Source organism: Trichogramma pretiosum, unplaced genomic scaffold (assembly GCF_000599845.2).
Source record: "Trichogramma pretiosum strain Unisexual culture from Peru unplaced genomic scaffold, Tpre_2.0 scaffold36, whole genome shotgun sequence".
Lineage (NCBI taxonomy): Eukaryota > Metazoa > Arthropoda > Insecta > Hymenoptera > Trichogrammatidae > Trichogramma > Trichogramma pretiosum.
The window spans coordinates 1,751-73,839 of NW_019641685.1; the positions used below are offsets into that span (position 1 = coordinate 1,751).

Below are 72,089 nucleotides of genomic sequence, written 5' to 3' on the forward strand. Positions count from 1 at the left end.
GAAGATTTTTATTTAAAGATATTTATTAGAGCGGACGTTGGCTCAGTAGTTAGCGTGCTAGCCTCGGAAACAATAGGCCGCTCGAGGAGCCTTGGGTTCGAATCCCGGTGCGGACAGTCGGTTTTTTCCGAGTGTCATGCAGCGGGATGAGTACCCTATGAGCTCCGGCTGTCTCGGGGCGGGTTTTTCCCTGGGTATACCTCTAGTGCGAACTCACTGGTATACACTAGGGAGGTCCACTTTTTCAATAATTTTTTGTATCTCGGGGGATCCATCGGACTCAAAAAGTCTGAGGTTTAAAATGAATTTTCCCGTAAACTAGAACTCAAAAAAATGATTTTAGATGGTGTCGATGGATTTTTGAAGTTTAAAAACGTGCTCCAAAAAAGAAGCAAAATCGAGCTATCATTCGATTTATTTCAAACTCTGTTTAGAGTGTAAAAATAATCTTGACAATACATTTTCTTGTGTGTTTTTGTCTGCAGAATCGAATCCCGTAGGCAGTTTTGACCTAGGAACACAATTTCATTAAAAAAAATACACTTTTTCGATCGTTCTTTTTCGCAAATTCCGCAAAGTTCATTTTCGAGCGAGTGGCAAATGAACAGAAAAAATATAGAAAATTTTTTGACACCACCAAAATTTTGGATTTTTTATGACAAATCCAATGGTATAAATTAGTATACACTTTGAAATTATCTTAATGCAGAAAAATACAACTTTATCCCAAAAAACGACATTACGAAAAATTGAAAAATCGAAAAGGGTATTAGTTTCTTCCAGGAAATAGCTAAGTAGAATCAACTATGGAAAAAATTGCATGAAACTATTTGATCGGTTTTGTCCTCACCTTTCCAACGCCGGTTTCAGAAGTAAAAAATTCGCAAGATTCGCTGAGATACAGCTATTTTTGTACGATGCATTTTTTAAGCTTAAAATTCAATAATTCTAAGCTAGCTCTATTCATTAAAAAACCAGCGAAGCAGAATTTAAGCTAAAAAAATGCATCGTACAAAAATAGCTGTATCTCAGCGAATCTTGCGAATTTTTAACTTCTGAAACCAGCATTGGAAAGGCGAGAAAAAAACCTATCAGATAATTTCATGCGATTATTTCCATAGTTGATTCTACTTAGCCATTTTCTGGAAGAAACTAATACCTTTTTCGATTTTTCAATTTTTCGTAATGTCGTTTTTTGGGATAAAGTTGTATTTTTCTGCATTAAGATAATTTCAAAGTGTATACTAATTTATACCATTGGACTTGTCATAAAATGGTGGTACCATTGGTGGTGTCAAAAAATTTTCTATATTTTTTCTGTTCATTTGCCACTCGCTCGAAAATGAACTTTGCGGAATTTGCGAAAAAGAACGATCGAAAAAGTGTATTTTTTTGAATGAAATTGTGCTCCTAGGTCAAAACTGCCTACGGGATTCGATTTTGCAGACAAAAACACCTAAGAAAATGTATTGTCAAGATTATTTTTACACTCTAAACAGAGTTTGAAATAAATCGAATGATAGCTCGATTTTGCTTCTTTTTTGGAGCACGTTTTTAAACTTCAAAAATCCATCGACACCATCTAAAATCATTTTTTTGAGTTCTAGTTTACGGGAAAATTCATTTTAAACCTCAGACTTTCTGATTCCGATGGATCCCACAAGATACAAAAAATTATTGAAAAAGTGGACCACCCTAGTATACACATCCAGGGTTCTCCTTGCACCACAGAATTTTCGGGCCTGGGCAAATGCGAGACAGCAGGTAGGGAGTAAAAAGGAGGTAGGTGTAGCGGATTAGCGGACCCGATGCCATTGGCAGGGAACTTCGGCCTAACTGGCGCAGAGCTGACCCCAAGGGCCTGCTAGGTGAAGCTAATTGCCTCAACCCGATGCTGCGGCAGAGAGCGTCGGCTTAACCGGCGAGGATTGTCGCCAGTGTACAGGGCGACGACGAAAAATACGTTGGATATGGGGTTTTTGATTTTTTTGTCATGTTTATTTTGCGATAATTTCAAGAGTTGCCACATAGTTTTGCCGCCCAATTTAACATGTAAGGCCTATATAAGGGCTAAAATACTGGATTTTCGGGGCCTTGTTCTTGGTTATGGAGGCAAATACCAAGATCCTAACCTACATGGTTTCAAACTAGATATAATAAACTACTTTCACAGAAAATTTCAAAGAGATTCATGTTACTAGAAAAAATTTACAGCCTATCGAAATCTTGAAAAAACGCTCTTTTTCATAATTTTGATATCTTTAAACAGCTGTATCTCCGTCGTTCTCGAACCAATCTTAATTCTGCGCACGGCGATTTAAAAGTAATAAAAATACCTTTCAAATGAGATCTTGCAAAAGTCAATACGTCAATCCAATCACCTTCTACATTAATTTAAAAAAAGCTAAAAAACGACAATTTTGCGATTTTTCATCCCCCTTCATTGCCGCCCCATAACCAGGGGTGGCGTTATCGAGCTCTACATAATTTCTTTATGAAAAGTACATGCCTTGACCTTAAAAATGCGACTCTCTGGGTTAAAAAATATGCTCCGGCGCCAGAGTTATAAATATTTGGATAATACGCAAAAATAGGTAAAAATGGCTATTTTTGGACCTTCGAGAGGCCCAAAATTGGGCCCTAAGGTCCCTAGAGGGCTAAAAATTTTCCTGACGGCTATTTTCACTTACGCAAATAAGATACTAAATTTTGGGGAAGATCTGAGAATCTCCCACACAAAAGTTGTACATATATGAAAAAAATGCTCCTATATGTATTAAGTTCGACGCCCAATACATTTATCTTAATGAATAAAAATCAATCTTGGATACTTCGCTGTGACTCCCTGGACTCACAGTGAATTTCGGCCACTCCAAATTTAGATTTTTTCATCTATCTTCTCTTAACTCATTAGTGCACCCAAGGTGATGAAGTGAATGCAATAGCCAATTGGATGTAAAACATTTCATTTTAAAAACATTTCTCAGATACAATTTTCTCACATTTCTTACAACATCAGAAAAAATCAATTAAATTCCATCCGTTGGACCCAAAACAAGTTAAGGTCAATGGCTAAAAAATAATGTAATAATATGAATCTAACAATCCATTATGTTTATAACAAAAACAAAATTTAACATAAAATAGAATATGAAATAATCATTTCTAATAGAATTCTATGAAAACCTTTCTTTCTATAAAAAAGGCCTATAAATTTTATAGATTCGATCAAAATGTTTTTTCCCGTAAATCAAACACTTTTTATAACATACAATTCTGAAAAAGGAATAACTTGACACGAAAAAAAAAACTTTTAATGCACAATATTTGGAAAGCCAATATACTTTTTGTTGCGATGTACACGGTGTCTCTTCACTTGAATTTATTTATGTATCAAGTGTTTGAATCAAAATTTTAAAAATTATAAAAAACGTTGAATAATTATCAAAAATAAAATTATTTATTTGTAAATTGTGGTTGTCTTTTTTTCCTTTTCTAAGAAATTAAATGATCACAGTTGTCTTTAATTCGAACATTTTGTGTAAATCACACCTTTTATACAAACTCATGAACAATATTTCATACAACTGTGAAGATTTAAAATACTTTGATGAATTCGACATCAAATAATATTTCTTACTCAGTGTGTCCATTTGAAATCATATTGTCATATCATATTCAAATAAATTAACAAGTTATATTTTTTCTATTTTAAGTTTTTATTACTAATGGTATCAGATAATTTTGTCGAATTATTTATTAATTATTCGTAGGAAAAGTATAACCATCTTCAAAATGAACTTGACAGAGTTTAAATGCTTCAAAGTAAGAACCATTTTGAAAATAAATTTATCAATTTTCAGAGTAAATTCAAGAAACAATTTTTTCACGAATTTATACTAATTTTGGTAATGAAATTGTTCATATTATCTGCAGTGATCAAAGAAATAGAGGAATTCTAATAGATCCGATCAATGTGTTGAGTAATGTAAATTATAGAACATTTGTAAGGGTATTGACAATAATTACTTTTAAGTATGAGGTGATTGTTAATGATTAACGAAAATATTCGTTGCACATTGCTAAGCAAAGTTACTTAACAACTAAAATTATAATTATTTATAGAACAAAAATCGATTCACATTTTCTCAAGTATTTAAAAAAACTGTCATATCTTTTTTCTTCTTATTCGGTTAAATTATGTGCAAAAGGTTTCGCTATTTTTCATGAATATCTTTTAGTTTTTACGAAAAAATTTGTCTGTACAATGTACTACATCAATAAATCACGTGTAATATTATTTTTCTTGAAACTTTATCTGCAAGATATGAATTTGGTGCAATGACGGAAAATGCATAAAACCCCCATTTACGCCCGAAATGCTGAAAAACATTATACAATCTTAGTGTGTGAAAAATATGACCAACTCAGAAGTGGTGTTCCCCTGCGTCATGAAAAACAAATAACAAGACCAAATTAAAGGGCTTTTTGAGATTTATTTTTATAAAAGCAATAATTCATACCGATTTAAACTAAAATATCTCTTTTTATGTTTCTAAGTATGTCTGTAAATTTTTTAAAGTAAAAATCTTTTAAAATGGTCAAGTTAATTAGCTAGTTCTCACAACGTCTCAACAGCAGAGGTGCATCTGGTAAAACTTGTTAGGTCAGTAAATTTTTCTTGATATAAGTGAAATTTTTTTTTATCATGTCCTACCGAAAATTTACCGTACGCCCAAAATAAGCCGTGGTCAAATTTTCGAGCCTCAAAAGCAAATAATGGTATATTGATCTATAATAGCAAATAAGGAATATTGATCCTGAAATAAGACGTACTTGTCAACGTTTTCTAATCAATGTGTAAACAAGATTTAGTGTTAATTGAGCCGACAATAAAAACGATAAGAATACCAATAGGTGCGAAAATAACATGGGAAAAATGGCGTTTATAAAGTTTACGAAGAAATTTTTTTTTTCAATTTTGTATTTTAAATATTGTAAATATTTTATATAAAATTATAATGAAATTGTAAGTCATGTTTCGAAAATAAGGCATATGCGTTTTTTTACAAAAAACAAATTATAACGCAAGGCATATTTTGAGTAGAACACGGTAATTGCTTACTTGCTTCCCTTATATATGAACTAGCTAGATCTTGAAAAAGTTGGGAATTCAAAAAATAGGAAAAATTTGAAAAAAATGGACATTTTATGATTTTTTCAGCTCTTTGACGAAAAAAAATATACTTAATCATTTTTTTAATTGATTCGAAGCAATGATTTTTGATGATTGATTGATTTTTCGTTAAATATCTAGGCAGTGCCGAAAATTTCATTCCAAGTAAAATTTGTTTTAAGTTTTCGAAAAAAACTTTTGATAGTAAGACGTGCGAGGGTCTGGGCCTTAGCCCGTGCTTGCCCTGCAGTCCTAATATTAACTCACTGATGCTCCAAGTAGCATATCTGAGTTCTTACCTCAAAACAAGGTCGAGCCTTGCACCAAGTATACTGCACACGAGTGTCGACGATTCAGTGCTGGAAAGAGAAGCATTCACTTCTTTTATGACCACAAAAAAACTGAAAGTTATTGTTGTGCACTAATTATTATCATGTATATATCATATATAAGTCGTTCTATCAGAGGTATTAGATTGAGTATGACACTTGTGTTGTTGCAGTTTTAAAGCTGTAAATTTATTCATTTTTATTAACATGTACACTTATACATTACTATATTCAACTCAACTTCACTTATACATTACTATATAATCAACTCAAAACACACACGCCAGTGTCCAAAAACGCTTAATACGCACTAAAAAGTGTGCACAAACTGGCAATTTTTGCCTTTTATTACATGAAAATTTGCGTTCAGCATACTGCAACCAGAGTTGCCGCTAGTTTACAATGCTCAATCCCCTCTCTATCAATATCGACACACACAAGTTTGATCACATGTCAAACTTACATCCCCCACATTCAGAAAGTGACCAGGTTTTTAAACAGGGCGCCAATTTGCTCTCGTGAAAAATATTTGATTCCCTTTTGTTTTTTATATCTATTATATACATTACATTTGATAGTTTTTCTTTTATTTTATACGGTCCTAATCTTACAGAATCTAACTCATTTCTATTTAATCTGTTTCCATTTTGCACGTACACTAAATCTCTTTTCTTATAATTTATGTTGCGTTTCTTCTTATCATAATATTTTTTATTCTGCTCGTGACTTTTTTCTGATTTCTGTCTTGCTAACTTTCTGTCTTCTTCCAAACTGTTATTATCGTGCGCAGTCTTGAGGGCTGTTTTGATTCTTCCAGTTTTCTTCAAACGATAAACATCTATGTTTATGATGGGATTTATTTCCTTCAAAGTGAACTGTAGATGATGATCTCTTTTTCTGTAATAGTCTACCAGCTTGCATGTTCAGTTTGATGGCGTTTATGTGATACTTAATGAATTTTGACACAATCAATGGACTTGGATCCAACTCATTAAATTGATCAAAAGTATCACATACACATGATGATACTACATTGAAGTTATCAGTGGAATCCATTATATCGGTCCAGCACAAATAATAGCTAAGAATCACTTCCAAATGTTCATACAATTCAGGCAAGTAGTAAGCATTCGCTTTACTTTTTTGAATAGTATTATAATTAATAGCATTAGTATTAATTTTAGAAACTGCACTTTCTTGAATTTTTTTTATATGATCTAAAATTTCATGTTCTGTCGTTTCTTCTGCCTTCAAATTGATTTCATTTGGAAAGAGTAGCTTCGATAACTTATCTTCTTTCAAATATGTCCGAAAAATATTATAATTTTTGGCATGTTCTGGATTATTGAACTGATTTTTCAATAAAAGTTGAGAGCAATATTTAGAATCAACTTCAATTTCAGCAAACATAACTTCAAATATGTCTTGAAGCATCTTATCAAAATTTTCTTGATTTGAACATAAGCTCAATTGAATTAAACATTGTAGATAAAAATTTCGCACAAGTTTTGGTTTTGATTCAAAAAGTTTCAAATTACTAACAGCTACTAATATACTGACTACATCAATAAATATATGAACTTCAGGCTTACAGTTTCTGTAACAATTAGCATTATACTTTTGAAAAGAACACTGATTGAGTCCAATACAAATCCCATCAAGTAATGATTGTTGAAATGTGATGATTACTTTTGAAGGCAAAGGAATATTTGATTTCAAAATTCGAAGAATGAAATTTTGGATAAATAAATTATCTAAAGATTCAGCGAGTGCCTGAGCAAAAGAGATTGGCTGTTGCTCAATTGATACAGATACACTCATATAAGATAAGGGTTCACTGAGGTAATTTCTCATCCTTGTTTTTCTGAACATTTTCTCAAGAGAAAAAAATAATATTTGAGCATTGGAATTGATGAAATCTTTGAGCAAATCCAATTGCTCTTTTGAAAAATATATAATTTCTGTTTTAATGCACGATATTGAGCTAACACTGTGGCCATAGTTCACATCATATTTGATTCTATGAAGTTCGTCATACTCGTCTTCATAGTATTTTAGCTGGTCATCTTCTACTTGGATCAATTCTCGTTTTTCTTCAGGTTTCACATTTTCTTTTTCGATGCCCGTCTCATTAACATGTTCAGTTTTTACATCGACGATACTCAAGTTTTCACTGTTGTAGAGAAAATATTTTTTCAGTCTATCTTGTAAGCCTTGAATCTTCTTTTTATCACACGATGAAGCTCTGTTTTGTTGAATTCTGATATACAAATTATGTCGACTGATCCTAGGTAACTTGTTCAAAATAGGCTCCCACTTGGAATTTCTCTCTTTGACAAGCACTTCATTTTCGAAAATTTCGGGATGATTTTTTAACTCACTGAAAATTTCTTCATCCGAAGTAGCAGCTGTTGCAGGCATTTTTTTCGAACTATTACACAAATCTTCTTCTACCAGTATGAATTGAATTTTTGGTTTTAACCCATTAAGTCCCAAGAGGACGTTTTTTCAACACTTCATTCGGCCACTGTATTTTTGGTGTAAATGGGGTCAAAAAAATATGAGAGTAACTAATTCTAATGTAAAATTTAATGCCCTTTCAGAATCTGATCTCAGATTTTTGAAAAAATGATCAGTTCAAAAGTTACACTTGATTTTACCCAAAAAAACATGATTTTTAAAAAAAAAATTTTTTTATTTTTCGAATTTCCAAATGAAAACCATTAGAAATCTTAGGGGTATCGTGCAAATATCGCGTCCTCGATACCTAAACTAAAAGTTAGTGGGGTTTAGATTGAAGAAAATAAAGTTAAAAAATACACTTTTTTCTCAAGTCCTTCGTTTTTGAGTAAAAATTCTATAAGTTTTCTTTAATTTTGCTAGTTTCGACCGCCATTTTTTGTGTTTAAACATTAATTTTTTCAATCTAAACCCCACTAACTTTTAGTTTAGGTATCGAGGACGCGATATTTGCACGATACCCCTAAGAATTCTAATGGTTTTCATTTGGAAATTCTAAAAATAAAAAAAATTTTTTTTTTAAAATCATGTTTTTTTGGGTAAAATCAAGTGTAACTTTTGACCTGATCATTTTTTCGGAAATCTTAGATCAGATTCTGAAAGGGCATTAAATTTTATATTAAAAATAGTTACTCGCATATTTTTTTGACCCCACTTTTACCAAAAATACAGTGGACGAATAAAGGGTTGAAAAAACGTCCTCTTGGGACTTAATGGGTTAATACTGATTTCTACACATTCCCCTTCAAGCGGAGGTTTAACACAACTTCCAATAATTGTGTTGTCACAATTATTGTCTGGACAAAAACCATAAAAAATGAAATACGGAGAATTTTTTTTTTTTGAAGAACTGTTGTTTTTTAAAAGCAAAGGGACAAGGAATCGTTATTACCCGCCTCAGTGCTTTAATAATAGTGTCACTCCAGCCGGGTTGCAACTGAAGGACGATTCTGTCTTTTTCTTTTATTTCGCAAGGTTTAATAGGCTCCCATTCTGCTGTGGTGAGATTTATGTTAAATGTTTCCATTTGATCACTGAACAACTTTTTGCTGAATGATCACTATCACCAAAGAAAATTGAGAGTGAATTGTTAGAAAAAAACGAGCATCGACGTGCTTCAAGCGATCGGAGTTCTTTGAAAACAGCGCTTGACGAGCATTGCCAACGACACCGGCGCTCTCTGGTAGAACTAAAATGCGCGAAATTTTAAATTCGGAGCACAATGGTTTTAATACAATGATGGTTTATTAATGTCCAATGCACTTTGTATCACTGTTTTTAGAATCTCCTTTATTTGAAGCTGGAACGTTTCTTGAACTTTCTCATAGTCTTCGTTTTAAAGTCAATAATACCAAATTCAGGTTGAATTTCTTGGCAATCGTTGTTGGCATTTTTCACTGCATTGATACTTTACGCTTGCTTTTTCTCTGTCTGCCTCTCTCGCTCTCGTTTTTTTCTCACTTGCAACATTTTCTAGAGACTCCGTTGTTGAGACTTGTTATCATGACAGCCACGTGCACCAGAAGATGACTTTTATTGCATGCAATATTGCATGCAGTATGCATTTCGTCGAAATGTAACCTGTAAAAAAAAATACAATGACTTGGTATTAAATATATTAATTATACAATACATAATGACTTGGTATTGTATAAATTTAATAGAGATTATATCGATGAGCGCGTGTCACGCCCAGTATATAACTTACTTTGCGTTTGTTTATATATAAACAATTTTAGTAACATCTTCTGGTGCACGTGGCTTGCAGATATTTACATCGTTTGCACTTTGGAGTTTCAAGTGGTTGGGTGCTACAATGTCGACGGACAATGCACACCGCGACAGGTGACCGTCAGCAGACGTTGTACGAATCGCGCACTGCGCAAGAGCGAGTGCTTCGTCATCGCAAAATATTGATATTTTTTATTATTGATATTTACTGTAAAAATCAATTTTTTGCGGCACATGGTATATATAGTTCGTTTGCGCGTTCGACGAACAATCGTTTGGCATGCAGGAATTATTTTTTTTATTTTTTTATTGCCGAATTTCCATGCATTTCATTTTGGGTGCTGGATTTCGGCACCCATTTGAAAAACTCATTTTCTACCAAAATTTGGAGACGCGCAAACGTGAAAATCTGGCTTTTCACATATTTTCACACGCGCAAACGATTAATATAAGTCTCATCGGTCGAAAGTGATATTTTTTATTTCTGGGTGCTAACTTTTTGAACCTTTAATAAAGATTCAGCCGATGTCAAGACAGAAAACTGTAAAAAGATTCGTTTAGATCCTACAAATACGAATGAGTCTTGTGGAGCAGTTTCAAATGCTGTTGTACGATTCTATAAAAATAATAAAGATGTTCAACTTCTCCCAGTTAAAAAGATTATTAACTTTGATGAGGGTACAATAAAAAATTTCCTTATGATGCCTTTGTTGAGACAGACAAGTATAAAAATGGTCAACCTGTATCTGAAGTTGCGTCAACTTTATCTGTGTCAGGTATAAATAAATTTATGAGATTCAGTCATTTCAATCTTTATTAATTAATTTTCATGTCTTCAAATATTTTAACAAATTCAAATTATATTTTAGATCAAGTGATAGAAGTTGAAAACCCTATAAAGAGATGGAAAAAACTAAACAAACGTCGAAGTGACGTTGAACATGAATTAAAAAAGTTGAACAAAGCACCAAAAAACATGAATCAGAATGAGAAAAAAAATCCTCCGTAAAAAGGAGTTCATTGATAATGTAATGGTACGCAAAATTCTACTTATTTTGATTGAAGAGCTGTTTTTTTATTTTTCAATCTTTTTTTTCAGAATACTTCCAGCAATAATGATGTAATCCAAGCTGAATTAGAAATTCAGCACCATATACAAAAGAGAAAAATAACTAACTTTAATATTCTGACTGATTCAACATCGCAAGTAAAATATTCAAAACAAGTAGAGAATGTTGATGTGGCATGTGACAATGCTAAGGTGAAAAAAATAAAAACAAACAAACGATGCATCTTACTATATTATATATTGAAAAATTGAAAAATTTACAGCTATGGAAAAAGAGAATAACGTCATCATCTACTACTCATGCAATATTAAACGACAATGAACATGATTCGCCGCTAGTAAGTTCTGCTGCTAAACGCACTTTGGTCAGTGCCAAAAAACAACAACTTGGTATCAATGAAAAAGCTTCAGCTGAGAGCATTACATCATTAGGCAAAAACAAAAACCCAGTAATTACTGTTCCTAAAAGTCCTCAGGTCCTGCAGAAAAGAAAGGTAAAAATGGTTACTTTTCGATTATTTCTAAATGAAAATTCTGACACTCAGCAATTAAATTAATTTTTTTTGTAGCGAGAAAAACAAACAATTTTAATAGAAAAGCCATCGTCGAATAGAAAAAAAATTCGTGCGGAAATCAATTTGCTGATGAAAACCAAAATACCGAGTCAAGTTTCTGAGAAGTTGGAATTAGAAAAAGTAAATTTCAATGTTAGAGCTCCCATACCATCTGCTAAAATTCATTTTGACTCTTTAACAACATCAGCTGAAAACGAGACACTGTCACGCCTAAACGAAAAGGTAATTCAAATACCTTTTCAGTTACAGACTCGAAATTGTCGCATGAAACATACTATTGTGAGCTAATTGCTGTGCGCTTTGATTATCATTGAATATTTTTAGTTTTGGAACTAGTCCAAGTTCTGACAATAAATTTTTTAAAAATATCAATTCTTTACAAGCTTCAGATAATGCCATATATTCTGCTTCTGCAGAAGATAAAGCTACGGTTTTTTGCTTCTGTGTCTTCCAAGTTATTATTGAATTATTTAGCTTAAAAAGATAACCTGTGAATGATTTCCGGTCAAGAGCATTTGAACCCTAGTCTGCATCTACAAATCCCGTTATATTTAAATCGCCTTTACTATATACCAAACATAAATCAATGGTATTTTTTAGATATTTTACTATTCTCTTCGCGGCGTTCCAATGCTCTTTACCATAGCTTGTATTAAACTGAGAAAGGAATACTACACTGTGCATGATGTCCGGACGAGTTGCTACAGCAACATACATTCAACTTCCTATTAACTCTTGGTATGGTAGTTTTAGATTTAGTTTCAATTGATCTTTTGTTAAGGTATACAATAAACTTATGTCCGATGGAGTTGTACATAGTTTTGAATTTTTTTTTTTTTTTTTCTCTCTCTTTTAGAAGACACCTTCTTCTTAGAAGGGCCTGCAGGAGGCTTGGAGCCCGTGCGCAGGAAGAGTTTAACTACCCCCCTCCCTACTGTTTCGCATTTGCCCAGGCCCGAAGACCTGTGGGGCAGGGAAAACCTGGGGGTATACGTAGTGCATATGCACTACACCCTCCTCCTCCTCCTCCAGGAAAAAAACCGCCCCAAGACAGGCGGAGCACATGGGTTCTCATCCCGCCGAACGGGAATCGGAAAAATCCGACTTCCCCCGACAGGATTCGAACCCAAGGCTCCTCGAGCGGTCTATTGTCTCCGAGGCTATTAATCCAAGGCTATCTAATTAATTAGATCAAATTTTTCTATTATTTTATTTACATGTTTTCTTTCTGAAATGAAAATAGAATCATTTATTCGCATAATCTCTATACCTACACAATATTTAGCTTCTCCTATATCTTTGATATCAATTTCTGATTTTAGTCCTAGTTTTATTTCATTCAATCTTTTTTCACTATTATAGGCAATTAGCATATCATCTACGTATAATATAACGAGAATCGTATAGCTTTTATTAATATCGTAGTATAGGCAAGGTTCGGACTTGGACGAATTTAAATTCAATGTTTTTAGTATTTTATCCATTTTTATGTTCCATACTCTGCTGGCTTGCTTTAAAACATATAGCGATTATCTTAACAAACAAACTTGATTACTTGATTTTTGTATATCTTTTAGCATTTCTTTGGCTTTTGCATGGATACTATAATATTTATCATTTTCTAGTATATATTCTAGGAATAATTTAAAGGCTTTTGGAATTTTCATATAAACTTTTTCATTTAGTTCACCATGCAAGAAAGCACTAGTTATGTCTAGTTGATACAACTTAAGATTAAATTGAGCTGCTAATGCAATTAATATTCGAAATGAATCTAATCTAGCTACTGGTGAAAAAGTTTGCAGATAATCAATTCCAAAAATTTGTCCAAATCCCCTTGCCACTAACCTGGCTTTTCTAATAGTTATATTGCCATTTACATCAGTTTTATTAGTCAGTACTAACTTTGAGTCTATAATATTACCTTGTTTTGGGCGATTTACAATTTCAAAAGTATCATTTTTTAATATTTGTCCTACTTCATCACATATGGACTTCTTCCATTCTTCTTTATAGTTTCAATTAAGAGCTTCTTGATAATCGACAGTGGCGAAATTTGCTTGTTCTTCGAACACATCTTCTTCGGCATCTTCAAAGAAAGAATTAGAGTCAATTTCTTCTTTGTCTTGCTCACTATGATGCTCTATATCAATGGATTGGCTACGACCTTCATGCAGGAGAATATTTCTTGATTCGTGATTGCTTTCTTCTGATTGAATAGGTACGGAATTGTATCTTTTTCTAGGTCGCCCTCGTCGTCCTGTTTTTATTAATGTTGGTCTACCTCGTAATCGTTTTTCATTAATAACTACTTGATTTTCATGTTGTGTAGTTTAAGTTCTTCACATTGAGCTTTTGAATTTGGATTTGATATTTCGATTTCTATCTCGCACTTATTATTATTTTCAATTGTTTTTAGAGTTTCATTTGAGTTACCGTTCATCAACAATTTTTATGTCGCGCGATATTAAAACTTTTTTCAGGCTTGGTATCCAAACTCTAAATGCTTTATTAGTTTCTGAGTATCCATCAAATCTTCCTTCATCAGATTTTGGTGCAAGTTTAGGTTTTTGTGCTTTATTTAAAACAAATACTTTAGCACCAAAAGATATAAGATGTTTCAACGATGGTGGTTTTCCAAACCATTTTTCATAAGGAATATCACCATTTAAGCCCATAGTTGGACACCTGTTTCTTATGTAATTCGCTGTCATTAATGCTTCTCCCCAAATTGATAGCGATAAGCCGGATTCAGTTAACATACACCTGACCGCCTCAATTAGGGTTCTATTTTTTCTTTCAGCAAGCCCATTTTGCTCTGGCGTTCTTGGAGCTGACAATCTTCTTTGTATTCCTGAAGTGTTTAGATAGTTTTCCATTTTTTCATTACAGTATTCACCACCATAGTCTGATTGTAAATATTTAATTTTTCGATCAAAGTGGTTTTCTGACATGCTCTTGAAATGAAGGAAGTGCTTAAAAACTTCATCTTTGCTCTTCATTAGATATACTGTACAGTAACGAGAAAAATTGTCAATAAATGTTACAAAGTATTTTGCTCCTCCAATTGTTGATACGTTAAATGGTCCACATACGTCGAAATGTATTATCTGTAGTGGCTCTTCACATCATGTACTGGTATGATTGAAAAGAGTCTTTGTCTGTTTGCCAATAGCACACGTATCACAATCTGAAACTGATTCATTTTTACTAAATGTTATATTAGCTGTCTGCAATATAAGTTTTCTTAGACTTTTTTCATTTAAATGTGCCATTCTGCTATGCCATAATTTCAAGTTGGAATTTTCTACATTATCTTTTACATGTTGTGCGAATTCTTTTTCAATTTCATTTTTTCTTAAGTAGTATAGATTTCCTATTCTGTCCGCTATTAATTTAACTTCATCACTTTCATTATTCTTTACAACAGCAATATTTTTTCTAAAAATTACTGCATTATCATTGTCTACTATTTTTGATACTGATAATAAATTAGCTCGCAAATCTGGTGCATATAATGCATTTTCTAACTTCACATTTTTACTTGTATTATTGGTGTTTATATTTAATCTCACAGTTCCTTTTCCTTTTATATCTGTCATACTTGTGCTTGCCAAATTCAAACGTTCTTTAATTTCTGATAATTGCACAAAATTTTTGATATCGTTACACAAGTGAGAGGTGCTTCCACTATCCAAGATCCATTTTTTATTCATTCCATTGGCATTTTCAATATGGTCTGAATCACCAACAAAAGCAAAGAAAGCGTCATCTTCTATATCATCTTCTACCATATTGGCATTATTATTATTTACTGGATATTTTGATCTACAATGAGGTGCTATGTGACCTTTTTTGTTGTATCTGTAACAAATTGCACTTGCAAATTTGTTATAATTTTTCATTTTATTATTTTTGAATTTAGAATTTTCTCCCAAATATTCATTTTTCTCTTTGATGTAACTTTGATTGTGTGTAGATGCTATCATTGCACTTGTTTCTGGATTTGTATTTCTTGCATTATATTCTTCTAGAATTTTTACTTTTAGTGCTTCAGCTGAGGGAAGTTCATCTTTTGTCTCAATAGCACACCTGAAGTTCTCAAACGAAGCTGGCAAACTGTACAGCATTATAATAGAAAATAAGTCTTCATTGATTTCTATATTTAAATCAGCCAATTTATCTTTGATCTCCGAAAATTTGTTTAAATGAATTGTAACATCATCACCTTCACTCATTTTCTTTAATGTAAGTTGTTTGAGTAAAGTATCTTTTCTTGCTGGACCTTCCGATGCGAATATATTTTCAAGCTTTAACCAAACTTCTCGAGATGTATTGCACGATTTTAATTGAGACAGTTGCCCCGGGCTTACACACAAGATTATGTCGGCTTTGGCCTTCAAATCTATTTTTTCCCACTCTGCAATTGCATTCACATTAGCAGCAGTATTTTCAGGCTTTACTTCCGAACCATCTACGTACTGCCATACATCATTTTTTACAAGCACTGCTTCCATTTGCATTCGCCAAGATTCATAGTTGTTTTTTTCAAGCAACTGTATTCTGGTCAGGCCATTCATTGTTCTCGAATTTTCAAGTGTTCTCGTGTCGACGTTTCAACTTGCACGCTTATCATACGTAACCTTAAATTAGTCACTGGTTAGATTTAACTGTTATTTTTAGTTGTTATTGTGATACTTCAACACGTTAGGTACTGGGCCCATAACCTATAAAAATAAGGGCAGATAATGAACACTAGAACAACAATTTTCACTTGCTTAAATATATTTATTAACATTTAATTTGTATGTATTAAATACACCTGATGCCCACTGGCACGCTTCACACACGCAAGTAAGTATTCACCTCATTGAGCGGTGAGCTTGTTGAGAGAGTCATCTGTACGTGAAACTACTAATCATACATTGGAATTTCAACAGTTTCCTATTTTATTACTATTAAAATTTCACAGCTTCATGAATCGATAAGATCGACCAATGCGTTGTCAGCCAAGCACAGAAAGATTACGAACAATAATAAAAGTGCCAAGAATTCCTGTTGGGAATATTATTTTGGCCCATAACAAGCAATTGAAACTTGCCTTTGAAAAACCTACAGCTGACTATACAACATCTTTACGTCAAAACCAAAAAGTAGCAACACCTGCTAATAAAAGTACTCTGGTCGTAAAGACAGGAAAGGTAACTTTTGCTTCCTCATAGAGAAAGCTTTGTGACGAACCGATTTTCGACTTTCATAACTAATAATCGTAGAGTGCTTTTACATATACAGGTTGGGGAATAAATATGGAAACTCCGGAAATCTCGCAGAATAAGTTGGGAAAAAAAATCAAAAACCTCATATCCGACGAATATTTTCACGAGGAATCCAATCGTGACCTTGAATTTGACCTTGAACATGACCTTCAAGCTCCAGTGATCCAAAAATCGATTTTTCAAATGTAACCCCCATTTTTTATTGCAGATTTGAAAAGAGCACAAAATTTTACGTCAAAAAGTATGTTTTGTTTTTTTTTCAAGGTTATTTTAAGGGCGTTACAGACGCAAATAAAACCCCAATTTAACCTAAAATTATGTTCAAATAAGGGCTTTTTTTCTAATTGTACTGCCTCCAAAAGGACCTTCAAAAAAATAATAAAATACATATTTTCACGTAAAATTTTCCACTCTTTTCAATGGTGACCTTCAATTTGACCTTGAACATAACCTATACTCTACGGTGAACCAAAAATCGATTATTCGCACGGTGACCCCCATTTTTTATAACAGATTTGAAAAGAGCACAAAATTTCACGTCAAAATGCATGTTTTGTTTTTTTGTTAAGGTCATTTAGAAGGCGGTACAATGAGAAAAAAAGCCCTTACTTGAACTTAGTTTTAGGTTAAATTGGGGCTTTATTTTCGTCTGTAACGCCCTTAAAATGACATTGAAAAAAAAAACAAAACATACATTTTGACGTGAAATTTTGTGCTCTTTTCAAATCTGCAATAAAAAATGGGGGTTACATTTGAAAAATCGATTTTTCGGTCACTGGAGCTTGAAGGTCATGTTCAAGGTCAAATTCAAGGTCACCATTGGATTCCTCGTGAAAAAATACGTCCGATATGAGGTTTTTGATTTTTTTTCCCAACTTATTCTGCGAGATTTCCAGGGGTTTCCATATTTATTCCCCACCCTGTATATTCTTAAACTAGATCGAATTGCTGACACGTGTCTGTATTTTTTTTTTTTTTTTTGGATGTATAAATATAATTTATTCAGTAGAAATAGAAAATAGAGTTTTACATTAGGTAGAAATGTAGCATATTGTTATAGTCAGTACGTAGGATCGAGGAGCGCGCTCGCGCTCGCGCTCGCTCTGGCATATTATGTACATACATCCACATCAAGTTCCCTTTGTTCCATCCCCGCGGAAACCGCCGTTAGGCATTACTTCACGGGGGTGGAGGGGTTGGCGTTATGCGCTTCGTGAAGGCTTGGTTGGAATGGCGTCTTCTTCTAGCCGCATCGTCCGGTCATCACCTTCTGTCTGCTTCTTCGTCTCTCAATCTTGTTACGACTGAGTAGGCGAAGGAAGCAACCGCGAGCCAGTTCGGCTCGCTCGCGAGCATGAGCCTGGTGGTATTTTCCGGCGTTATGACCTCGTGGAGCAGGGAGTGAAGTCTCTCTCTTTCTTCGCTGAACCTCGGGCAGTAGTAAAACACGTGCTCCGCATTCTCGATGGATGAGGGGCAGACCGGGCATTGCGTGCTTTGATTGTAGTCGTAGCGTCGGCTATGGTATTTAAAGAAGCCATGCCCGGTCAAGAGCTGCGTGAGGTGGTAGTTCAGCTCTCCGTGCCTCCTCTCGATCCACACTCTGATATTCGGGATCAGTCGGTGCGTCCATCGGGCCTTCGTCGACCGGTCCCATGCTTCCTGCCACTTGCTTAGCTTTGCCAAGCGTTCCTCGTCCTCTGCGTCCTCTCGGCGGCGGCCGTAGAGTCGCGCTCGGTCGTCCGCAAGAAGGGCCAGTGGTGGTATGCCGGCAAGGATATACGTGGCCTCGTAAGAGACATGCGGCCGGCCTCCGATCACACGCAGGCAGGCTCGTCGGTGGGCTGACTCCGCCTGGCGAATGTAGGCTCGCTTTTGAGCTGCTGTGCTCCAGATGGGGGCTCCATACAAGAGTATGAAGTCGACGACGTGAGCATACAGCTTGCGTCGGCTGCTTCTGGGCCCGCCAGAGTTGGTCATGATCCTCGTAAGGGCACCGATCACACTGGCTGCCTTCGCGCTGACTGTTCGGAGGTGGTGGTCGAACTTCAGCTTGGCGTCGATGTGCAGGCCCAAGTAGTGGATGGAGGGGGACGAGCGTATGCTGTTGTCGCCTACCGTGATGGTGATGGTTTCCTCTTTTTTCCTGTTTGTGATGAGCAGAGCCTCCGTCTTGTGGTCAGCTGTATGCAAGCTGAGAGCTTGGAGCGCACCTCGCACCTGTAGTATAGCAGCGTTCAGGTCGTGTTCGATCTGCCATAGATGCTTGGCGACAGCCACCACTGCGATGTCGTCCGCGAAGCCGAAGATACGAACATCGCAATCGAAGTTGAGGCGCAGGATCGCGTCATACATGACGTTCCACAAGATCGGGCCCAATACTGACCCCTGTGGGACACCTGCCGTGACTTCGTAGGACTCTGGACCATCGTCCGTGGTGAAGTCGAGCACTCTTGCCGAGAAGTAGCCGGAAATTATTCTCAGCAAGTAATCGGGTACGAGCAAACGGTGTAAAGCGGCGAGGATGTTATCCCACCGAGCCGAATTGAACGCATTCCTCACGTCGAGTGTCACCAGGGCGCAGTACTTCTTGGTGCCGCTGTACCATCTCTTGCCGGCGATGGCCTCACGGTCGGGGGAAATGACGTCTTCGATGGCATCTATTGTTGATCGCCCTTTCCGGAAGCCATATTGTCGCTCCGAGAGGCCTCCGGGTCTCTCTGTGAAAGCCTCCAGCCGGTCGCATATGATTCTTTCGAGAATCTTGCCCGCCATGTCCAGCATGCACAGCGGACGATACGAGGACGGCTCGTCGGGAGGTTTGTCTGGCTTTGGGAGCAGGACGAGTCTCTGGCGCTCCCAGTTGGACGGGAAAACGCCGGTCTCCAGGCACGTCGTGTACACCCGCAGGAAGATGTCGGGACGCGCGGCAATAGGGAGCTTGAGCGCCAAGTTGGGCACGCCATCCGGGCCGGGCGCCGGGCGCTCCTTGATTCTCGACTGAGCTCCTTTGAGTTCCTGTGACGGCTGGGACCAGCTCTCCCGCCGTCGCGGCAGATGCAAGGCGGGCCCGCTCGGCCCTCGCGGAAACAGAGCCGCCACCGCGCCGCGCACCAGGAGAGGAGAGCTAGGCTGCCTGGTCTGCGGGCATCGCAGGCGCGACATGGCAATCCTGTGTGGTTTGCCCCATATATCGCTGTCGACCTCGTCGCAAAGCTGTCTCCAGCACCGGCTCTTGCTGGTCTTGATCGCCACGCGCAGTAGACGTCTTGCGGAGGCGTAGCTCGCGCTGCGGGCATCCTCGTCCTGCCAGACGATCTCTGGCAAGATCGTCGAAGATCAGCGATCTCCGCCGTCCACCAGTACACCGGCTCGCGACGGTGGTCTGGGTTTGCCCTGGACATGGAGGCATCACATGCGCCGGTGATGATGTCCATGAGGCTCGACGCCATATCCTCCGGTGTGTGTGTGTGTGTGTGTGTGTGAGTGTGTTGGGCTGTGCGCAGTGATATCTCGATGACGGTAGTTTGTATCATTACTGCAGATGTCTCATTTTATTCGTTTTGATGTAAGGAAGAAGCCAAAACATCATTTAACATTCATAAAACAAACTGGTTTTTTCGAATAAAAGTAATAATAATAAAAGTAATTTTTTTTTTTTGGAAAATTTATTTTCTTTCTTTTTCGTATCGTTTGGTTGAGAAATAATTTATGATTGAAACTGTTTTGTGAACAAATTAGAAAAGATAATATTAATATTTTCAATAGTATATTACCGTCCTAGGCCGCGATAAACAAAAAAGTCTCAGAGTACGTGTAATTAGTGTCCGAGGCGAAGCCGAGGCCGATAAACACGTGCTCTGGGGCTTTTTTTGCGGCATATGCCTGTACACTATTATTCATACACAGTAGCCCGAAAATCGCTCTTCTCGTTTTGCGCAGTGGCAGGGAAGTAGTCACTTTTAGGCCGCTGGCCTAAAAATTATTTTTTTTTTGAGGGAAGTACTTTAATTGTTACGTCATCGTGAAAAAAAGTCGATAAAAATTATATATCAATGAATTGTACAACGTTGGCAATTGATTCCACAAACAGAAATAATTTATGATTGAAACTGTTTTGTGAAGAAATTAGAAAAGATGATATTAATATTTCCAAATTATTTTTAAGTTAAAAAAAAGTATGAGGAAGCTACTTGCCAATACATTAGCAGCGGTTTTTTTGTTTACTTATTGCAAGAATGAACGATTCTTAACTAAAATTAATTCATTAATTTTTTTTGTAGCAAAAAAAACCAACCTCAATAGAAAAGCCATCGTCGAACAGAACAAAAATTCGTGCAGAAAGCACCGCGACAACCCTTACAAGCTCGCATTTATTGCCAAATTGCGAAATAAATTTGTTGATGAAAAAACAATTACCGAGTCAAACTTCTGATGATTTGGAATTGGAAAAAGTAAATTTCAAAGAAAAAGCTCCCTCAACATCTCCAAATATTTATTGCGATTCTCCAAAAACATCAGCTGATAAAGATACATCGTTGGGCTAAAAACGAAAGGTAAACAGATTTTGTTGCTTTGCCACATATCAATAAATTTTTTTGACTCGCTTAAATAAATTTTGCAGCTGCAAAATCAAAGAAATTCGATTGTTATATCAGCTCTCTCCACCAATATTTTTAAAGGCTTAACACAAATGAGGAATAATAATAATTCAAGTGATGAACTCGAGCCGGATGTAACTGATACTTATTATGGTTCTTTCTCCCCCAAAAAATTAAAGGTAAGAGGTTTTTTCAGAAAACTAGAAGTAAATTAAATAATCATCTAATAAAAAAACTTATCGTACAAATATCTCTAGAGGACTAGTTCGAAACAAAATCGAATGATTAAACCTGATTCAAGAGTTTTTATTAAAAATAATGAAGCAGAAAAACAGATAAACTCATCAATGATAAAGTCTCAATCAATTACGCAGCCCCACAAAAAAAAAATTTTCAAACCCACCGACCGGACCTAGTGGACTTTATGTTTTTGGGGTCGCTGAATCCGAATCTGGGGTCGGTTTTTCAAAGTTGGCTCATTTTACGGGTCATTTGAAGGTCAAATAATGAGAAAGTGGTAAAAAATCTGAAAAAATTCATACATGGGTTTTTGAGGATGCTGAATCCAAATCCGAGGTCGAATGACCTTTAGGAGGCCACCTTCAAGGTCATTTGAAGGTCAAACTACAAGAATTCAGTAAAAATATCCGAAAAAATCACACTTATGTTTTGAGGGGCGTTCAATCTGAATCAGAGGTCATTTTGACTGTATCCGGCCATGTAAAGGTCATTTGAAGGTCATTTTAAAGTCAGATCACGAAAAAAGCTTAAAAAAATCTGAAAATACTCATTCATAGGTTTTTAAGGATGATGAATTCGAATCTGAAATCAGATGATCTCTGCGACCTTGACTCGAGGTCATTTGAATGTCAAACTTAGAGAATTCAATATAAAAATCCGAAAAAATCACATTCCTATTTTAAGGGCTGCTGAATCTCGATCATTGTTCATATTGACTATACCTAGCCATTTTAAGGTCAATTGGTGGTCATTTAAAGGTTGAGTCAAGGGTGATTAAGTGAACGCGATAAAATAATAGAAAAAGATTGTGTATTGGTTTTTGGAGCTGAGGAATTCAGATATTTTATTATCAAGATCAAGGTTTTTTGCATGATTATTTACTTTTTTCTTTTGTAATGCACCTTTTTTTCTTCAAACGATCGGCGTAAAGGTTGCTGTTTGCGTTTAGTTCCTCTATGTTGGCTCTTTCTCTTCTACATCCAGCAGTAATCAGCCATCATCGCAACATCCCATCTACCTTCATATCGCTGGTCCATATGTTTTATGTCTTGATGGAATTCTTCCATATTCCATTCTTCTTGCCCGTCGCTATAATCTCCACAGTCTTCTCGGAGCTAATCTGCATATAGGTATGCAGGGAATACAGTTTATAAGAAATATTACATTCCATTTTGTCGAAATGTTTTATCATCATTGATATTAAAATTTTTCTATGATCGCTTCTGTGATTACCTTGAAAATTTTTGAAGCTAACCCATGTACCAATCTAATATTTCTTGTTACAATTTTTATCAGATTTATGAGAAAAAATAGATTCTCAATATTTGTAGCATTCATCGTGAAATTTTGGGGAAATAGAATGTAATATGTTTTATAAACTGTATTTTTTCTGTATAGCTATACATATTGGTCCCCAGAAAACAGTTTTTCCGATTTTCGTAAGCTCTTTTTGTGATCCAACCTTAAAATGACCTTCAAATGACCTTGAAGGTGACCTCCTCAAGGTCATTCGACCTCGGATTTGGATTCAGCATCCTCAAAAACCCACGTATGAATTTTTTTAGATTCAGAGACCCCAAAAACATAAAGTCTACTAGGTCCGGTCGGTGGATTTGAAAATTTTTTTTTTTATGGGGCTGTGTTATCCGTGTCAATGAAGTCAGCTTACCTCAGAGGACCGGATATTTATCACCGACTTTGAATGGAGAAGATTCTGAATGTGTTGAGTCTGATTCGAGTGGTGCAGATATTTCCAGTGCTTCTGGATCACTTCAGTCTCAATAGATAAATTTGAATGAAAACCCTCTTGAAGAGGTTGAGTCTTATTCGAGTGATGCAGATATTTCCAATACTTCTAGATCACTCGAGCCTCAGCAGATGAATTTGAGTGAAGACTTTCCTGAAGAGGTTGAGTCTGCTGTTTCATCTGTTCATAAGCAGGCAGTTACTCCAAAAAAGTCGCCATCCTCTATGATACGAGCAAATAATACTGTGAGCCTTATAAATCAATGTATCAAAAACAAGGCTCTGAAAACCAGAATCTAGAGGAAAAATCCAAAAAAAATATGAAAAAAAAAATTAAAATATGTGAATACGATACTGACGATAATTCAAAAGAGCCTGGTGAAAAACGCGAAAACTAGAGTACATAGATTGCTGAAAAAATAAATTCTAAAACCAGTGAACTGCAAAAGGTTAGTCATTTTTTTCTTTTTGTCTTTTTATTCTTTTTTTCTTATTTATTTTTTCTTTTTTTCTTTTTGTCTTTTGTTCATTTATTTAATTTTTCAGGTAAAAATGGTACATTTATTCTACGGTATATCCGTTCCGAAAAAAAGGTGGAAAGATGCCCTCAGTGCCAAAACGAAATATGGATTCGTACGAGAAATTATACATTCGATTTGTTAAGGTGGATCTATTCTATCAATAGCTGTACAAAGGCATAGAACTGCAGATAAGAAAAATAGACAAGCATTTACTCCTAAGAAAAAAGAAGCGTTACATAGTAAGTTGATTGTATACCTGTAAGCGTTTATTCTACTTATTTAATTCGCCATGTCTTTATCTTTTGCAGAGGGTTATGTTCAATATCTTCCGCATAACGGCAGGATCCCTAAAGTAATTACGACGCAAGAAGAAAGAAAAATGGCTGAAAGAATAATAGGTGGCTTTGGGCGTGCTTTAGGCACGGTTACTTACCAAGAAAGGAAAAAATAGATTGGAGCTATATTAAAATTTTTTCGATTATTTATTACTTGTAATATGTATTTATTTTTATTAATTGTAGACTTTCGCAGAAATATTCAGCAGATAACTGCCAAAACGGGATTGAAATTTTAATTTCTAGGCTGGCTTCGCCATCTCCTTGAACGATCAAAATAAAAAAAACACAGAGCTAGTCACCTACTAATCAACAAGAATAAATATTTTTTTTTTTTAGCTTCTGTGATTTGAAGGCTGTGTAGTGTCCTACGTATATTTAGGTAGGATAAATAAACAACTAGTAATTTAAGTGTTTAACATTTATTAGCACCTCACACTATCCGGTTCTCTCTTCGCCTCGTCGTGTACATGTGTCGCACGCTGCGCAGTGTGTACCGACACTCACTCACACTCGACACGCGCGCTCCCTCTCTTTTATTTTTGGTAATACAGTATAGTACATTCTTTCTTTTGTTAACAAAATTTTGAAATAAAGTTTTTCATGTAACTCAACATGTTTTAAATCTAATCAACATAAATGATTATAACATAATTGAATATAACCTAAATGTAAGTCTAAATACTAGCATTTCTAGATAAAACAATAAATAATAATATTAAAATATTAATTAATTTTAAGTGTTCAGTTATTACATTATTACTAAATATACTGTCAATCTTCATATTTATCGTTTTGATTTGTTCCTTGGTCCAAAGTTTGCATATCTGATTTGTCTTCTCCACATACCTTCCATTTCCCTTCAACTTTTTTTAAATATATAATGTTCCTTCTTCCCCTCTGACCAGTCTCGTCATTTTCAACTTGAACATCAGCCCCATTTCTTTGAATAACAGTATGAGGAATCTCATTAAATGTAGATGTAGTTTTATTGTTCTTGATTAAATTCTTAACATACACTTTTTCTCCAACATTGATATTACTATCTTCCGCACATCTTTTACTGTCTGCATACTGTTTGCCTCGCGATTTATTTACAAAATCTCTATCTCGTATCTCAGAATCCTCAGCTGTATTTTCTACATCCACCGCAGAAGGTAACTTATCTCTAAAAAGACGCCTGAAAAATAATTCTGATGGTGCTTTGCCTGTGGTTGAATGAGGTGTACTATTATACATCATGAGATTCATGACTTTAATCTCTTTATAACGACTAAAATAGTCAACTATGACGAAAAGATAATGTCCACTGGGAAGAGGTCCTTGGAAATCAATTGCTACATCAATCCATGCCTGAGTGGGAAGGGTGCGTCTCTTCATTGGATTTGGAGGATTCGGTGCTGAAACAAGGGTGCAGCTTTTACAAGCTTTAACAAGATTTTTCGCATCCTTATCAATCTTTAGCCACCAAACTTTTGTTCTTAGTCGAGCTTTCATAGCTACTATACCCGGATGTCCTTCGTGCGCTGCTAACAATACCTTTCTACGTAAATTTATAGGTATAACTATTTTATTACCTCTGAGTAAAATTCCATCTTGACAACAAAGTTCTAGCTCAAATATTTTATAATTCAAAACCTCTGGTTTCCAGTTTCCGTTCTGAAGCCCTTCTTTAACCATCTGCATTTCCGAATCTGAGTTGCAACCTTCTTTGATTTCTTTTAAAGATACTGCAATTGGTCGAGAAGCTTCAATCACTAGATTCACATAGTTTTCGTTTCCAAAAGATTGTGTCGCTGAAGTAATGCATAATCTAGATAATGGGTCAGCAATATTACTCTTCCCAGGTCGGTAGATAATTTTGTAGTTGTACGATTGTAAGCGAAGGACCCATCGTTCAATCCTGGCACAGGTTTTTGATTTGGGGCCAAAAATAACCTCCAAAGGTTTATGATCAGTAATTAAATCAAATGACTCTTTACCATACAAATAAATATTAAAGTGTTCTACTGCCCAGACGAGTGAGAGTGCTTCTTTTTCCGTTTGGCAGTATCTTCTTTTGCAATCCGTGAGACTTTTATTTCCATAGGCTATAACACGAGGTCTTTTTACATTATGCTGAATGAGTACACAACTAAGTCCAATCGGACTGGCGTCCGCGTAAACTTGCGTCTTATCGTATTGATCATAATAACCCAATGTTTCTATATTGCTCATAATTTCCTTTAATTCACTAAAACTCTGCGTCTGTTCATTTTTCCAATATTCTTTTAAATTAGCTGTTTTGGATAGTTTTAATCTTAGCAATTTCCGTACGGGTCAGTTAAAGTGGCTAAATGCGGTATCCATTTGTTTAAAAAATTTACCAAACCCAGAAAACTCATGAGTTCTTCTATAGTAGAAGGTGTTCTGAAACTCATTATATTCTCTGTATACTTAGCCATAGGCTTCACGCCTTTAATTGAGAGTTCAAGACCCAGAAAGTTAATAACTGTTACTTTGTAAATACATTTCTTTTCATTTAAGAGAATATCATGCTCTTCCAAAATTTTGATTACTTCTTCAAGTTGTGATGGCTGGTTTGACCATCTATTTATTATTAATAAAATATGCCAGCTGACTGAAAGCTAATGACTCGACTTTATGTCTCTTGGGTGGGGCGTGGTCCCGATTAGAGCAAGGTGTGGCGCGATTGAGCGTAGCTCCGCCCTGGTTCGCGTTCGGTCACGGTGTGTCCTGAGGCCGTGCTGTGGCCCGGTATTTATATCGGACTCCGCGTCCGGTCTGGTCCTGTGAACGACTTGCACATGTTTGTTGAGGGGATGTTTAGTTCCTGCTACCGTTTTTTCCTCGTCCGGTCCTGCTTGGTGATCTATTTTTTGTCGCACAAAATGTAAAGTTTATAAGTTGCCTCCTGGAATTTAGCCGGCTCGGGCCTCTCATTGATGAATCGACGAGATGCGAAGCTTGCTCGGGCCGTCGATCATAAACTACATCTTTTAACGGCCCCTGCCTCCGGTCTTGTTCGCCGATTCGGCCTGTCACCATCTTCACGCCGGCTTCGGCCACATGTGCTGCGCTGCGCGATCTTTATTGCTGCACGTGTGAGCCCCTTGCTGTCGTCGAATTGTTCTTGTGAATTCGCGGCTCTATATCCGCCCGTGTATATCCGCAGGTGCTAGTTTAGCTCTCAATCGTGCGTGTGATTTCGCCGCTCTTTCGGCCTTGGAACTCGCGTGCGTATTCCACCGTTCGCGTGTGCCTTGCGCTATGATGTGCCGACATTGCTGTGCCGTGTGAGCGGCATTTCTATGTGTGTGTGGGCAGCTGCTCGCGCCTCCACGCGTGTTCTGCGTTTGTATAAGCGTTGCGGCGCGTATGGGCCGCTCGTGCCTTCACGCACACACTGCGGGGGCGTCTGTGTGTGTGTGTGCGCTGTCTCCATGCGAGCGTAGACGTTGCGGCGCGTATGGACCGCTCGTGTCTTCACGCACACACCGCGGGAGCGTCGGTGTGTGTGTGCGCGCACTTGCTGCCGCTCGTATGTGTGCTGGTTCACCCGTGGCCGTGTATATGGCAGCGGGTGCGCTTGCACTTGCTGCTTGTATGCTTGTATGCGCGGGTCGTTCGGTTATTATTATCTTATTCCTGAACATGCCTCCGTCCAGCCATTACAAAGTCTACGGTCATGCTCTAATTCATTCTGTCCAAAAATTAATATATCATCAATAAAATTTACGACGCCCACCCATGAGAGGAGAATCCTTTCAATTATTTTTTGAAAATGTTCAGGTGCACATGACATACCAAACATCAGACGTTTGTATCTGTACAGCCCAGAGCTAGAAATAAAGGTGGTGATGAGCCGACTGTTTTCACTAAGTTCCACCTGATGGAAAGCATTTTTAATGTCTAGTTTTGAAAATAGTTGGGCTTTTCTGAATCTTGGAATTAATTCATTTAATGTCGGCAACGGATGATTTTCCCTTATAATTGCTTTATTCGCCTGTCTCATGTCAAAGCAAATTCTTACTTCTCCATCATCCTTGAGAACTGGCACAATAGGAGAGATCCATTTAGAAGATCCATTTACAGGCTCTATAATGTCCATTTTAACAAATTCCTTGATTTTCTCATTTATTTTAGATTCCAAGGGTATCGGAATTCTCCTATAGGGCTGACAAACAGGTCTGATTGAGTCATCAATAGGCACATCTAGTATAACACCTTTGATTTTTGGAAATGGTAGTACATCTGCACCAATATTATTTATGTTTAATCCAATTTTGAGCACATTTAAAATTTTAGCTGTGAATTTTCCTAGTAAATTTTTTGTACCGTCTTTTATCACATAGAACACTGCTTTAACTTTATTATTGTTAGTTTTTATTTCAGCTCTGAAAGAGCCAATCACTTCAAGAGGTTTTGTACTGCCATAGGGCATTAAAACTTTATTTGGATTCTTGATCAAATCAGTATCTAATACACTGAATTTCTTCATACGTTCCCAAGTTTTATCACTAATAATATTGCATTGACTCCCTGAATCAATAATCATTTCAACGCTTACTCCACCAACATCACAGGTTATGACCTCATCACCATCAATGCAGAATATATAATCAATTTCTTGATCCACGTTTTCATTGTAATTCACACTTTTAAATTTCTTATTTTCAAAGGAAGTGTTACTTGTTTGTTTACGTTTACTTGTCCTTGTCTTACATTGGGACCGAAAATGACCAGTGTATCCACATTTCAAACATTTCTTTCCTTTTGCTGGACAGTTACTGTGATCTGATGAATGTTTGTCACTACTACATCGAGTACACTCTTTATGGATTAAATTTATATGATTGTCTTGAGTTTCAATACGATGAATGGGCTGGAATGGTTGGTTTTTCCTTTCCACATTAAAATGTGTTAGTTGCCTTTCAACCACTTCCAGAGTAGTGGCCTCTGCGATTACCTTATTTAAGGTTATACTTTCTCCCATTTGCAGAACTTTCTTTCTCAGCTCAGGTGATACACACTTCTCAACTATCTGATCAATGATATTATCATCTGTTTTAGTAAAGTTGCACTTTGCTGCCTGATGACGCAGTCTCACCAAGAACTTTTCAAACTTTTCATCTGGTTCTTGCCTGAGTGATCTAAATATGTGCCTCTCATACACTGAGCTCTGCTGGGGAGAGAAGTAATCATTTAGCTTTGTTATGGCAACTTCATATACATCTGTAGCTGTAGTAACCCTTGCAGCGTCTGTAGTTTCTGTACATTCCACGTGAGCACCAGGAATGTTATAGTATATCTCTTGTAAAGACAATCCACCTACGTGTAGTAGTGTCGCTCTTCTTTGTATGGGACTACTGATGCTTGCAGCAACAAAATACATATCAAGTGCTCTTTTCCACTTTTCCCATTGTAGACCCACTGAAGTTGTGTCTCCATCAACATTGAAAGGCTCTAGAGTCGGTATCTGTGCCATTTTAGAAAGTCAACCTGCACAAAATAGAACAACATTTTTATAGGTACATCCATTACCATTTATTTGTGCCTGTAGGTACCACCGAGATTATCGGTTTTTACCATTTCTCTCTTCTATAATTTGTACACGTCTGTATCTTTGATTAGTGAAACATTTTTCATTTTTGGTTGTTTATTACACCTAACCTCTTTTATTATTCTGTATGTTGTGCAATCAAAATACACACATGTTTCGATATGAGTCAAGGACATATCGCCCGAAACCCACATCGCCCGCCAATGAGAAGCGAAGATTTCAAATCTCGCCCACCAATCATAGAGCGTTCGATTTGTTTATTGTTACACTTCAGAGCGTTACTAAGTCGGGTTTTCACTCAAGCAGCTTCTTATGTTAGAGCTTAAGTAATTGCTAAAGCTCAAGTAAAATTCTAAGAAATGATTGTCTCTCACGTGAATAATATCTTGAGCAATTACTTGAGTAACTGCTCAAGTAATAACCGAAGTTCGGTAATGACTTCAGTTATCACTAAAGTAATAACTAGAGTTGAGTAAATACTCAAGTAATTTCTTAAGCAATTACTAAAGCTAAAAAAATGTTAAAAATCAGTAGCGCAGCTTAATTTTTGAGTTACTACTCTTTTTTCGCGGTTCGTGGCGGCTTATCCATTTTATTACAAATATCATCATCATGAATGTTTGTAAATGAAAAGAAAAATAGCAACGAATTTTAGAGACTAAAATAGTTAAGGTAAGTATATGTTTATATCAGCATATAAGGACCAGTAGAGCAACACAAATTTTACTCGCCAAAAAAAATCATCGTCGATTTACGCATCTGTTTTCTGTTGCAGTAATATATACAAGTATACAGTAAAACTAATATATACAGTAAAACTAATAAAAATGAGGTCAATAAAAAGGTAGGTATTTTTATTAATAAACATAAATTAAAATTTCTTCAACTTTTAACATCATGACATTTTCAATTAAATTAAGTTATTTTTAAATTACTTAACATAATTTTGTAAACTTAACAATTTTCAATTAAATTTAGATATTTTTAAATAACTTAAAACGTAACTTCGTAAACGTAACAATTGTCAATTAAATCAAGTTATTTTTAAATAACTTAAAACACAACTTAATTAACGTAAAATCTAATATCGAATAAAATCTTTTTTTAAATTCGGTTTTATCTGCCGCTTTGATCTCTTAGCCGCATTATTAAAAGTGGTAGAAGATTTTAGGCTTCTTTTTTTGAGCGTTGTTGCTGCTGTTGATAGTTTTGGATGAACTACGGAATCGAGTACATCACGTTCTAATACGTCGACGGATTGATCTTCGTCCGTTGTCTTTTTTGATGATGGCTCTAGGTCAGCTGATAGTTTTGGATGCACCACGGATTCTACCACCTTACTTTCTGAGTTGACAGGCTTGCTGATTTTAAATTGTGATTGCTCGGCAGGTATTTTAAAATCCAGCAATGACAGTTGAACGGGGCCAGTCGTCTTGTTTGATGCCTCTACATCGCCCTCATTTTCTGATGAGAAGTTATAATCTTCTAAATCGACGTTGATATTTTCATTATCTGAATCTTCGTCAAAATTTTCTTGTTCAGAATCCATACCTAGAGGAATTGAAAAAAAATTAATTAGAAAGATACATTGATACATGAGAGATCGGACGCGCGAGGACTGGTGTCTCGCCGCGGGGCCGACCATCTGATTTTTAAAACTCTTTGGATTATCATTTTTTACGTACATTTTTCAATAATTTCCGCAGTTGCTGCATCATTATATCCCAACAACTCATTAATAAATTTCCGGACAGTCCAAGGAGGATTCGCTTGGATTTCAACCCATGCGTCTCTTATGGCATCATCCCTCAGCCTTGTCATCAATTTAGCTTGATCGGTTGGTTTAATTTTTTTTTTGCTCTCTCCAGATCAACCTTAGCTTTTTCCTTTATTTTAATAATGGAATCTGCAAAAAATGTTAAATTTTCCAAATTAGAAATAAATTACATAATACACTGTAACTCAGAAAATAAAATAATGAAAATGAGGATCAAGTGTACGTGTTATTATTGCAATGTACATCTATTGAAACTTGTTCTCGATAAATTAAAGTATGCACAGCGTCTGATTGCAGCTGCATACGATCAGCTGGCCCTTCGCAGTTAGCACGAGATCGTCCACAATATGCATCGACTTAATACTTATAGATAGACGTAGCTATCCCTGTACAAAATATACTCTGAAGAATCAAGAAAAAACTGCAGCTTGATCGTATGCTCCCTACTGCATTGTATATATATAACTATGCATATACATAGAGACGGATACACGGCGAAGCACACAGGGGCTTCCTGGGGCCTAGACTACATGTTAATATGTATACGAATATAATTTTACATACTTAGCAGATAGAAAATTAACCGTCAGAAACTTGGCACAGGAGCAAACCATATTAAAAAATATATTTTACAAGAAATACAAAAATATTGGTATTAAGTTCACCGTGGCAGAGATAAGCTTCAATAGTCAGAGAGAAAAGCAATAATAATGAATGAACACAGTAATAAAAAAACATGAAAACTGATCGATTTGAAAATGCACTTACAAATAAATAAATATGTACTAGGTTTAGTCCGTATGTACTCATTCAAAGTTCGGTGGTATGATTCCAAGTAGTTGTTCGTTCGATCAACGCTGTTGAAAACACTGAATGTTTTCGCCTTTACTTTAATCATCCACTCGTTGGTGAAATAATGATTTACAAATCTTCTCCATTTTTCCAATAATTTCGTCTCATTTTAAAATTCAACTTCGATTATTTCTTTGATATATTCCAACCCCTCTGGAATTTTTTCTGGTGGGAGTAGTGGAAGAATTTGAATTTTTCTTATAATTTCTTGGCCTTTTGGATTCTTAACTGCGTTGTTCTTTATATGTAGTTGGTAATCCTTACTTCTAGCTTTCCTTACGATCGCCTGCATAGAAATAAAAATTAGGGGTGTGCGAATAAGCAAATATGAATATGAATAAATTATATAACGTAATATAATATTTAAAATGCTCTCATTTGGTTCGTATTGTTACTGAATGTATCATTAAATAATCGAACAAATGAGCATTATGTTTATAAAAATACAGGCTCATGCTCGGAGACATCGGATCGCGAAGAAATCAATGAAAAATTACTTGGCAGAAGTGAAAGTAACACCCCCGAACATGCGATCGAAAGGCCTCTCGAGCTGATTTAATAAACGCTTTTTCGTAATCACACGTAACCCGATGTGGACGAAATAAAGGAAAGTTAGTCTTCAAGAAAGTTCAAATGGCATTGTACGCTTTCGTTGATTTTCATGACATTAGGACCCATACGCACGGCACAACCTAAATTGAAAATAGTTTCAGTATTTTAATTTTACACGTGACTATATAATTTAATAATAATCATAATGTTTTTTTATTTTCATTCATTTTTGATAAACGAGACTCATCGAACAAGAGATTAAAAGATTTTTATCATGCTTGACTTTTTTTTTCATTTTGTTAATCAGTAGAGTTAGTTTGACAAAAAAATCGAGTGATAAACTCATAATTAATTATACCTGACACCCATAACGCATTAGTTCATCAGTACATAGTTGTCTCGGCTTATGTTCCAAAAGTGTACGTGTGCGATTACGCGTAAAATAAAAACTCACCACGTTATGCTTCTTACACATAACTGTAAGAACTTGTGCTACTCCTTTTATTTGCGGGCTGACTTTGAATGTAGCGTCCGCAAACATATCATTATTGTTGTCGAATTCAGCTACAAGTTCTTTGTCGTATAAAATCAAATGCTCGCTTTGGGACGAGGATGAGATCATGTGTGCTGATATTTGATGTTGTATAGATCCTTCTTTGTAGATAAGCAATTCTGGATACTGTTGTAAGTGTTCATTAAAAGCTTTTATAGAACTGTAGAACTTTGGCATTTTTGTTTTCAACCTATTGGAATCCTTTGCCCTTTGAATGGTTTTTTTTACACTTGGATATGATGTACTACTTGCCAATGATTTATTTCTGCAAAATGAATTTAAATCGAATATGATAATTTTTTTCGCTTGAATCAAATTTTCGCAAAAAATGCATGGAAGCACAAATAAATGTATATGATCGAAAATATTTACGTTTAGTATTTAAAAAAAAACTGACTTCACGAAATTCTTAAAGAAAACATCGGTTTCTTTGTGCAAAAATCAAGTTGCATACGTCGCAAAGCAACATGTAACTATAACCCAAAAAAATCGGCGCGCTGCTAGTTAATTACGCTCGTGCAGCTTTATTCTATTTTTCACTTCTCTGAGTATGAATACTGCATATGTATTTGCTGTACATGCGTCGCCATTACCATAATCTCTGAACACGTCACGAAAAATATAAGGAAATTTGACTTACTCTTCGCATGTGGCATTGAAAATCACTCTTGGTGTGACCGGTCCAGGAACACTTGCCGCTCTTTCTTTTAAAGCATTTCTAAGCGCACGCCTCTCCAAACTTTGATGGTCGGTTTTGAAGCATGTATGATCTCGGTATATTTCCATGCTGTTTGGGTCATGATTTTCGTCGATCCTCATTAGTCCTTGACATCCGGTTTTGATGCAGCCATATCTTCATTTAATTAGATAAAGAATGAATATTTTCATATAAAAATACTTACGCAAGGAAGTATGCTATTGAATTGAACTTTAGCATAATGAAAGGTTATTACCTCGTTTTTTTTTTATTTTTCACCCGATAGTTATAGCCGTCGATCCTCTGTAATCCTCTCAACACAGGAGCGACGGAGAAGTTTTGATTTTGCATATGGAGACTGTATATAACGAATAAATAGTAAGTAATTAAGTAGATATTACGTGTTAGAGTGTCGCGTCGTTTAAACAAGCCAAAACAATCTCTTGATGGTAACCACGATCGTAGTCAACGCGATAGTCTCGCAATCACACGTAAATAAAGCTCCAGATTTTGTTTTGTTTTCTATCCTTAACCATGAAATCGAATTTTATATAGATTTGTACAGTACACAACCTCCGTATATTTAGTCCAAGCACATATAGATCATTTGCTTAACGATAGTTGACATTGAAAATGAATAAAAAAGCTAAAAGTTTTAACGACCAAGAGATAGATCTTCTCGTTAAAAATTTAATCATTTTTAAAAATGATATATTTACCAGAGGTAGGAAATCACACAATGATGCCGCTAAAGAGAACGCTTGGAAAATGATTGAAGAAAATTTTAAACATAATCAAATGCCAAGGAGTGTGGAGCAATTGAAAAGATGTCTGTACAACAAGAAAAAAATATTGTTAAACGCAATTCAATCACGTGCAAATCGCTCAGGTAAGAAAAAATATATTACTTTTTTTTCATGCTCTATCTTACATTCTATTCAGAGATGAGAATAGAGACTATGAGAAATTAGGTTTTGCCACTTTTCTCGCACACGATAATCGTTGACTGATGCATTGTGTATATTATATAGGTTATAACCTGTACGCGTTGTTTACAAACTGCTATACTCTCGCACATCTTAGACTGCACAAATGCACACATACTGCATATTATCAGTAATGAGCACTTTTATATTCCGCATATAGATTACAGTCCCTTTTACGTACACGGGCCGTGACACTTTCCGTGCGCGCTGCGCTCTTGCGGCCGTGAGTTACTTCCATCGTATCACAACCAGCACCGGAGACAAGAGCATTTGCTACAATCGATAGTCAGTTATAGTCTCTTTTCGCGTCTTTAGTTTTGTTGTCTGCTTCCGTAGCCCGATCGACTGTCAAGTCCGTGCATGTACCACATCGCAGTCAGGCAAGATACGAAACGCTCGTAAGGCGGTGGGTCTCGTGTACTCAGACATCGGAATAGCCTACGCTTAGATGCGGCCCGAGTACAAACTGTTCTACCGCAAGAGCGCAGCAAGCGCCGCATGAGCACGGAGCAGCAGTGATTTGCACGCTGTATACTGATAGACGCACATCTTCTGCTGTTTACATGCACATCGACGCCTCTCATGAAGTATAAGATGTTTGCATCTAATCGAGCACTCATATGAGTGTATTAGGAAGTAATGCTCCTTGGCTATAGAGGACATGTTTACCCCCTCTACCTCTCGCATTACTTCCCAATATATATTTTGATGTGAAAATTTGAAATGATATTTCATAGCACTTATATATGAGTAGTCGCTGAGTATTCGCCGACTCTTACTTTCTACTTTCTTATGTTACAGTCATTCAACAATCAACAATCGAGCATAAAAATCGATTGAAAAATAGCGCTTCGCAACTTGCTACAACAACTGCCCAAAATGCTACATTCGACGGTAAAGAAAATCAGGTGCCAACAGATGTTAAGCTGGAGGTGAAAAAAGGTAATTCAAGTGGTTACTGCAAGCTTTTATTTCTTTACGAAATTTACTCGAGAATTTTTGATTCTTAAATTGTACATTTTTTAATTACAGATGAAAAGAAGAGTAATCAAAAAAACAATTCTCTCCAAGATATAATAGAAGATGAAATGCAAGGAAACTTGAAATATATTTCGAGTGAAAAAAATACTTTCCAGGAACAAAATCAGATGCATATGCAAGTTACACTGAAGTTGGAGAATGGTAACTCTAGTTGTTTTTCCAAGCCTTTCTGTTGTTAAAAAAATTTTCCTTTTTGAGCTGTTAAATTTTTTTTATTTACAGATGAAAATAATAGTATCGAGAAAAACAATCTATCCCAAGATATTATAACTAATGAGAACGAAGAGAACTTGATGGATATTTCGAGTAATTTTCAATTCATTTTTTTTAATTTTTACCTTTTTTTACAACGATATTTGATATAATAAAATTGATAAATTTTTATTTTAAGAAAACACTTCACAGCATGTCATGCAGAAGGGAAAGAACGGTATTTCGACCTTTTTTTCATTTTTCTTTTGTTCATCTAGAGATTCGATATAATTAAGTTAAAATTGTTTTTAGTTCTTAGATGCCACTGTGACTATTGAAAAACAAAATTTACCTAAAAATAGGCAGAATGGATCAGAAATAAAATTAATACATAGTAATTTCTTTTGCTCACTTTATTTTGTTTTCTCTTCTTTCTTTTTATGAATCTATAATTTTTTAAGGGAAATCGACAATTAACTCAAGGAGAAGCTTCCAATCCAAGATGAAAAAATTGCAAACAGATATTTTAATTGCGAGAAAAAGAGCGGCTGAAGCTAGAGCTACATTGTATGAGCTACGTGTTTCCGAAATGTATAAAAAAATCGAATCTGGATTGTTTAATTAATTGCTTCTTTCATTGAAAATAAAGAAATGTTAATTTATGTTTGTTAATGAAAGTACCCACCTTTTTATTGACCTCATTTTTATTAGTTTTACTTGTATATATTACTGCAACAGAAAACAGATGCGTAAATCGACGATGATTTTTTTTTGACGAGTAAAATTTGTGTTGCTCTACCGGTCCTTATATGCTGATACCTTAACTATTTTAGTCTCTAAAATTCGTTGCTATTTTTCTTTTCATTTACAAACATTCATGATGATGATATTTGTAATAAAATGGATAAGCCGCCACGAACCGCGAAAAAAGAGTAGTAACTCAAAAATTAAGCTGCGCTACTGATTTTTAACATTTTTTTAGCTTTAGTAATTGCTTAAGAAATTACTTGAGTATTTACTCAACTCTAGTTATTACTTTAGTGATAACTGAAGTCATTACCGAACTTCGGTTATTACTTGAGCAGTTACTCAAGTAATTGCTCAAGATATTATTCACGTGAGAGACAATCATTTCTTAGAATTTTACTTGAGCTTTAGCAATTACTTAAGCTCTAACATAAGAAGCTGCTTGAGTAAAAACCCGACTTAGTAACGCTCTGAAGTGTAACAATAAACAAATCGAACGCTCTATGATTGGTGGGCGAGATTTGAAATCTTCGCTTCTCATTGGCGGGCGATGTGGGTTTCGGGCGATATGTCCTTGACTTTTCGATATGCTTAGGCTTAAGATTTTATGAATAATTTACCTCGTCGCCACTTGTAGTGTCCTACGTATATTTAGGTAGGATAAATAAACAACTAGTAATTTAAGTGTTTAACATTTATTAGCACCTCACACTATCCGGTTCTCTCTTCGCCTCGTCGTGTACATGTGTCGCACGCTGCGCAGTGTGTACCGACACTCACTCACACTCGACACGCGCGCTCCCTCTCTTTTATTTTTGGTAATACAGTATAGTACAGGCTGTACTATAGTCTTTAATATAGATTATTTTTATGAATGTAGTTTATTGAACAATTAATAATAAATGATGCACTTAATATTAAAAATACAATAAAAATATTTCTTTAAAAAAAATTTCATGCACTTTCACTTCTTTGATGAAACCTTTGTAAAAAGTCTTAGGGTATAAAAAGGATTTACGGATTTACGCCATTCAATTTGATATCGTCGCCTTCGTGCAAGAAGGGCGCATCTCGGATTCTAGTTGGAAAAGGTCGAATTTTCCATTTTAAACACTTATGAGATGCGACCTTCTCTAACCGTAATTTAAGATGCTTCTTGCACAGAGGCGACGATATTGATTCTACATAAATTATGTCTTTTTCAGACAAAATTACGTAATTTCTCAAGATAGACATATTTTTGGTCGGAAAATTATGTCATTTTCATTTTCGAATGCTTGATTTGAGGTGGAAAATGAGTAAATTTTTGTTTCAAATCCTGACACAGATAATGACATCAAATTAATCACGTCATTTTTTGACTTGAAAAATGACGTGAGGAAAGTGCGTCATCATTTTCAACAGGGTTAATAATTTCATGAGCTTCTTTGTCAAGATCTCGTAGCACACATTCTTCATCTGTAGATTCGTCGGGTGATTCAATTGGATCGCTCATAGTGCAAAGAAATTAATGACTTTTACAATTAAAAACTCGTTCATAGGTTACGTTTCCGGTATGTGAGATATTTTCGCACATGGTTGTTTGAGTGGTTAAAAATTATGTTTCTTCTAGCCTAATCGATTGGCAAAACCAAGCACTTTCGCCGAACGGATAGAGAAAAAATAATTATTACTTGCTGTTTTATGTAGACTCATACAGTTTATGGAACTTCGTAAGAAGGGGTCAGTACGTAACGACAAATACTAGAATTCATTACAATAAGTTATGTATGTCCAATTGTTTTAACTCAAATAACTTAACTCACTTTAACACAATACTTAACCAAGAATACATTTTATAAAAAAATCATTTGACCAATAAGTAGGTAAATTTGTAGTAGCCGAATAAAAGCATGGTCAATGCTTATATTACAGCGTACAAGCATGAACGTGTTGACGGGAAACACGGGAGCCTCTGGTGATAATCACTGGACTAGCGAGCCGTCGTTCCGTTGAGGGCTTAAAATAGAAACAAAATTATTTCATTTTTTAGTTCGATTTTTGGTCCTCTTTCCATTGCGTTTTTTAAAACTTCATAATTTTGATCATTTACTAAGATACAGCTGGTTCAAAATAATACCTTTTTTACAAAACGGTGCGCACGTATGTTACTGATCTTGACACGCTTTTGTTATGTTATAGTACATGGTAAAAAGGTCCCAAAACCAAAATTTTAGACCCCCTCCCCCCTCCTACCCCCCTCTTCCGGTATAAACGACTATTTTCGATCTATATTTATTCTGAAGGCCTGAAGTAACTAAAAAATCTAAAAAAATTCATTAAAATACTTTCCAACAATCAAAACAATTTCGATTTTTTTCAGATTTTTTGAATGCTTCAGGCCTTTAGATAAAATCATTAAAAATTCTGAAAATCGAGATACGGCGATATGAGCCGATATAGTACTCGGAAATTTTTCATGTTTTTTATGGCATTGAAAAACATGACCTCAATTTTTTTCAGATTTTTTCAGATTACCTAACACACCTTTTGAAGCAAAAAAGTGCTTTTTTCAACGAAAATAATTTATTTAGGACGATACGGAGCCTTGAAAAATCTGGAAAAAATTTTTTCTCATTTTTTTATAAAAATACATTACCTCAAATTTTTCAGATTTTTAATTGAAGGTGATAACTTTTTGAGTCGAAAAATGCCATTTTTAACAAAAAAGGTTCCTATTGAGGACTGAACGATACCGTCACGCCGCGTAGTGACAAAATTCTGTACTAGCGCACTAGGGCAATTTTGACGAAATAACATGGGAAATTCGATAAATGTGCAAAATAATAAATGTTGCACAATGAATTTTGTAAATTTATCATTTTTAATTGAAAGTACATACCTAAATATCAATTTAGAAATTTTAATCCTATTAAAAAGTTGATAAATAAGTGTTGATAAACAACATTAAATGTCAATTATCCGAATGCCGCACAGCGCGGCATTATTTAGTCGAATCGTTAAATTTGTAACTCGCTATAAAAGTATCTAAATGCACCTTTAAGAAAAATGTAACGCATCATATCGATGGGAAATTGCCTCAGCTTTCTGATGATGAACTTAGATTTTCCGAAATTTTCCGCTTTATCCGGGAAAATTGAGGTTAAAGTTTTTCCAGCGATTTTCCCGGGTAAAGCGGAAAATTTCGGAAAATCTGAGCTCATCATCGGAAAGCTGAGGCAATTTCCCATCGATATGATGCGTTACATTTTTCTTCTAGGTGCATTTAGATACTTTTACAGCGAGTTACAAATTTAACGATTCGACTAAATAATGCCGCGCTGTGCAGCACTCGGATAATTGACATTAAATGTTGTTTATCAACACTTATTTATCAACTTTTTAATAGGATTAAAATTTCTAAATTCATATTTAGGTATGTACTTTCAATTAAAAATGATAAATGTACAAAATTCATTGTGCAACATTTATTATTTTGTACATTTATCAAAATTCCCATGTTATTTCGTCAAAATTGCCTTAGTGCGCTAGTACAGAATTTCGCCACTACGCGGCGTGACGGTATCGTTCAGTTCTCAATAGACGTTTATACCGGAAGTGGGGGGTAGGAGGCGGGAACGGGTCTAAAATTTTAGTTTTGGAACCTTTCTACCATGTACTATAACATACCAAAAGCGCGTCAAGATCGGTGACATATGTGCGCACGGTTTTGTAAAAAAGTATTATTTTGACCCAGCTGTTTCCGTGAGCCACTTTCGCATACTTTGCGTGGTAAATTTTTTCTTGTTTTGCGTTTTCTGGAGTTTTACATTTTTATAAAGCACACCTCAGTTGTCGTAACATTCAGAGCGTACTGATTGAGTTACAGCACCGTCCGTTGGATCCACTGTTTCTCTCTCGCGCACTCAGGTCGACTCGTACCGGCACTCGCACTCTTTATTCGGGCGACGTAGGATCTTACTATCCTCGCGGTACTCGTCAATCCGACTTAGACATCCCCGAGGATGTCGCGCTCAACTCGCATACTCGAGGTACGTTCGCTCTCAAAGCAAATCTTCGATTCTCTTTTCTGTTCATATGTACGCTCTCGTATTGATTACTCTTCGGTATGCAGCTGTTCTAGGCAGCGGTGGTCGAGGTTCGATGAGTGGTAGAAAGATGACCGAAGGACTCGATGACAGCAGATGAGATACGTTAACTCTTTGGCTGGATTTCTCAAGTTCACGCTTGTGAATGCGAGCCCTTCTCTGTTGTTTACGTCCTCGTTCTTTCTGCGCTGTTGTCTTAGTCATGAGCCTCCATACTCGTCAGTAGAAGTTGCTTTTTATTGCTACCATCTGTAGACTAGAGTACCAATCAGTTAGAGTAGCAAAAGCAATGAACTTTTGCTAGTTAATTTGAATGGTCTCTTGTATTTCTTAATCAATGAAAAGAAAACAATTTATTGTTCAAATCGGAAAATGCTGAAGAGCTTTATTCTCCTCTCTACTCAAACAATTTCAGCTATAGTTTATTTATGTGCGAGGAATTTTCGGCAAGCTCGCCACCTAGCGGTTAATTCATAAATCACTTCTCGCGTATATTGAATGTTGTTGTCCTGGCAACGCCGGAACACATAAAAATTTCTTCAGTTCACATCAATGTTTACGGTCCCAACTTCGGGCGAGGTGTTCGAACTCATAGGTCACTTTCTATCAGTAGATTCATCTGGTACCGTAATTCAATTTGTACGCTCTGAATATTACAACAGAGGTCCATTTTGTAAAAACGTAAACCGCCAAAAAACGCAACAAAAGAAAAAATTTAATACTCAAAGTATACGAAAAAGGCTCACGGAAACAGCTGTATCTCAGTGAGTAATCAAAATTTTGAAGTTTTAAAAAATGCAATGGGGACAAAAAATCCTACTCAAAAATAAAATAAAATTTTTTTCGATTTGAAGCGCCCTTTGAGCCCTTAAGCTTTTAACCAGCGCTGGGGAGTCGTAACAAGACTGGCCGGAATCTCTTCCAGTTGAAAAAAATTGCGTGGATTTCTACGTGGATTATCCACGCAGATTCTGTGTGGAAAGTACGTGGATTCCACAAAAAAAGTGCATTGATTCCATGTGGAATCTGCGTGGATCATTTTTGTACAAATCTGCCAAGATTTTTCGGTTATCTCTTGAAAACTTAATTCCACGCTCGTATCCTTTTTCAAGGAATAATCGAAAAATCTTGGCAGATTTGTACAAAAATGATCCACGCAGATTCCACATGGAATCAATGCACTTTCCTTGTGGAATCCACGCACTTTCCACACGGAATCTGCGTGGATAATCCACGTAGAAATCCACGCAATTTTTTTCAACTGGCCTTGTTTAGGCGCGTGATGGTTATCCTTCAATTCTCGCTCACGACAGGTCCTTCATCAGTCGTGTATATTTTCTCTCCGTATAGGAACTCGTGTTTTTGAGCTCTAAAATTGACGTTTGAAAAAATTAATATAAATTTGTTGTTTTTTAATTATATTCATTTTAATATTTAAGTATACTTGAATTTTGCTACCAAAACACAATAAGTAAGTTTGTTGTAGGAGTGTGAGGTCCTATCATTTCATATTTTAGTAAATACTTTTTATTTGTGAATTATGAATAAACACTTAAAAAATTAAATTTTTTTACAGGACATGATATTTCTGCTATCTATAAATTGCCTATTTTGTTTAACAAATGCTGATTCGAGTGTATATATTCTATCTAAATATTCCAATAACCAGCTAATTACATCTAGTACATTAAGGTGGATTTCACAAGCACATTACAGTGAATCTCGAGATTATATCATTGGAGGTTATCAATACAATAAAAATATAACAGGTCAGATAATAAAAAGTTTAGAGATTTAAATATTTAATAAGAACCCTGGTAGAAATGCTTTATATTGTTCGATTATAGTTATTAGCCAAAGAAAACGTTTTTTCAATATAACATGATTATTAGAACTTGTCATTTGCAAACAAAATGTGAAACGTTTTTTTTCAAGACTTCATATCCATGTATAACGGCTCCAAGTTTGTTGCTATTTAGTAACCATTTTTATCTACATAAAATTTGTGTCATTACATTTCAAATGAGAACCATTTTAAAAATTGCATTTATTCATTTAAATAAAGAACATTTTTAATAGTTGAAGAAATGAAGCACTAAAAACTGCCAAACCTCCGAATTTTTCAAGTTGGATCGAGATGCGGTTTTTGGCATTAGATTCGGGAGAGCGCCTAGAAATTTCCTGAACGAAATTTATGAGGGAGACATGAAAAATAGCATCCGTGCATGAGAAAAATGCATTTAAGAAATGCATCTTGAACTCACGGTCTTGTTGATAAGTGTATTTCACTAAATATCGGTAAAAATGAGTCTATGATTTTACACTCGGGTGTTTTCTGGGTCGCTGAGAACGAATATCACAACGAAAATGTACTACTAAGTATTGAGCCGAGGGTGGGCTCCTGTATACCTTATCCCCTGAAGTTTTATGGGAATATTCAACATATCTCGTTGAAAATCGTTACTCAGGGGTTTTCAAGGTCGCTCAAAATGAATGTCACTACAAAAATGAACTACCAAGTACCAAGTCCAGGACGGGCCCTATTCATTTTGTCTTCTTAAGTTGTATCGTAAATATTTAATTTATTTCGTTTGGTTGTTTGTATACAAGTTCTAAAAACAAAAATCAATTTTAATTTTGAAAGTTGGTTTTGATAATTTCATTCATAATGACAATACCTGACATGGAACCAGATACTTTGGAAACTATTTTTACACTGATATTAGTTTTCAGCGACCTCGAAAACTCCCGAGTAACGAGTTTCAACGAGATATCTTAAATATTCCCATAAAACTCCAGGCGGTGCCCAGGTGAAAATAGTGTGTAAGATCTGACTCCAGATCTGATGCCAGATTTGATGCCATTGACAGATATCTGATGCCAGATCAAAAGAGAATACCCGCAACCTGGACCCTAACAAATCAATATTTCTACTCTGACTTGGCGATAGTATCCATTTATCGTTGATTTTCGGTAATTTCATCGGTTTTTAATGTTTTTAACGTGCAAATGTCATTATAATTTTTTTAATTTTTTCCAACCGTAAAAAGTCTTGAATAATATCCAAAAGGAGATGTTTTAAACATGACAGATTCGAAATTTCACCAATAAAATTTTTTTCTATGAATTTTATATCGTTTTTTTACTTATTTTCATTAATATCGCTCTACACTTGAAATAACTGACACAGATCAATATTTGAGTCAATTGAACACTGTCGTGCATTTTTCTCCACTTGTATTAAGGATACCTTTTGAAAAAATTTGAATGGTGGGTTTTAAAAAATCAGAAAAAATTCTTCACAAGGTACAAATATAGTTAAGGGGAGTCATACGCCAATTCACTCCTTTTAGTCATATTTGTTTTATAAACCACAGTTTAAAGTCAATCGACATTGTCAACATAAAATTGACATCTTTGAGTCCTAAAAAATGTGAAAAAAGTTGCAGAATAGGCCTTTGCATCTGAAAATAGCTCATTTTTGGTATTTTAGCCCTTCGGCACTGTGCGCAAGGTTCAGATCAGAGTTATTCAGGTGGGAGATCCTGATAGGTCTCAAAATCTTCATAAAAGTATCCTTTATGGGCTGAGTTTTGTGGAATTTTGATTTAGGCCTCCATATCAGTTCTATTATTCAATGTTTGCTCGAAAACATTCACACATCTTTTGGCATACAAACTTCTTTATAACTCTAATCAGTTGAATTGGTGTATAACTCCCCTTAAATCTAAAAATAAAATGCAATTTCGCCACAAAAAGGGCAACTTGTTTTTACTCGTCTACGGGTCTGAACCCCGGTAAATTATCCCTAGGAATGAAAAAAAATGTGTGAATGTGAAATTTGAAGATAGGTATTCTTTTTTAGCTACTTTTGTGTTTTAGAGGACAAAAAGTCATAATTTTACGTAAATACGGCTAATTACTTGATTTCTAAGTCGTTGAAAAAGTATCAAAACTCATCTAAAAAAAGTAACTATCTACTGTATTCCCAAGAAAATTTTCTCAGCTTTCCGATGGTATAATTTAATTTTTTGAAATATGCAATTTTTACCAAGTAAATTGCCATCAAACAAATAGAGCTAAATATCTAAAAAAGCTCGGTACAGTAAGAGTGAACTCATTTGTTCATTTTAGATTTTATTTCATGAAAATGTAGTTTATCGGAAAATCTTACTGCAACGCAAGAAAACTTTAAACATTTTTGACACATCTAAGTGAAAGTAGGTACTTTTAGAAAGATTTTAAAATATCCACCATGAAGATTAGTCATAAACTTACTTTGGAAACCTGCGGTAAAGCGTTTTCAAAGCTGAAAAGATGTTTTCTTCATCCCATGCTCGAAAGTACGTACTTTCACCTTCGAATTCAGGGACGAAAGTAATACTTTTGCTCCCCGTCAATATCGCGGGAAAGTTATTATCTCCATGACTACGGCAACCTACATTTCAATTGTCGTTTGGTTTCGACTATGCAATAGATGAATTATATTGATTTAGTTTATGACGTACATATGCCAGATTGAATAAATATTAAAAGACTAACAATTCTGTGAGGTATCAAAATTGAGCAGCCATAATTTGACGTACACATTTCATTACATTCAATTCCAATCCGAAATTTAAATCGTTAAAGATGGTAGTTGTAATAAAAAATGAGATGTAAGAGAACAAAGACAGTCAAAATATATTAATTTTTATAATATATTTTGAAAAATTCTTTCAACTTTAAACGTTATTCTAGGTCACTCAAGTTTCTACTCGTCTACCTCAGATTAAGTGAATCACTTCATTGAAATTTTCAAAATTTTACAAAATAAATGTTTAATTGAATACAACTTTAAATCGGAACAAGAAGAAAACATATGGTACTAATTCAAGCTTATTAGACTGTCCGTTATTTCCCGAATTGCTCCAATCCTCGCTCTCACCCCTTGAAAGTTCATCATTTGGCTCACAATGAAAGAAAATCACTTTCCGACCGCGATTAATTAATTTTAGATAGTGCCACACGCGTCAGCTTTTTTCCCATTTAAATAACATAGGGAGATTTAAATTACACATCAAAAAAATGTAAATTGAAGTTTTAAACCACTTGAAATCGCTAAACCTTGGGATTAGCGACGGTTTTCACTTCCTGGTATACCCATAATGAGTAACCAATACTTACGAGAACCCTCCGAAAAGAATTTTGGACTTTGCACACACGATATACTCAAAAAATGAAGAAAAACAGCATGTTGGCGTGGTTTTTCGATATTTTACAGCAAAAATAAGCATGAACGATCATCTTAAATATATTCACGTCAAAGTTGAAATCAAGACCTTTAATTTGAGGGTAATAAAACCTATCTACGTTCATTAGAACCAAAGTTACAGGCGTTTGAAGTTTCATTGAAAAATCAGGTATCGAATCTCATCCGGCCGTCCAAACGCGCGACTCGTGGCTCGCTGTAATCGCAACTCGTACAAATGACAATGTAATTAAACTAGAAAAATAATTAAAAATATGGTTTTTATGCGTTTTTTTCTCAGCTTTCACGTGGTGTAGTCGGATTTTTCGATAAGTTACAAGTTCACTAGGAAAAATAGGAAATAAATGTTCAAGTCCATTTTTCCGTACGAAAATAAAAATTATCGAAAAATCTGACTACACTACGGGAAAGCTGAGAAAAAAACGCATAAAAACCATATTTTTAATTATTTTTCTAGTTTAATTACATTGTCATTTGTACGAGTTGCGATTACAGCGAGCCGCGAGTCGCGCGTTTGGACTTCAAACGCCTGTAACTTTGGTTCTAATGAACGTAGATAGGTTTTATTGCCCTCAAATTAAAGGTCTTGATCTCAACTTTGACGTGAATATCATCAACTAACTCAAGCCCTACCCTACCCTGGCCCCCACCAAAAAAATAATACCACACTGGTGATCTTCCGACCAGCTTCGACACCATCATCGGAGCAGCAGAGGGTAAGAGAGAGGAAAATTTAATCAGTTCGATTGGGCGGAATTGGAACGAAAAAAGAAAAAACTCCAATTTCTGCAGTTGCCGCCATTTTGAGTACCGGTCGGCTGCGAGCATACACGTCCTGCGAGAGTCTGCATCGTCGCCGGAAATTGTGCCGTCGTTTTCATCGAGCCGACAACGGCGAGCTCGCTCAAGTTCGACTTTTCGAACGGCTCGGCTGTTGTACGACATCGGGGAAAGTGAGGCACTGACGCAGTTCGTTTGACTTGTTGAGTCGAAATTTTTCAAACTTCAACGACTTCGACTCTGGTCGTTTTGAAGTGTTTTTTCGGCGAGTTTGTGGCATTGGCTCGACGTACATAGAGCAGCCAGCAGCACGGCTCGTTCGACTTGGGTCGACTTTTTTGGCGGTAGCGTCTCTCGGCGCGGAGCGTTTTTCGGAGCATCGTCGGCTTTCGCAGAGTGGATTTTTGTCGTTTTCGACGTGCTTTTCGACGGCGTGGGCCTGTTCAACTTTGGCTGCGGCGTATTTGCATCATCACGGCAGCAACAGCTCTCGGCGCAGAGTGATTTTTGGAGCATCGTCGGCCTCGCGGAGTTGATTTTCATCGTTTTCGACATCCTCTTCGTCGTTGCCGACTTGTGCGACACTGGCTGTGGCATTTTTCATCATCGCTGCGGCATTCTTTCATCATAGCTGCGCATCGTCATCGGATTTTCGGCGTTCAACAGGGTGCAACAAATTGGAAGAATTTAGCTACACCGTAAGCGTTTTTTTAATTACCCCGGCTGCATCTACGCGTATTATTTTTTTTTTTTAATTAACCTATATTATACAAAACGTGCAAACTCAGGCAATAAATGTCGCATTTGTGCTAAGTTTTTTTCTGCTGTTTTCGTTCTTCTGCTAGATACTATCTTGATATAGCTAAATTCTTTTTGAATTTAGCTAAGTTGATGTATTAGTTGTTGGGGCGAGGGCATGCTTTTCGAGTTCAAGCTTCAGTTTGATAAGTGGATTAATTTAGGGGGCGGTCGTGATTAATAAGCGCTTATTTGCAATCGGTCAAAGATTTACAAAAGCATGTGTCGTTACTAATTTATGTACGCACATGTTCTTTTGCCTTTATCTTTAAATTAATTTACTAAATAGGTAGACTTGCTGAAAATTATTAGAATGTGGAAGAAAGTATGTGGATTTTGTCGCTATAACCGTTAATTTTAAATTTTCTTTTCGGACATTCCCTTTGGAATTTTTCGACTTAGTCACCTTCAAGAGTGTTGTACATTGTTTACATAGAGTAATCGTTATAGTAATCTCTTGTTTTGTTTATTAAAATCGTGCTCAAGGCAACGACACCAGACGAATTTCGGCAGTGATTTTAAATATTTTCGCTTTCAAGTTAAAATTTTTGTTTTGGTCACGCGCCGCGAGTGATATTCGTTCGTCGACCGGCTTGTATTTCGCAAATTGGTTTTGCTCGAGTCGACGCGAGCCTGTCTCGTTGCTCCTTGTGTATGATTTTCGAGCTGTAATATTTCTACGCTTCAGTTGATGTGTTCGGTTGGAATTTTGTCGCCGAAATTTTTATTGACAGAATTTTGTGGCACATGACTTTAGCGTATTATCACTGCTGTACGAAGCAGGCATATTTCGTATTATACTCACTCGTACATACGAATATGTGACATATTTTATTTTACGCATAGCGTTATTTTTCTCTGCTACACTGCAGATTATTTTTCTTTGGGTACCCTGTGCATTGCACACACATAATCACTATCGATTATAACTTTTTGTTTTTTGTGTTTTCGCAAAATTATTGCTGACACAAATTGATTTCTCATATTGGGCTTTATCGACTGGTCTACTGATCAGCGATGAGCAAATATAATAGCCCATCGGGCGCTTACGTAACTTAAAGACATTGTCCAGTTACGCTGACAATCGTTATTTCTCAGCTCGAATTTCTTTTCGTAGTTGACAGATACGTAAACTGTTAAATTATGTTATATGATTGAATTATTTTCACTTCATAGTACAGTCTTAGCACTTTATATTCTTTTTTTTTCTTTTTTTTCGACCAACTCTTTATACAGTCGAATCTTTTACGTTGCTGTTAGTAAACATTGTACCCAACGTTTTCTTTTTATAAAATTGCTTATTTTGCAATTATCGATCGAACATTTGCGGATGCGTTTTGACCTTTTTTAGTTTTTCTTTTGGACTTATCGCGCCTCATTGGCGATATTCGTCGGGTGTCTTCTGCCATTGATATTTTTGCTGTAGTTGCGCGATAGAGTCTCGGGAGGTGAGGCGTGTAGCACTCTCTCTTGCAGAGTTGAGCGGCTCTTGGGTTGTGTGAGAGACGATTATAGCCTGAATTCATTGAGTTTTTATTTTTCAGCAAGTCTTAAATTGAATTTGTGGCTTAATATGTTTGTAACTAATTTTCGTGTTTCATATTTCATTGCCGCACTTGTGCGACTGCAGTCTTGATCGCTTTTTACCCAGATCGTTTCATTTCATTGCGTCATCTTTTCACTATTCATCCATAATTATCATTAATTTTTCACCTTTTACCTGTTCTTTGGATTTCAATTTCACCAAGGTTTTTCTTTTGATACCCCTTTTGCGAATCGTTAGCGACCTACTGTATTTTTTATTTTTCCGACTCTTTGCGAAGGTTATTTTTGCCGATAAGATGGGAGACAATCCAAGCTCAAGCGATAATCATTCTGCCCCTCTCGTGCCCCATGACTCGCGTCTGCATTTGTTGCAGGAGAATTTCGGGTCTTCGCGGCCTCCGGTTGTTGACGCGGTTGAAGCATTTAAACCATGTAAAGTTAAAATAAGACCCGACAGTCGTCTGTATGCAGGCGGTAGACCCGTTTTGAGTTTGCAGCAGACCTCGTCGAAAAAACGCGCCCTGCATCCTTTCCTGGAAGCGACCCGATTTTTACCTCGCTTATTTTCATATCTAGACTCTGACTCATCATTGAACATGACAAACTCTTTCTCATTTAATCCGACCGTATTAACTCTTTTATTCAGTAAATTCTACGACAATAATTGGCCGTTGTTCATGTAAACTAAAATTAATAATTTCTTCAAAGAGCACTTTTCTAAGTTTAAGCCACAAGTTCTAAAATTCAACGATAACAGTATTTCAGCAGATGTAAATATAGTGAGTCAAGCGTTGCGAGTGATGCGTTATGGATGCAGTCGGGGGGACGCGGACGTGAAATATAAAATGAAAACAATTGATTTGCAGGCTATAGTTTTAAGTAAAAATGTATTGCAATTTTTGGCGGATAACTTCTCTCTCGAGACATGTTTTCTCGGAGAGTTTACCTCAAGCTTCGACAAGACTCTCGACACTGTGCAGGCACACCGACTTTAGATTGATAAAAACAGTTAAGTACGCGGCAGTTTTCTGTCATAGACAAGTGCGAAATGCGTGAAAATGGTAGAATGCACGCAATTGACTTTCGCAGACTTTGCTGTTGCGATTAGAAATAATAAAACGATTGAGGTGTTGTTATTACACGACTGTATCGTTGTTGATTTTTGTACAAAACTCGGTCGGTGGGTCGAAGCATTATTTTCTGGTAAAAATTCGCTCTACGCAATTTCAATTACTTCTTCTAAACCACGTCATTACCCTGAGCCGGAATCAGACATTGAAAATTGGACTTTTGAATTGGCCGATAAAGTCACTTTTCTTGATCCTAGCTCATTCTAGAGCAGGACAAAGATTAGTGCAAAATATCTGAAGACGTTTCTGAAGACATTAAGAAATGATAAAACGAGTTTCATGTTCTACATTGAGCTAGGAGGCTTCAATCGAACTTTTAAAACGGTCAAAATTTATTAAAATTTGACAAGGAATTCAAAAAAAATATTTTCAAATTTTTTTACCGGAACCATCGGGTTCTAGGAACCTTTTTTTGTTAAAAATAGCATTTTTCGGCCCTAGAAGCTATCGCCTTCAATTAAAAAATCTGAAAAAATTTGAGATAATGTATTTTGATGAGAAAAACAAGAAAAAATTTTTTTCAGATTTTTCGAGGCTCCGTATTGCTCTAAAAAAATTATTTTCGTTAAAAAAAGCGGGTTTTTGCTTCAAAAGGTGCGTTAGGTCATCTGAAAAAATCTGAAAAAAATTGAGGTAATGTTTTTCAATGCGATAAAAAACTGAAAAAATTTTCGTTCACTACATCGGCTCATACCGCCATATCTCGATTTTTGAAATTTTCAATAATTTTTTCTGAAGGCCTGAAGCACTCAAAAAATCTAAAAAAATTCAAGGTTGTTTGGATTGTTGAAAAATATTTTTATGAATTATTTCAGATTTTTTAATTACTTCATGTCCTCAGAAAAAATATAGATCGAAAATGAACGTTTATACCGGAAGTGGGGGGTAGGAGGGGGGAGGGGGTCTAAAATTTTGTTTTTGGGACCTTTTTACCATGTACTATAACATACCAAAAGCGCGTCAAGATCGGTGACGTATGTGCGCACGGGTTTGTAAAAAAGTATTATTTTGACCCATATGCATAAATAAAATTCATCAGTAATTTTGAAAAAAAAAGTTTATTAACAATTTTTTGTACATATTTTCCTAACTAGTAATGTAATAAATTTGGTAGTTGTGAAATGTATGCATAGTTCAAAACATTCATGTACACACTTATACAACATATGGGGCAAATTTCCTGAAGTGTCCTAGCGCTCTGCCGCATGGCACTTTTTGGCCAAATCACTCAATTTCTAACTCGCTGTAAAAGTATCAAAACACACCTCAAAAAAATAACTAACTAATGATTTCGATAGGAAATTTTCTCAGCTTTTTGATGGTGAGGTCCAATTTCCTGGAATTTTCCATTTTCACCCGGAAAATTACCATTAAACATTCAGCGCTCAATATCTCGAAAAACGCCACTTTTTTTGCTTTTTTTATTGTTCCAAACGAAAGATGAGGTCTTTTTACATCGGGTATGGTAGTTTTCAGAGTGTATTTTTGATGAAAACTAAGGAAAATACGGGAGGTTTAAGTTAGCGCTCGGCCTCTCAGCGCGATTTCGAACCGTGCGCGGCTCGCTGTAACTTGTAACTCGCTCTTATGACATTGTGATTTGGCTGGAAAAATTAATAAACATATAGTTTCGATAGGAAATTTTCTCAGCTTTCTCATGGTGCAGTCGAGTTTTCCGATAATTTATATTTTTATTAAAAAAAGTAGAAAATAGACCTTCAAGTCCATTTTTTCTGGTGAAAATGTAAATTATCGGAAAACTCGACTGCACCATGAGAAAGCTGAGAAAATTTCCTATCGAAACTATATGTTTATTAATTTTTCCAGCCAAATCACAATGTCATAAGAGCGAGTTACAAGTTACAGCGAGCCGCGCACGGTTCGAAATCGCGCTGAGAGGCCGAGCGCTAACTTAAACCTCCCGTATTTTCCTTAGTTTTCATCAAAAATACACTCTGAAAACTACCATACCCGATGTAAAAAGACCTCATCTTTCGTTTGGAACAATAAAAAAAGCAAAAAAAGTGGCGTTTTTCGAGATATTGAGCTCTGAATGTTTAATGGTAATTTTCCGGGTGAAAATGGAAAATTCCAGGAAATTGGACCTCACCATCGGAAAGCTGAGGAAATTTCCTATCGAAATCATTAGTTAGTTATTTTTTTTGAGGTGTGTTTTGATACTTTTACAGCGAGTTAGAAATTGAGTGATATGATACTCAATATTTGTAAATTTACCCCATTAGCGCAGTGAATGGCTTGCAAAAGATTGTGGTTAGCGGACTCAAATGGAAAAGTAGAATGACAAAAAAGTGGACCCCAATTCTTCACGCTACTGGCCAAATGCAACAACTGGTGCATATTATAAGTCATTTCTTTCTTGGAAAATCGACGTTGAGTCAAATCAACAAATTTGTGTAACATCTTATCCGCGTAATCAAGTTCCTCCTACGTCATAGATTTTTGTAACAAAATGTATGAGCTTTCAACAAATAAGCTCCAATAATTGAAAAATTTTTCCTGTAACACAGTTTTAAATAACGGTAAACTGTAAAACAATATAAAATTTCCCATTCTTTTCCTTTCCACTGATCACGATCTTTGAGAGCTTTAGTCAAGCGTGAAAGTTGATGTGGAGCTTGAAAGTCCATTAATATTGAATCAATACCGTTTTTTTTCATCTTTTGACAAAGTACTCAATAAACATTCTGTTGTTCACTTTCTAACACCTATCAAAGCGCAATGTAAATAATCTGGGACGAACCCGACAACCATGTCAAATTTATTTAAATATGTCAAAGGGGAAACATTCTGCACTCCATTCACACACTTTTTCTTCATGTTATCTTTCATTAAACTGTCTACACACTCTATCATATGTTCATGGGTTCTTAATGGAACTAATGATTCAATATTTGGAAATCTAATACAGCCAGCAAAATATTCACCGGGATGTAAGCAGAAACCGCAACCGTAACCACCGTTAAACTGTTTAAGCCCCTGCATAGGTGCTTTAGCTGCTGCATCGACGCATACAAGTAATACATACAACTTAATATTAGGCGCGACATTTTTGATGTTACAGTCTACACCTTCTGTAGAAAGTTTATGTAAAAGAAGCGTGATAGGTTCTAAAAGGACGGACATACGAGGTTTGACTTTACCAAACCATAAGCCGATTGTGATAACGTTGCGATCGCTACTGGCCAAAGGAATTTCATTAATTTTAATATAAACCGGCCAAATTGAATAAGTTGAACATTCAAACCTAGGTGCCCCATCGGTATTTAGAATAGCAGTAAGGTAACTATGTTTTTGGTCTTTCGGTAGCTCACGAACGAAGTTCCTATACAATTTACCGTCGTATATGGTCTTCCACGTCTTATCATATTTATGTTCGCTTACGACGTATGTGTAATGATTTTTATATAGACCGAGTAATTTTTGGATAAATTCTGAAGGATTAATAACTAGAAACACATTTGGACAAGATGGATTTGATAGATAAATTTTTTCAGAGCATATCGCGCATGTGATTGCAGAATTGAACTCGGTTATTTTACCAACGTATATTTCACAATTGGGGCATATACCATGATACTCTACCTCTGATTTAAAATTCAAAATTTTATCCAAAAAATACTCGCTCTCAATTAAGATTGGCCTTAGAAATATATTGTTAATACGTTTAAGCAAATCTGATATTTTGCTAAAAGCCAACTTGCACGATATAGCGTTTTCAAGAGACATAAGCAGAATTTCACCGGGAGATCGATTTACAGAGGATGAAACTAAATTAGAAAACGTTGGGTTACTCATGAAGCTCTCGAAGTTTTTAGGCTGCAGAAAATCGTTTTCTAAGGTAGTTGGATTCCTTTTTTCGAACCGCACAGCTGATCATCTATCTCACAATGTAGAGCCGGAAGTTCATCGATCGTTAAACGAACCTAATAAGAAGAAACACTGTAAAATTTAAAATTTTCTTCTTCGTAATATTTAAAATCCATTTTACCTTCAATGGATCATATTTGTGATTGACTACATTTTTATTTCAATTTTCAGTTAAGCATCTATTCATACTTTGTAGTTCCCAGTTGGCATGTTCAATTGGTTTGTGATTTTCTGTGTTACTATCTTTTTTATTTGGAAATTCAAGTTCTTTTCTCATGACTTTTTCTGTAGGCATATCTGATAATATAGGTCTAATTTTTTCCGTGGCAAAGCTAACGCCGTGGTAATCTGTAAAAAAAGGTTATGTTTACACTGCATTTGACCCACGGTATTGGGCACTTGTGCATAAAGTCCCCAGTTGAAAAAAATTGCATGGATATCCGCGTTGATTATCAATGTGGATTAGCTATCCACGAGAATTAGACATGGATACAACGCAGATCTGACAACGATTCCACGTGGATCATACATAGATACCACATGGATCATACATGGATGGAAAAAAATTTTAAGTTGGTGGTTTTTCAACTCTTCGAGGATCTTGGACTTATTTTGCGAGTTCGCTGCAAGTATCCGCGAGGTTTTGTCGGTGGATCGTTGTGTATTTTAACTTCTCCATATTGATTAATCCACGAGGATTTTTCGAGGATCTTGGACTTGTTTCGCGAGCTCGCTCCAAGTATCCACGAGGCTTTGTCGGTGAATCACCGTGGATTTTAACTTCTCCACGTCGATAATTGATTAATCCACGAGGATTTTTCGAGAAATCTTCGAGAATCTTTCCACATCCACGAGGATTTCAGCGAAAATTGTCGTGGGTTGATAAAAAATGTGCGTATATTTCTGGTCAATCCACGAGGAATTTCGTAGAAATTCTCGTTGATTGTTTAAAAATCATCGCGGAGGTTCAAAAGTCTACAAGGATTTTAGCAAAAATCGTCGTGGGTTGATCGAAAATATGCGTAGGTATTATGTCAATCCACGCGACTTAGCTACGTAGACAATTTATTTAATCCACGTGGTATCCATGTCTGATCCACGTGGTATCAATGCCTGATCCTCGAGGTATCTACGTATGATCCACGTGGAATCGGTGTGATAATCAACGCGGATATCCATGCAATTTTTTTCAACTGGGTTATGTGTGCATCACCGTGACCGCGTTTAAAATTATTTCCAATAGGATATTAGATTTTTGACAAATAGAATGTAATATTTCAAGTATCTATTACCTGCTAGTACTATTACGCTATAGATTTTTTGTCAAAAATAGTTAAAATAAGGTCTAAACGTAGAGTCATATACAACTTTTTGCACTTTTTTGGCTGAAATCTGACCGAACATTTTTGAATTAACTAAAGATAGAAAAATGTTTCGGAAAACCCAAATTTTATTTGAGCAGTCAATAGATTTCCATCAAAAGAGCAAATAGGAACATTTTGGGAATAATTTATCGTTAAAAATTGATTAAACGCGATAATTTAATATATCCACTATAATAGGCATACCCACGGTAATGGGTGCATTTACCCTATTAAGTCACTATTAAAATCCGAGTGACAATGTTAAAGTTACAGTTTTCTTGATTGCCTTTGCACTTGTCACTGGTGATGCAAGAAATAATCTTGATAATTTATGTATTGATTACATTACATACGATTGATCATGGCAAAATTACTTTTAGCTAAAAAATGCACAGTACATTATCTACACATTTATGTGAATTTTATAAATTCACAGACCAAATATTCTTAATGGTACAAACATGATCAAACTTAAAAAATGCATGTTTATGCGTTACCAGGCATTCTTAAATTTCGACAGGTATGAACTTGAACTACCCATGTACAATTACAGTATTAATTACATACATGATACATATTAAATGCAACATACACAACTAAAAGCTGAGTATTTAATGAGAAATATTTTCTTTATTACTTGAATATTAAATTGAATATTTTACTAACATTTCAATACATATTATAAGCTAAAATGTATGATCATAAAGCGTCCATTTAACGATAAAGCAGTAATTAATAAGGCATCAACTTCATTCTATATTTAAGAGTACATCAAAGTTTTTGATCAAAAACAGTGAAAAAAATAGTATTCACGTATAACATACGAATGAAATTTGGCATTGAAAAATTGCCAATATTTATATCAAAATCTCAATCATAGAAGAAAAAGGTTATTACTCACACCTTATTTTCTTTTTCTCCTTTGAATGGTTTTGGGATGAATGTCACAAATTCGTCCAGTTAATAAGTAATTTTTGTAAGTCATAGTTTATACAATAAAAAAATAATGATAAATTACAATTCGGAAAATATCCTGAATAGAATTTGTTCAACATTTACTATCAATTTGATAGTAGATTGAGATCTGCGTTTACTGTTGATGCAAAACTTGTTTGCTATTTCGTTCTCCTCTTGGTACAAGTGAGCCAAGACGTTAGAAGAACAGCGCCCTCGACCGGTCACCAACTGTTTCCGTTCAAAAAATCAAGGAATACATCGATAGTTCAAAAAAGAAGCTTCAGCGTCACTGTATAAGAAGCGTGTTAGTGGGCCGAGAGACATCGTACTCCCCTCTACCGCGACGAATAACACAACCGCATGCAGTCCTCTGCGCCCAAGCCTGTAAATCGTCTATGTACCGTCGGTTAGCTCCATCTCTCTCCCGCTGCCTCGGCTTGCCAGTGCTATTCATGTTCAAGCGTGCCATACGACGAAACAAAAACCGATATACTGACCTTACCATAGGAAAGCTGAGGTAATTTCCCATCGAAATGATATGTTACCTTTTTTCTTTTAGGTGCATTTAGGTGCTGTTACAGAGAGTTATAAATTGAGCAATTTCGCCTCATAACGCCGTGCGGGCCTCGCGCTAGAAAACTTGACTCTGATACCTTAAATTTTTAGATAAGTTCAAAGCTTATCACCTAAGGATTTATACGATCCGAAAAAAGATCTAATGTTTTTATAGTAAAATTTAATGCCCTTTCCAAATCCGGGATCAGATTTGAGATCCAATGCATAGTTCAAAAGTTATGCTCGTTTGAACATAAAAAAACGTATGAATTTGTCATGTTTTGCACAGAATTTTTCGTTTAAACGATCATAACTTTTGAACTACGCATTGGTTTTTAAATCTGAGCCCGGATTTGGAAAGGGAATTAAATTCTACATCAAATTATGTACTTGCAAAGTTTTTCTAAAGCTTAAAACATGGAAAAAATCCTATCTTAAAGTCCTACATTCTGTGAGCTAATGGGTTAAATGCAAATATCGACTTTAATTTATAGGCTCGGTTTTAACCTGTGCCTATGTGTTATAAACCATACAAATCATGTTTTTATATCACAAAGAAGTGATCTAAACTTCTGGAGCAAGGATTTTTAACGTTTGGGAAATAACGGACACCCTAATACTCATATAAACTGCGTACATAGACAATTTTTTTCGATAATTTTTCTAATCCCATTCTATCTACAATGGTTTCTGAAGTAACTAATGCAAAAGTGAAGTTTCGACTGGATGGTTTAGTTACAGTTGTTCCTATATCGAATATTAGTGAATTTCGAAAAATACCTCCAAAAAACAAAAAGGACTTTAAGACTGGTAAAGTATATCATGTTCTGTGGAAAGACAAGAAGAATCCTAATGGAGTTATTTCAGCTGCACAAATCGCAGCATTAGCATGTAAGTTTTAATAACTTTTACTTATTAAGTGTCATTTTTGTGAAACTGTAAATTTCTGTTGAAGGTGGCGATAAAGAGAGAAAGAAATTAAAATTATGTCGCAAAGGTTTTCCGGCAATTACTAATAGCGATCTAGATTTATTTTCAGCAGAAAACACAGAGGAAACCAGCACCCTTGACGAAACTGAAGTAACCGTGAGTGAAACGGCTAAAGCAAAACGGGTTGGTTTTTGAATGTATATGCTTTTTGGATTCGTAGCAAATATTTTATCGTACATATTCTTTGCAGACACTTCGAAATGTTCAGTTGAAAAATTCTAAAATTGCTGGTGCTTCAAAAATTATATGAATTTAAAAAAAAAGAAAAAAGGCACACTTAATAGATTGTCTCTACTAGATTTAGAATCAGAAGAAGATCTTGCTTCAATTTCCAAGAAAAAGTGTTCAGATTCTCTTAAAAATTCAGATTATCAATCTAGAATTAATTCAAAATGTGCTGATGAAAATCTAAACTCTTCCACTTCGCAAACTGCTCCACGTAGAAGTTTGAGTAAGAATCCAACAAAAAGTATTATTCATTCAATGAGATTGTTTTATAACAATAATGACCAATAAGTAAGTTTAATCGAATATTGTATTTATAGATACCATATTAAATCCAACAGCTAAAAGGGTCTTAAATTTTGATAAAGTTTTGGACAGTCATGCTCGAGCCTCTGAGCTGAGTAGTCGTGTTTGTTTTGATACTTGTTACAAGTATTATTACAAGTAGTTATTATTAAAGTGATCAGTTATTATTCTCAAATAAATTTTCTCAAGATACCAATTATGAAAAATGGACAAATTCATCGTTGTCCATAATAAAAAAAGAGTCAGAAGCCCGGAAGATACATCCTCGAACAAGAGGAAAAACAATCTCCTGAATTACTGGCTCAATGCAAGTCCGATAAAAACTCAAAACAGATTTGAAGGTCTGTCTAAGGAGAGTAATGAGAATGATGCGAACAGCACAAGTAATCCTAGTCAAGGCAACGAGGAAACGGTGTGCACGCAAAAATCACCTCCGATCTTCGTTTCGAACGTACATAGCATAAACTCACTAAAAAATGCTCTCAACGAAACAGCACCAAATGGATATCTTATGAAAATCCTTTCCAACAACCAGGTAAAAATCCAGCCGACATCATCGGTGCACTATCTTCCGATCATCACAATGTTGAAGGAAAGGGACACCAGATTCTATACATACCAGCTTAAGCAGGATAAACCGTACAAGGTGGTGCTTAAGAACGTGCATCCATCTACTCACATAGAGGATATCAAGCTCGCGCTAAAAGAGCAGGGCCACGAGGTCATTCGTTCCAGCAACATCCTACAGCACATCACGCAGAAACCACTTCCGATGTTCTTTGTCGATCTAAAAATTGCTGAAAATAATAAAGCAATCTTCAGCATCAAACACCTTTTAAATATGATCGTCTCATTCGAGCCACCAAGAAAGCATAGAGATATTGCCCAGTGTACGAGGTGTCAGGAATTCTGTCATACAAAAGGATACTGCTACCAGACGCCAGCTTGTGTCAAATGTGCAGGGGCTCACCTTACCTCAGCTTGCCCTATTAAATCAAAATCGAAGGATGTGAAATGCGTCAACTGCAGCGGTAATCATCCAGCCAGCTACAAAGGCTGCCCAAAAAGAAAAGAGCTACAAAGGAAATTGTACCCTGCTCTGAGGGGAAAAAAGGTGTACCCGACTGGAAAAAATACTCCAACCAACGTAGCATCATCTAATGGTCCTTCGCCAAGGAATCTGCGTCAACCAAATCGGTCATATACCGACGCATTTTCTGGCACGAGCAGGCCAAGCATGGATCAAGATACCCCGGATATAAATTCTCAAGCATCCTCTCAGCCAGCACAAACTGTAAACAACAACAAATTGGAATCAATGATGATTCAGCTAATGAATAGAATGGACACGATGCTCAATCTACTTACATGCCTCATAAACAAGATCGGAAATGAAAAATAATTTGAAAATAGTATTATGGAACGCTAACGGTCTAGGCCAAAGAAGCTTAGAAGTCAAAAATTTTTTGATAGATTAAGACATTGACATACTACTGGTGTCGGAAACTCATTTTACGAACAAAAATCATTTCTCCATGCCCAATTACAGGTTTTACTGTACTAATCACCCCTATGAAAAGGCGCATGGTGGCACAGCTGTTATCATAAAAAATATAATTAATCATCATGAAACCATAAAGCATCAAAAAGATTATCTACAGGCAACCAACGTTGTCGTAGAGGACTGGAATGGCTCGTTTGTGGTGTCTGCCATCTACTGTCCACCGGGGCATCCCGTCAAATCGACTCATTTTGATTCATTCCTTTCCCAACTGGGGCATCGTTACCTATGCGGGGGAGATTGGAATGCTAAACATCCGTGGTGGGGTTCCAGATCGCAAACACCTAACCCGCGAGGCCGTCAGTTATACGAAACCATTCAAAATCACAATTGTTTTACCATTTCCACAGGCGAACCAACATACTGGCCCTTGGACCCGAACAAACTCCCGGACCTATTGGACTTTGCAGTAGCGAAGGGACTAAATCGTAGCTTTTCTGCATGCTCAAGCCTAGACTTAACATCAGATCACTCACCTGTCATCATTGTAATCGACATGCCATTAAAACTCACTCCATGCACTAAAAGTAGGGTCAATTGGAAGGAATTTAAAGAAATAGTTGCGGAGAATCTGCATTGCGACGTGCCTCTGCGCACCACAAAGGACTTGGAAGAGAATGTTGCATCTTTCAATTCAATACTTCAAGTAGCAGTCTTACAAGCGACTGCAACTTCAGTAGTTACGCATATTCATACGCAAGGCATTTCAAATGTAATCAGAGCAAAAATCAAGGAAAAGAGGAAATTGAGAAAAATCTTGCAAACTTGTAGAAATCCCGCTTCTAAAAGAAAACTGAACAAAGCGATTAGTGAGCTCAAAGAAATGCTCCAAGAAGAAAGAAATAACCAAATCGAAAACTACTTGAGTAAACTCACTCCTTCTGAGGCAACTGATTACTCGCTCTGGAAGGCCACTAAACGAATTAATAAACCTCAAAATTTCATAGCGCCTATACGTAAAGAGACGGGAGGATGGGCCAGAACAGACCAAGAAAAGGGACTTGCATTCGCGCAACACCTTGCAAATGTCTTCAATCCCTACGACAGGGCCATAACTCTTGCAGAAGAATAACAGCTACTGCAAGAACCTGCTGGATTACCCCCAGACGAATCACCTATTGCGGCTACAACATTAACAGAAGTCATGAGCATCATCAAGGGTATCAAAGCAAAAAAAGCCCCGGGTCACGACCTTATCACAGGAAGGATGCTAAAAGAATTACCTACAATTGCTTACAGGTTCATCACTATCATCATTAACGCTTGCCTAAGGCTGTGCCACTTCCCAGTTCAATGGAAAGAAGCTCAGATAATTCTTATGCACAAGCCAGGTAAAGAGGCTGACAGAGTTGCATCATACCGACCAATCAGTCTTCTTCCCATACTATCAAAAATTGCTGAAAGAATAATCCTATCAAGAATGAATGTAATAATATCCACCAAAGGCCTTATCACACACCATCAATTCGGATTCAGAAGTCGGCACTCAACGATTGAACAAGTCAATAGAATCGCAGCAAAAGTCCAGCAAGCTTTCGAAAAGAAGCTCTTTGTCTCAGCAGTGTTTCTAGACGTTGCTCAGGCCTTCGACAGAGTCTGGCACGAGGGACTACTCTACAAAATCAAGCACAGATTTCCTACAAAAATGTACCAATTGCTAAGATCATATCTGCAAAATAGAACCTTCTGAGTCAAAAACAACTCTGTAATCACGGAGCTCTTTCATATCCAAGCTGGCGCACCTCAGGGTAGCGTTCTTGGTCCCACTTTGTATTTGCTCTATACAGCCGATCTACCAACATCACCTGAAATAATGATGGCCACTTACGCTGACGATACTGCAGTACTTGCCTCCAATGCAAATGCTCCCACAGCTTCGCATCTCATTCAAAATTTCCTTGATACACTACAAGTCTGGCTTCAAAACTGGAGGATCAAGGTCAAAGGAAATAAATCTTCCCATATTACGTTCACTTTAAGAAAAGACACATGCCCACAGGTTAGCTTATATGGTAATTACATCCCCCAATCTGATCAGGTCAAATACTTAGGGATGATTGTGGATCGCCGACTCACATGGAGATCACATATATGGACAAAACGCAAACAGCTCGGCCTCAAGCTTAGAAAATTCTATTGGCTGCTCGGTAGAAAGTCGGCACTGACTCTAGATAGTAAGGTGTTGTTGTACAAAGCTATCCTGAAGCCTGTGTGGACCTATGGAATTCAGCTGTGGGGGGCTGCAGCAAACTCAAATCTGGCTGTTATTGAACGCTACCAATCCAAAGTCTTACGCAGTATCGTGGACGCCCCGTGGTTCGTGCCAAATGAAATTATTCGCGCTGATCTAAAAATCCCATCAGTACGTGAGGAAATACTGCTTTTCTTTTCCAAGTACAAAATCAGACTTACTAAACATACCAACCCGTTGGCCTTGGAACTTCCACTACAACCAACAGCTTCAAGACTCAAGAAACGCAAAATACCTCAATGAATTGTTTTTCTGTCTATTGTTTTTGCTTTATTCTTTACTAACATTGTAAATAATGAGCTAAAGTAATTCAACGTGATGAATGGACACTGGTCCATTCTCTGTACCCCGTCTGCGCTTAACCATATGTCACAAATATTCGCTTACTGTTATACTTAACAGATTGCAAATAAAACCTGGATATATAAAAAAAAAAAAAAAGTTTTGGACGTCCAAGCATCTAACATTAATAATAAACATAGTGAGTAGTTGAGGTTCTATAGATTGATTATTTTATAATCACTATAAAAGAAATTGTATCATTATAATTATTCTGCAGCTTTAGAAGTGCCCAGTACTTCTACAAATATGACAAACCAAATCCTTCCATTGCTACATCAGAATAATTTTATGGAGTTATTGAACTCATTTGATAAGAATGATAAAATTCAAACTAGGGAGCAAGGTTCGTACGTAAGTTTGATAATTTTTTTGTTTTTTTAATGTCAACAATTTAATTTTACTTTATTTTAATAGGAAAAGAGCATGATCAGTCACTACTCCCCTCAGATGTTAATGATTACTCAGAAGAGGAAACAGAAAATGAAGGTTTGCTCTCAAATTTCATAATTACTTTCTGCTCATTTTCATAAAACATTAATTTTACCTTATTTGTTACAGCTAACGACAGTGCAAAAACTTCACCCAACTCAGCAACTGCTAAGCGTATGAAAAAGAGTGAAATAGGAGCAGAAGGTAAAGGTTTGCACTCAAAATTTAATACTTATTTCTTGTTCACTTTTATAAAACAATAATTTTACTTTATTTTAATAGAAAAAGAGCATGATTAGTCACCACTCTCCTCAGATATTAATGATGACTCAGAAGAGGAAACAGAAATTGAAGGTTTGCTCTCAAATTTCATAATTACTTTCTGCTCATTTTCATAAAACATTAATTTTACCTTATTTGTTACAGCTGACGACAGTGCAAATACATTACCCAACTCAGCAACTGTACATGTAATACTAAGTTTTCGATAATTTTTCAAAATAATAATTATTCTTATTTGCATAGTTTAATTCTAATTTCTTTTCAGCCATGTAATAATTACATATACATTTATTTATGAAGCATCGATGTAATATTTTTGTATGTTATTAAAAAATACATACGGCGATTTTTTTTTAAATCTTATAAAAAAAATTGTTTTGCTTGAAATATTTTATAATAAAGCTATATAATACTTTTTCAAAGTGATGAGCCATTATTTTTAATTACATAACTCAAGTCTTATTTTGTTACAATCATATGTGAAAATTACATACATATTTATTTATAAAACATTGATGCAACATTTGAATGTCTTAAGAAAATAAGTACGATAATTCACGTGACAGAGTTCCATTTACCAGCCGCTTGTGGTAAACTATATGGTTTCCTATGAGTGATTTTGTCCGCGGAATTCATATGGGATTTTATATGGGAAATCATATGGGAAAATGAATGAGTTCTCGTATAATAATCTATGTGAGCGTCCTTATGGGTTTTTTTGGTAGGGTACACATGTTAGACAAACTTGAACCCCAATGATGGTTATATGGTCTTAAAGGATGCTTTACGTTACCTTTAATTTGCTATATTTCAAAACTTTCAAAATCCTCTAGAACTTGAGATACAGCTGTTTGAAGTTTTACTGAAAATTCAAGATTCAATTCTGTGATGATCATACCGTATATGGTCTATGATAAATTCACAGATTTAGTACTTTAATTTTAGATCTGCCCTAGTGTACATAGATAATGATGATATTAAGTCTAGCGATTCCATTTAAATTTCTGTAATGTATTTAAAAGGTATTTAAAATGTCTGTGATGGCTCTTTTCAACAAAAAATCGTTCACATTTTCAGCCTCACACCGTAAATAAAAATATAAACAAAATTGTCTTTATCAGTGAATGCAATTTATCATCGTTGTAAAATCTTTTATAATGATTTTCCTTTAGATGTGTGATTCAGTTTTTGATAATAATATTTGATGTGATTACAAATTTAATTTGTTTATGATGTAGATTTACTAACAACCAACTTTCATAAAATCATATTCCTTTTTATCATTACGCTTCACTTGAAAGTTTTTATTTCTATATGTTTCTTTTCTTTAGCATTTAGTTTTCTTATCAGTATTAACCTATTAATAATGGTACCATTTATATTAAATAGATGTCACAAAAAGAAAGTTGATATTTGTATGCAGAGCATCGCATAATGGAATTCAAGTTACCGGAAATCTTGTTTATGGAAGCAAATTTTGTGTCGTTACTCATTTAAGTCAAGTCGGTCGATACAAAAAATTTCAACTTTTAGAAAATATTGAAGGTGCTGCTCGCATGATTTGGGTAAATTGGGATGATTATAGCTTACCACCACCAGGATCTGTCACTACTGACAAGTACTTTATCGCTCGCCATAAAGAAGATACATTAAACATAAATACTAATTGCACCCATACAATTGGCTTACTCAATACTTTTGAAACGCTCGGTACTATAACATATGTAAATGAGGTAAATTTCTTGTAGAATTTTGAATTAAATTTACAAAATTTGGCATGTTTTTATTGTAACGGTGGGATCAGGTGGGGGCTTATAATGATAAGTCGTAAAGTTCGGTAACAAGTATTTGTTGTTTTATTAATAAACTAATGATTAATTATTTACAAATATAACAAATAAATTAAGCAAACAAAAGGATTTGACTTTAGTTAGAAAGAGCAGAAAGCAAAGGAAAATATTAACTTTGATTGCAAAGAAATAAGAAAAGCAACAAATGATTATTCAATATTAACAATTAAGCAAAGATTAATCAATGATAGCCAAGCAATTAGGTGACAGGCAAAGTGGACACAGGTACGGTGGATTACCCGTTGGTCGGATAGGACCGGACAGTCGGTACCTGGAACAAAGTGAGTGTCAGTTCGTATAAGTATTTATCTATCGGATCAAGTGTCACACATAAACAGCCCCGGGTCGGTCGGTGAGGAACGGAGGAACGGTACGGGGATCGGGTCGGGGATGCTCACGTGTGCCCACGAGAGTCGGAGAAAGTGCGTGTGCTCATGCACGGGAAGGTATGGTTGTGTTACGTGCGCTCACGTACACTACGTGATGCGTGTGCTCACGTATCAAGAATCGAGCTTCTCACCTCGTGTGCTCACGATGCGTCGCTCGGTTTGGCTAGAGCCGAATCTCCTTTACCGCTGCGGCTCGCTGGTTTATATAGGCGGGCGCCGACGGTGGGGGCCGCGCGTTGCCTAGCAACGCGAGTACATACGTGGGGCCTACCGCGGCGCGCTCGTCTGCTCCGCAGCTCGCTCAGCTGATCGCGCAGCAGACGAGCGTTCGTGCGACCGCATACGTGGTCGTCACATTATCTTAAATGAAACTAAATCATTATTTTTACACAATTATGTTTAATTTCATATATTTTGCTAAAATGAGCAAAAATATTATGCAGTTGTTTGAATTGATTTTTCTTAATCATTGATAGCAATAAAAAAGAATATGGAAATTAAAAAAGTTTCATACCTAAAAGTTGCTTTTTCTGTAAAAATAAAAAAATACCTTTGAAATTTTAAAATCATGAAATGGAGAACTGAATATTTGTCGCAATGGACTGAGAGAAAGGGAGCAGTATAGGCGACAAAAGTGAAAATCAGAGCATAGACGTACTTTCCAATAGAAACAAATTTATTTCAATAACAAATAAAAATAAAAACACAATCGGTAATTCAATGGATTGAAAAAACTCAGTTGCTAGGGTGAAAATAGCGATAAAAGTAGCTATGGCAAGATGCTTTGCTTATGACGGCCAACCGATTACTGACTGGACTTTACAGAAACGATCAACGAACAATATTTTTTTTACTATCTATTTAGCTCGTTTTTGCTCTCCATCCCTTCTCTTACTCCAGCAACCCTGTCCCGAACTGACACAATCAAAAACTTTGGGAGATTGACAGGAGAGTTGAAGTAGGCAAGACGTGTCTGCTTGGGCTCTTGTGTTTGTGATAGTTTTGTAGCCGAAATCTATGCTTTTTAAGTGCCAATATGTGTGCTACGTATGCAGTTTGGAGTGTTGCATGTGAACACGTGTAAGTGTCGGTTTTTTATAGTGCCATCTCAACAGCAGGAAAACTTTTTTCTTGTCCACTTAAAAATATTGTGCTGTGTTTTCTCGCACGTTACTTTTCTTTGTGATTGGTGAGTTAGTGTGAGTTTGTGTAAGCGCGCCGGATTTTCTGGACTGTCAATACGCCAGAGCCACATGCGTACGAGAGCTACGCTGCAGTGCGGGCATAGCTGACGGGTGCCCTTTGCGGATATGGAGCTGGCGATTGCGGCTTAGGCGCGACGGCTGATGAAAAGAAGGAGAAAAAAAACACGTGAAGTCACGTGCCGAGAACCTGGATCGTCTAGGCGATAAGATCGATGAGCTCAGGAAGTACATCGATAAGACAAAAGGTGCCCAGAACCGGATCATATTGAGGTAACGTACGAAAGTTTGTGTACAGTGCGTGACTACGTACTCATCTGTGGGAGAGGTGGAAATCAGGAAAAGGCTACCAAGACCTTTTTGCGCCCTCCCGTAGTCAAGAAGTGCGCGAAGGAAACGACTGCAAGTACCAGCAAGAATGCCGTTACGAAAGGCAAACAGGGCGTCCTTCAAAGCAAGAGTACGGTCGTCAAACGAAACGGTATAGAAACGCCTTAGAAGGGGCACCGTGAGTCCGAAGAACGGTGGAAGAAGATGGTAGTTAAGAATACTAAGAAGGTAGAGAATGCCGGCTGGCGACATCGGCTCGGTCGCGCAAGACAGACTGCTGTCCTCATTAAAGCAGCTAATAGTGCCTCGTCTACGGATATACTAAGAAATGTGAAAAGTGACCCTAACCTGAAAGAGCTTTGCGCTAGCGTCACTAAGATCCGATGGAACGCTGGAGGAGCTCTGCTTTTCAAGCTGTCGAAGAAGGACGAAAATGCTGGAATGACCTAGTCCAGTCAGTTGACGACTGCCAATGAGGGTGGATCGAAAAACTACTTTTTTCTTCGATCGATTCGTAATAGCAATAGAACGTTAGTATCATATTGATTGAGTGAAAAGCCGCGAGGTAGGCTCATACAAATGATATCTTCAGTTAACGCATGAAGCTCCAAGTTTGAATTTTGTAAAAACAATATCATCATGCTTCAGAAATAAATCACAGCAAAGTCTCTCGACGTCGGGTTGACCGATTGGGCTGAAAGTATTCAGGGCTTGTTTTACATGTTAACAGGAGTTTCTTTGTAAAATTTTAGCCCTTTAGGTGCCTTAGAAACAAAGATATAGTCATAGAAAGGTTGAAAAACGAAGTTACATTAATTTTTTTTTGTGCTATTTCTATCTTTGTACACCTGTACGTTGCGTAATTTTTTCGTAAACCAATCTTTTCGTATTTTAAAGACATTTTCAACCATAAAAGTTTGTATAGGGTTTTCTAAATTTTTATTGAAGTTACAATATAAAACGTCTAAACTTTTGTGTCGCGATCGAAACTACGTTTGTTATTAATTTTTCAATTTGTTAAGAGTTACACATGCTAGACAAACTTGAACCCCAATGATAGTTATATGGTCTAAAAGAATACAAAATTATCTTTAATTTAGTATATTTAAAAAGTGTCAAAGCCCTCTAAAACTGGAGATACAGCTGTTTGAAGTTTTACTAAAAATTCATGATTCATTTCTATGATGATCTTACGATATCTGGTCTATGGTAAATTCACCGATTTAGTACTTTAATTTTCACCCAGGGGGGTGCCAGACTATGTGTTGAAGCTTATCAGAAGTTACTTCAGTGAAAGAATACTATTGTATCATATAGTTGAAGGCATGAAGAGGTACAAAGTGAATGCAGACGTCCCTCAAGGATCCGTTTTGGGACCAACTCTTTGGAATATCAACGATTTGGAATATCAATTTGGAATATGTACGATGGTGTATTGAGAGTCCAGTTTCTCCAAGGTATTAAAATTGTCGGTTATGCTGAAGATATAGCAATCGTGGTAACGGCGAAGCACTTAGAAGATGTCACGCTGAAAGTGAACAGAGCGATTAGAATTGTCTTAGACTGGCTACAAACAAATGGCCTACAGCTGGCTGACCATAAGACAGAGGCAGTACTCATCACAAGTTGGAAGCAAACAGAGTGCATTGAACTGCGCTCGGGGGACTGCACGATAATTTCAGTCCTCTCCTTGAGATATTTGGGCGTAAAAATAGATTTCCGCCTAAGATTCAATGAGCACCTGGCAAAAGTAGACGAGAAAGCGTCGCGAGTAGCCTCAGAGCTCTCGCGCATTGTGCCAAACGTTGGAGAACCTAGGCAGTCCCAATGAAGGTTCTTGGCTTCAGTTATTGGATCCGTAATCTTATACGCGGCTCCCATCTGGCATGGGGCACTGAACGTCAAGGCCTATTCTAGAATGATCAGCTCGGTAAGGCAGTGAATTTGCTTATGAATTATTGCTAGTTTTCGCACGATTTCAAATGATGCCTCCTCGCGGGTGTGCTACCCTTGGACCGGAATTGGCAAGAGAGAAGGCGTTCTCTTTGATGGAGATAGAACACTGGAGCGGACGCGCTTTTTGGATCATTGGCAGAGACGATGGGCTGGGTCACGCCAAGAAAAATGGACAGCAAAGCTAATCCCGGACCTAAGAGCATAGGTTCAGTGGGAGCTTTAGGACATGAGCTACTATCTCACTCAGCTGCTGTCGGGGTACAGATGCTTCATGGCGTACTTGTGCCGTTTTGGGCATGACGACCTGGCGACTTGCCATACTTGTCCAAAAGAAGACGAAGATGCAGAGTATGTACTATTCTACTGCCCGAGGTTTTCGCGTGAGCGTGAATCTTTAAAGAATGCAGCTGGGCAGCCGTTAACCTCGGAAACGGTTGTAGCGTACATGTTCAGCTCGCACTTCGGCTGGGCAGTGGTAAGTTCATTAGCTTCCACTATAATGAAGCATCTGAGGCTTGAAGAAAAAGCCAGGCTTGCTGGTTAAAGTATATGGCACTTGATGTGCTTAGTGTATGGCTTCATGGGGCGCCCTGAAACCGAGGAAGAGTGAAGAGCATTGCATGAATCTAAAAGAAAGTTTTGTCTCGCAGTTCTGTCTCGGCCACCGGCTGAGGCAGAGAAGGGAGATTATTGCTGTTTTCTGACACAACAATGTGTGTAATGAATGGTTAGAGGGATACTCTGGACCCAAGGAAGATTAACGAACACATGGTATGTGAAATTTAAGTATATGTCCCTCAGCGCTGACACCGAGATGAGGTAGCGCTGAGAGATTATTGAGCTTGGGCTGATGCTGAGGAACGTAGGCCCCTTAATTTCCACCCATCCCCCGGGTCCGTGTTTGCCGTGCGGTGAACATGGGACTGGGTACTCAAGTGGCGGGTGACAACTATGGAACACTGAAGATCAAAGGATGAAAACTACCCCTGAACCCCTAATCACCGCTTGATGGATGGGGGATGTATGGACTTGGTAGACGAAGATGCAAGCGGTACGCTATTATAGGGGCGCTCACCGAAGTAATATCTAACGACGGTTTCAGTGGGATGCCTGATTTCGCAGGGACCACTAGCTGCAGAGTTTACTCTGCCCACGATCGACAAAAAACAAAAAAAAAAAAACCAATCACACACTTTACTTCGTTTCTTTTTTACATCGCTAAAACTCCAAAGAAAGAATCTCACAATTCTTTAACCTCTACCGTTCTACGCTATGGTACTTTGATGAATAATTACACAGGCACACAAAAAAAATACTCAGTTCCAGAGACTGGACTCACAAGGAGAGCTTTTCATGTGTGGGTCATGGATTTGCTCCAAAATTTTTTTGCTGTCTCCTGGTACCCAATACTGAAGCTCCCTGTGCTTAGTTTGATCCAATGGGCCTTAGGGCCCATTTTGTAGAGGATTTTCCACATTATAAAAAAATCTTTGTTATTTTCTATATCGATATAGAAGTACTTAAACGAAAAAATGCAACGATCAAATGTTTTAAAATTTTTCAAAGAATCTGCTTTAATTTTTTCAGAATTTTTGGGACCCGCACCTGAAAAGCTCTCCTTGTCAGTAAACTTTATGTTTTTGGGGTCGCTGAATCCGAATCCGTCATCGGTTTTCGCCATCAGATCGATTTGAGGTCATTTGAAGGTCAAACTAAGAAAATCTATATATATCTATATAAAGCAGAAACGACGTCTGTTTGTATTTTATGTTCTTAAAAACTACCCGTCCGATCGTTTTGAAATTTTAACCATACATTCTGTAACGACGGGCTTTCTTACCCGTCGATTACTTTAATAATAATATCAATAATAATATGTGTCGTCTGACTGAAGGCTTGACTCTACTCGCGGTTGTCTCTGGGGTGAGGTGAGATGAAGGAAGGATAACACAGAATTTCACAAGAGACTGTTTATTGACCAAATTTATATCTAAAATACAGTAGAGTGAGCTTACAAGTTACTGGGTTATCTTCTGCGGCGTCGTTCGTTGAGCGGCGAATGAGTTGGAGGGCAGCCCCGTGTCGGTGCGGTCTCAGCTGGTCGGTGGGGGTGATCTCGGCGTCGATGAGACCGGTACGGCGTCGGCGTGCTGGGCGGCGTCGGTGGTTGCTGCTGGACGGGCTCGCGTACTTTTCGAATAACTGACTCGCACTGATTTTATCTGATCGGAGCCGAGCAACGGACTAGTTTTCCAGTAAACAGCGAACTTGGAGTCGAGAAGTAAAGATGTACGTAAATACCGAACCGATGAGCGTCGATGTGTACGCCTCGAACCGAAAACTGTGAATGAGCCCCGACGAGCGTCGATGTGTACGCCTCGAACCGAAAACTGTGAATGAGCCCCGAGACTCTCTGAGTCCCGGTTTATATACTGTTTGTTGCTGCCGTACCCTCTTTGTCTGGGCGAGGGTCGCTGTAAACTTTATGTGTCCTCTAGAGCTTGCGGGCTGCGCGTTTTTCCCATCCGTCGTTTCTGGGAA

The 72,089-nt window shown here is 36.4% G+C and overlaps 1 protein-coding gene and 1 long non-coding RNA gene across 5 annotated transcripts; both read left to right on the forward strand.

Annotated features, from left to right (window-relative positions):
- Nucleotides 1-3,658: 3,658 nt before the first annotated feature.
- Nucleotides 3,659-21,674, forward strand: LOC106650723. Of its 4 annotated transcripts, none has more exons than XM_014368903.2 (8): nt 3,659-3,825; nt 10,626-10,790; nt 10,856-11,017; nt 11,089-11,319; nt 11,395-11,622; nt 20,960-21,232; nt 21,301-21,456; nt 21,535-21,674. In XM_014368903.2, the coding sequence occupies exons 2-6, from the start codon at nt 10,743-10,745 to the stop codon at nt 21,221-21,223; spliced, it is 933 nt and encodes a 310-aa protein (XP_014224389.1). In that variant the 5' UTR covers nt 3,659-3,825; nt 10,626-10,742; the 3' UTR covers nt 21,224-21,232; nt 21,301-21,456; nt 21,535-21,674. The 4 variants fall into 4 exon arrangements, with proteins under 4 accessions (XP_014224389.1, XP_014224390.1, XP_023316921.1 ...); XM_014368904.2 differs by lacking the exon at nt 3,659-3,825 and adding an exon at nt 10,356-10,532; XM_023461153.1 differs by lacking the exon at nt 3,659-3,825 and adding an exon at nt 10,356-10,532 and having other exon boundaries at nt 11,395-11,520.
- A 1,562-nt stretch (nt 21,675-23,236) lies between these two features.
- Nucleotides 23,237-24,638, forward strand: LOC111694170. The gene is made up of 3 exons (XR_002763570.1): nt 23,237-23,712; nt 23,810-24,023; nt 24,093-24,638. It is a non-coding gene; the product is annotated as an uncharacterized LOC111694170 (long non-coding RNA).
- The last annotated feature ends 47,451 nt before the right edge of the window (nt 24,639-72,089 follow it).

Coding starts and splice junctions, on each gene's coding strand:
- LOC106650723 (XM_014368903.2), top strand. CDS start 10,743: ATGAGAAAAAAAATCCTCCGTAAAAAGGAGTTCATTGATAATGTAATG. Junction 10,791..10,855: donor AGTTCATTGATAATGTAATG/GTACGCAAAATT, acceptor CTTTTTTTTCAG/AATACTTCCAGCAATAATGA. Junction 11,018..11,088: donor TGGCATGTGACAATGCTAAG/GTGAAAAAAATA, acceptor AAAAATTTACAG/CTATGGAAAAAGAGAATAAC.